Raw genomic sequence first — 72,089 nt, forward strand, 5'->3', positions numbered from 1 at the left:
ATCTCAGTTTTTAAGTGTGGAAAAAATTTGGTGGCCTATCAAAGTTTTCTGGAAAAGAGAAATAGCATTTTAAGTAAATGCTACTTTATAAACATAACCTACCAAGTGGTAAGTGTTGGAGGGGTAGGAACAGAGGGAAAGCACCTGGGGGTTAGAGGAGACCTCCATTAAAACGGAGATTCTCAAACTTTTTGCAAATAATAAATAAAATTACTAATTCATTTAAAAATAGCAGTAATGGTCCATTGTGTCACTCAGTCCTCTCAATAATGACATCTTTTTTTTTTTAAAAGATTTTATTTATTTATTTGACAGAGAGAGATCACAAGTAGACAGAGAAGCAGGCAGAGAGAGAGAGGGAAGCAGGCTCCCTGCTGAGCAGAGAGCCCGATGCAGGACTCGATCCCAGGACCCTGAGATCATGACCTGAGCTGAAGGCAGCGGCTTAACCCACTGAGCCACCCAGGTGCCCTCAATAATGATATCTTAACATAACTGCAAGACATTCTCAAAACCAAGACCTTCATATTGGCATAATACTGCTGACTACAGACATTATTCACTTTTACCAGATCTTGCAGGCACTCACTTCTAAAAAATAATTTTTAGCTGAAAAGACTGTATAACAACATTAAAATTCTTTGAATAAATGATTAGAACTACCCATATCCCTCTAAAAGCAGTCTGATTACCTTATACAGAAATATATGAAATTTTTATTGTAAAATAGTTTAAATATACAGAAAGGTTATATTAAAATATAGCTATGGGCGCCCTGGTGGCTCAATGGGTTAAAGCCTCTGCCTTCAGCGCAGGTCATGATCCCAGGGTCCTGAGATCGAGCCCCACATCAGGCTCCCTGGGAGACTGCTTCCTCCTCTCTCTCTGCCTGCCTCTCTGCCTACTTGTGATCTCTGTCTGTCAAATAAATAAATAAAAATCTTTAAAATAAGTATATATAGCTATGTACCTACATTATCTCCATGTACGTCTTTATAACTTTACTACCTATGTGAATATCCGTGAAAATAAATAGTATTACTTTGCATATCTAAAACCCTTATGTACAAACTGTATCACAAAACACAAAAGAATCTATTTTTTAAAATATAAATGTTCTATCATAGTAACACATACTGTCAAGTGCAAGTTGGGGAAGGAACTTTGTCACTCTCTCTGCCCACCTTTCTCAGGAAGGGATTATAGTGGAGGTCAGAGCTGATGTTCTAGAGAGGCCTTGCCTGGACTGGAATCCAGAATCTTCTATTCACCAACAATATAACACTAGACAAATTATTTAGTCTCTCTGACCCTCAGTTTCCTCATGTGTAAAACAGAGGTAATGACGGTTCCTATTTCATAAAGCGATTTGAGTACAAATTAAGGCTATGCATGGGAAGTGCTTGGATTTGAGTACAAATTAAGGCTATGCACGGGAAGTGCTTGATACAGTGATGCAGAGTACCCAGCCTCGCTCAGTGGGCTGCCGTTGTCATCTCTGTTGTTGCGGATGTGAACTCAGATGTCGATCTAATGCTCTCCCCATTTTTTTTTAAAGATTTTATTTATTTATTTGACAGAGAAAGAGAGATCACAAGTAGGCAGAGAGGCAGGCAGAGGGAGAGGCTTCCCGCTGAGCAGAGAGCCTGATGCGGGGCTCGATGCGGGGCTCGATCCCAGGACCCTGAGTCCATGACCTGAGACCAAGGCAGAGGCTTAACCCACTGAGCCACCCAGGTGCCCCTGCTCTCCCCATTTTATATCCAGAGCCAGCTCAGAGGAAGGGAGTGTTGCATGTTCTCTGGCCATGTTTCCTGCCCTCCCCTGGTGGTGTGCTGATAAATAGTTAACATTCAACTTTGAGCAAAGGTAGGGAGTGGGAGGCCACACTTTGTAGTGTTCACCAATTTCCACCATGTAAATATTCCTGCGAGGACTAATTTCAATCTGAAGTCCGCTAAACGCAGCATTAGAAAGAGATGATCAGAATCTGCTCTCTCAAGCTTATATGAGCCTGCCCCAGCACACCCAAGAGACAATCTCTCTTCTTCTTTGCAGCTCCTTTGTTCATTACTGAAACCCTGCCGTCTCAGGCAGAGGACCTGGCATCTCTCTCTGACATGCTCCTGCAGAGGTAAGAGTCTATTTATGCCTGGAAGATAAAGCCAGTCTTCAGGCCTGACGCCCACAGGGGCACTCAGGGCCAGCAAAAGGCACCTTAATTCTCATGAGTTGGTGTTCCCTGCACGTCTGCTGCCCTTGGGGGATCTCGGCTGTGGGTGTGGCTGTGGCTGTGGCTTGGGTAGGACGTCTTCAGATCACATAATGCTGTCATAATACCTTCTTAAGACCAAAAGCTCCTTACCTATTTTTAACATGTAGCATTCTCTATGGCACTCTTTCTATTTAGGATGTTAAAGTAATCATTCCTGCATCTTTCCACAGTCTTCACGATGATACTTTATTTTTTTAATTTTTTTTAAAGATTTTATTTATTTATTTGACAGACAGAGATCACAAGTAGGCAGAGAGGCAGGCACAGAGAGAGGAAGGAAAGCAGGCTCCCTGCTGAGCAGAGAGCCAGATGGGCCTCGATCCCAGGACCCTGGGATCATGACCTGAGCCGAAGGCAGAGGCTTTAACCCACTGAGCCATCCAGGCGCCCCTATTACTTTTTAATAACTATATAATTTCATCAGTACAACCACATGTAAGGTGTATGCAAAGGAAAAAGAACAAGGACAAACACTGGGAAAAGTGGCATAAATATGAGAAAAGAATAAGAATTTCAAGAACTGAGTATAGTCTTGAATATTGACAAAGAAGTGTACCACTGAATCTTCCAATGAGGTAACTAACAATTTTAGGAGGAGAAAGTTCATCTCTTTATGGGGGGCAGAAGTAGGTAAAGGAAGTGAAGGAATCAAGAGCACATTTTGCTATCTGCCAGGGACGATGTTTCTGGCATGACCTCATCCACAAGTCAGGGTGAGCAAACTGAGACCCAGAGTCATTCATTAACCTGCCCATGGTTGCCCAGATCAGTTAAGAGTCAATAAGAATGAAGGCAGTGAAGACAGAAAGTATGAACAACTCTTTCTGGAATCATGATGGGGAAAGAAGACAAAGAGCGATAGAGAGATAAAGTATAAGGATATGGAATCACTGCTTTTCTAATAAAAATAAAACTCAGTTCCTCCAAGGTTGACACCAAAAAAGAGCCCCCAGGTGACTATAGAGCCAGAAGCAGAGACCACCAAACCCTAAACCCTGTCCCAGGCTTTCATCTTTCTTCTGGGAATCTTGGCCTCATTATCTTTGCTCCAGCAAAGGCTCCTTGGATGCTTTCTTCCTTTCATATGAGACCCGAGCATGAGATAATAAAAGGAATTTTTTTAAAATTGACGTACAGTTGATACAAAGTTACATACAAAAAGCATTTCTTAACATCCCATGGCACAACCAAATCAAAGCTAGAAAGTTTAAACAACTTTTCTCAGGACAAGGGCAATGTCTTCTAACTTTGTGTGGCCAGGATAATAATAATGCTAGCTTATTATTATCTTTAAAATTTTATTTATTTATTTATTTATTTATTTATTTGAGAGAGAGAGAGAGAGAGAGAGAGAGCGCGCACAAGCAGGGGAAGGGGCAGAGGGAGAGGGAGCAGCAGACTCCCCACCAAGCAGGGAGCCTGACATGGGCCTCCACCCCAGGACCCTGGGATCATGACCTGAGCCAAAGGCAGATGCTTAACCAGCTGAGCCACTCAGGTGCCCCCAGGATGCTAGTTTAAACAGACAGAATGTCAAGAGATTTGGATTCAGAGGTCTACAGTGGCAATCTGAAAATAGGTGTTTTAAAGTAATGCCAGTTTATCCTTAAATTCCTGCAAATTTGGGTACCACTGTACTGGCAAATAGCAGAGAAATAAACACAGTAGCATAAATGCATGTGGTCTGACTCCCAAGAAAAGGCATACTTATAACCATGCTGGGGTCTTCACCCTAACCCTATAGGTTTTATGCTCTCTTGGCACATGCCGGCTATTTTAGACTCCAGCCCAATCTGGGCCCAACAGAGGGAAGGCCTCTGCCAAATCATATGATGGCAAGGGAGGGGGAAAAGAGGGCTTCTTCTCTTCTTTTTTTTCTTTTTCTTTCTTTCTTTCTTTCTCTCTCTATCTCTCTTTTTTTTTTTTTTTTTTTTTTTTTTTTACTTTGTTTATTTGACAGAAAGAGAGAGTACAAGCAGAGGAAAGAGTAGGCAGAAGAAGAAGGAGAAACAGGCTCCCATCAGGAAGCCCGATGTGGGGCTGGATCCCAGGACCCTGAGCCGAAGGCAGACACACCAGGCACACTGGCTTCTTCTACTCTTAACATTTTCCAAACACTGGGTCATTGGTTCCTAACTAGCTTACCAATACCGGCAAGGCCCACCTTTCCCCAAGCTCTCCCCCTTTTACTTGTCATCTCTCCAGCAGAAGGGATGATGACAGCCAGCTCTCTCCTACTGGCTCTTGTCTCACCAGGAGTTAAGTCTTTGGGAAGGTGACCACACATCCAGGTTGGGCTGGGGTTAGTCCTAACCTACTCCTGGAAGCCCAGACAGAGTCCACTCTGGTTTGCTGTACTCTTTCATTCTCAAAAGGTCTCGGTTTGGATGACAAATTAGATAGTCACGCCGTCTATGAACAACAGATCTAGAACAAAAACGTGAGTGCACAAAAGCAAGCAGTAGTCTGCCAGCAATTTACATAATAACTTCCATTTATGGAGCAAATAGTCTGCAACAAGATACACACCCTCTCAATTAACCCTCACAGCAACCCAGGAGGGAGTTTTCAGGAGCAAGAAGTTTACAAATGAAGGAAGTAACAGGGTTAAAAACGCCTTGACCAAAGTCACCTGACTATGAGGAGAAGAACAGAATTCAAACACCCATCTGCATGACCCCAACTTCTGCCCTGAAGGGGGCCTGACTTCCTCTTCAAGGCCTGCGGACACCGCACCCCCCCCCAATTCCTGACTGTGAAGAAACGACTTTACTAAGAAAATTGGTCTGTTTCAACACTAAAGGAGTACTCTCAATATTCCCTTTTTCATCATACATTTGAAAGGAGAAATCTGTTTCTGCAGCTGTCTGTGTAATTCAGCTCTTGTTTCTGTAACCTAATTTGAAAGAACACTTCCAAAAGAAGCAACCAAGTCTACAAAAGCACAGTTTGACTCAAGTGGATCCAACCAGTTCGCAAATGGAAAATAACACCCAGGAGTGAGTTTTGCATCACAAGCATCACTGCTCTGAGTCATTCGCAATGACACTTTGAAGATGTCCATCCAGAAAATGGATGGTTTAAAATCTTTGCATGGCTTAATCTTCTAAACCCATTGCTCTCCCAGAAAAGGTGACTTAAGTTTTAGCCTTTCCTCTCATCACCAGATAGTCTGCAGTGTTCTTTTTTCTCCCTTTTTAAAAAAAAATAGGGTATTTTTTTTGCATTTTCATTTTTAATTCCAAAAACACTCCCTTAATACATTCTCTTTCACACACACACACACACACACACACACACACACACACACACAATGCTTAAGTGACCTTTGATCAATACCCCAATCTCAGACCTGTACAATGTTATTGATTTGTTTTGTGTCCTTCTAGAGCGTTTTCTATCCAGGAAATTATTTTTCTTCTTCTACTTTCTGCCTTTTCCAATACCAGTATAACTGTTTTTCCCTTCCTCCCCTCAAACTCCATCATGGGGAAGCAACCAAAATCTCAGAGGTTAAAATCTCCCTTGGAGGTACAGCCGTCTGCCTCTCCCTCTGTCTAGCTCCTCCTTCACCTTCACCTTCAGTCCTATGAGTGCCTAAGAACAAAAGCTCTAGAGTCAGACTTCTGGGTGGGAATCTTGGCTCCATTACTTACTTCTTGAGTGACCTTGAGCCAGTTTATTCATTCACTATTCATTCAGCAAATGTTTATTGAGTACCCATTATTATGTGTTAGAGATAAAATGGTGTGTAAGACAATATTTCTACCCTTATGGAGCTTACATTCTGGTGGGAGACATAGAATATAAATGTATGAATGAATATAGCATAATTCTAGGAAGCAATAAATGTCATGAAGAAAAATGAAACAGAATCAAGGGACAGACTTTTTTCAATCTGGACGATCGAACAAAACCTCCCTGAGGATGTGACATTAGAGCAGAGAGCTGAATAGACTTAGAGAACAAGCCATGAAAAGATGTGAAGAGAATGGCAAGTACAAAGGCCCTGAGGCAGAAATGAGGAACAGCAGTAAGGCAAGTGAGCTGACATGGAGTATAGGAGAAAGAATGGTGGCACATGAAGAATTCCAATTTCCAGCCCCCCATCTTCCTAGCCCTGTAGTCCCCCAACATCAAAATTTAGCTCCATTGGATCCTACAGTAGTCTACTCCTTCCCTACCTTTTTATTGCTCCTCTCCTCCCTTATAGCCTCACTTTCATCCTTAATCAGCTTAGATCCAAAGTCCAGTGTATTAACTACTCCCTTGCATAAACTCAGCTCCCAGCTACATGTCCTCTTTCTTTCCTCCAACCTGTAACACTTCCTCCCCAGTCTTCATCTTCACTGATGGACTTCCTATCTCACTGAGAACAGCAGCAAAGCAATCAAGGACATCCACAAGCTCCCAGCTGCACCTGTACCCCACCCTCACCCTCCATCCTGTGGGTGCCAGGGCTGAAGGCCTTCTGGCAGGTATGCACGCTCCATCCCTCCAGCCTTCTCTAGCAAGTGTCCTTCTTTCTCCTTTGTGATACCACCAGCATAAGGAACTGCAGTACTTTTCCTCCACTGTCACAAATTCATCTCTTGATGACCCACCACCTCAGGCCTCTGACAATCTCTACAGCATGAACACTTTTGCTCACAGTCTTTACCTTCTTCTCCCCGTTCCCTCTGGACCCTCTCCAGCAAGCTGTGGCCACCATCCCACGGAAAGGGCTTCATTTGCTAGATCTCTGCCCTTGGCACATCCAGTGCTTGATCTTCTATCCTCGTTGCCCAGACCCATGGGCAACACTGGATCCCTCTTCCTGCATTGCCTCCCTTCTGACCTTTGCCTCCATTATTGGTCCTGCATCTGATTCTAAGCAAGTCTCTGTGCCTTTCTCCAGGATCACATCACTGCCCTGCTCACATTCCTCCCCAGCAGCTCACCCACTCAAAATCCAGGCCCCAGGAGTAGGGGTGTGGTAGGGACATACAAGTTCCTACATGGCCTGATCTTACCCCAACCCCCACCCAGGACCTCTCTGACCTCTGCTTATTCCCCTACCGTACTGTCTCTGTTTTAGCCACATCCGCCTCTTTGCTGTTCTTCAAACATGCCAAGCACACTCTTCCTAGGGCCTTTGCACTTGCTGTTCCCCCTATCTGGAATGCTCTTCCTCCAGAATCCCCTGGGCTCACTCCTTCCTTACCTTCAGGTTTCTTTCTTTCTTTCTTTCTTTCTTTTTTTTTTTTTAATATTTTATTTATTTATTTGACAGAGAGAGACATCGCAAGTAGGCAGAGAGGCAGGCAGAGAGAGGGGGAAGCAGGCTCCCCACTGAGCAGGGAGCCTGATGTAGGGCTTGATCCCAGGACCCTGAGACCATGACCTGAGCCGAAGGCAGAGGCTTCAACCCACTGAGCCACCCAGGGGCCCCTACCTTCAGGTTTCTGCTGTAGTGTCACTTTCTCAGGAAGACTTTTCTGGCTATCTTCTTGGCCATCCTGGTGGACCCTCACTGCCACTCAGCACTCACTATTCTCCTTTTGTTTCTTTTTTAAGTTAATTATTTTTTTTAGTAATCTCTACATGGTAGAGCTCAAACTCACAACCCCAAAAATCAAAGGTCAGCAAGCTCTATGAGCCACCCAGGCATGCCCCCATCGTCCTTTTCTACTTCATTTTTCTTCGTAGAACTTTTTACCACCTGATAGCCTACATATTTCTTGTGCTATTGTTTCCTCCCACTAGAATGCAAGCTCTATACAGGAATAAGATGCCTGGTATCTAGAATAGTGCCTGGCACATAGTAGGCCCTCCACAAATACTTGTTGACTGAGTGAAGAATCATCATGCAGATTACGTAGGGCCTTGTAAGTCCTGGAAAGGACTGTGAATTTTATTTTAAATGTGAAGGGAAGTCACTGGAGAGTACATGGTGTGACTTACAATTTAAAACAGACCACTCTGGGGAGATGTAGACTTCCAGTTATGGAATGAATTAGTCACAGGGATGAAAGGTAGGGCACAGGGAATAGAGTCAGTGACACTGTAATAGTTCCACATGGGGACAGATAGTAGTTTCGCTTTGGTGAGCACAGCCTAGAGTATAGAGAAGCGGAATCAGCTATGTTATATGCGTAAATCTAATGTAACATTGCGTCCATGACGCTCAAATAAAAACATTTTCAAAGAAATAAAAATAAAAAGACCACTCTGGCTGCTGTGTGTAGAGAAGAGAGTCCTAGGGGATAAGAGTGGCATTGGGGGCTGTTAAAGGCTAATGCAATGTTCAAGCAAGATGGATAAGGAGGGCCTGAGCTAATTTGAAAAAATGTCAGAGTTTTGGATCTATTTCAGAGATTTCATGGACAGACAGAACTTGTTATAAATTGGATGAGGGATCTGAGAGAAAAAGAGGAATTTGGTTTGGGGACTCAGTGACACTGTTTCCCCTAACTGTGAAATGGGGACAAATAGAGCATCTCCCTCATGGGATTGTTGCAGAAAGGGGTAGAGGACATCGAGTCTCACACAGTGTCGGGCACATGGTAAACCTTCTAATAACCGTTGGTGCCTAATACGCCCCCCAAGATGACTGCATTTCCCTGCTTCCTGGGTAAATAGGATTACAGAAATACCCACCCCACAGAGACTGAGGAAACAAAACACTTTATTTGCAGAGCGCACTCTCCCCTCCCAAGGGACAGATTTTGACTTTACTTAACAGAATACTTAACATTAGTGTTGGAGCAGTTTCCTCGCACACAGATACATAAAAGGATTCCTCACATTTCAAAAGAATCCTACGGCCCCTTTAAGTGGTGTTTGTCCATTCAATACTTAGCAGAAGGAGTAACTAAAAGCTAAAATTACAAACCTCTGCTGATTCAAAATCAATCCAAATGTAAGAAAAGTACATCTGAAATAATAATGATTTTTTAAAAACAGGTATTTGCTGCATTTTAATACACCAGAAGCCAAAATACCACACTGTCCGGTTCAATACAGGACACCTGGCAACGCTGTTTTTCTGTGTAACTCAGCTTTCTGCAAAGGCAACACCCAGCCCTTTTTGGCTGCCTTGGCCTGTCCTCATTTCCCCCTGGAAAACTGTTTTAAACTTAGTACAGATAACATTCTGCCGCTATTACAATTAGCAGCTTCTCTCAATGGGTCACCTGGTTTGGCAAGTGCTTCGTGGGGTAACCCAGGATCTTGTTTCAAAACCTCTTAGTGGCAGCCTCCAGGTAGCATGTGAAAAGCTGCCTGTGGGGAATTTGGGGGCTGCTTTGGGACCTTCAGGTGTTAGTATCTTCTGCCTCACCAGATCTTCTGATTACTGATTATCTCCCTTATTATTATTCCCCCACTTATGGGTAGATGGGCCATTCTTCTTCCTAGCCCCCAGGCACCTGGGAGGTTGGTGAGGACACCCTAAATCTGAGACTCCTTTCCCTCCTTGCCCCATAAATGAACTCCTCCTTAAATGCTTTTACTACCTGGGAACCTGCAGACAACCTTGAATTTGAACTGGAGCTGAAAGAATTTGCCTAGTGATTGGGTCTATGCTCCATGCCCCCCAGATTCAAATGGGAGAGACCTTTGCTTCTGAAAGCAGGGTCCTGGGATCAGCAGGCTCACCAGGGAACTTGTTAGAAATGCAGAATCAGAGGCAGTATTCCATACCTCTGAATCAGAATCTGAGTTTTATTTTTTATTTTTTTAAAGATTTTATTTATTTATTTGTCAGAGAGAGAGAGAGAGGGAGAGAGAGCAAGCACAGGCAGACAGAATGGAAGGCAGAGGCAGAGGGAGAAGCAGGCTCCCCGATGAGCAAGGAGCCCGATGTGGGACTCGATCCCAGGACGCCGGGATCATGACCTGAGCCGAAGGCAGCTGCTTAACCAACTGAGCCACCCAGGCGTCCCAGAATCTGAGTTTTAACAAGGTCTCCAGGTGATTCCCATTCATCAACAAGTTTGAGAAGCCAGAGAGGAGCTCAGACCCCTCCCTTCCTGCTGACTAGGGAGAACTTCTTGTACATGGTCTGTTAAGGGGCCTTTAAACCCCAGCCTACTTCATTGTCCACACTTTTCTTTCTTTCTTTCCTTTTTACTTTCCTTCTTCCTTCCTTCCTTCCCTTGATCTCTACACCCAACATGGGGCTTGAATTCACACCCTAAGATCAAGAGTCATATGCTCTACCGACTGAGCCAGCCAGATGGCCCGTCCTCACTTTTCAAAGAATCCTGAGCCCAGGACCTCTGACACCCATTCTGTCCCCTTACAGCCAGCGTCTCTTTTATAGACCCCTTTCCCTTCTACAAGAACCCCAGCTCCACTCCTGGGCTCTGAGGAGGCTCCAGGCTCCCCTCCTGGGACATTTCCTGGAGGGTGGCTTTCCTGCTGGGCCCAAGGATTATGATAGCAACCCAAGTGCTCCCCTTCTGCCCTTTTTAGAGTTGCCTTAACTTGTCCAGTGACAGCCCCTGAGAGCTGGGACAGACTGCCCTCTGCCCAGGTCTTTGGCAGGGATGTGAGCTGTTTGTCCCATGCAGAGCAAGGGATTCCCTTTGCCATGGCTTGCCTTGAAGTTGAGACCTCCCAGACTTCCCTCTTAGCATGAACATACTATCCTGTTTCTTTTTCCTGCCAGGTAACTCCCTACAGCCCCAATAGAAAAGCAGAACACAAGTAAAGGCTGCCTTCAAATGGGGACATCGGGAGAAGGAAGAGGATGAGGACTGACAACCGGCCTCGGAGAAAGAGTCATGGTTCATCAAAAACAAGCCAACAGGAGGGGCAGGTACATTTAAAATGCTCCAAGCACTTGATTCTTGGAAGGTTTGAGGATTTTAGTTTGTGTTTTTGTTTTTTTGTTTTTTTTTTAAGCTTTCCAAAAGGGGAAAAAAAAAAGCTATTAGAAAACTTTTCTGGACCTTGGACACCGGAGTCTCTCCTGAAATTGTAATGTAAGGCCTTTTGGTCAGGCTAATTAACTACACGTTCTTTCTCACACTTTTTTATTTATCACACAATTGATTCCTCCCCCCTGCAAAGATATACTAAAAGCCAACTTCTAAGCTTTTAAAGGAACCTTTGGAATGTTGCCCTTATTTATTTTTTAAATAGTGTCTTTCCAAATTTTTATGTATTTTAGTTAGCAGAAAATTATTACAGTACTTTTTATGTCCCAAGCACTGTCCTAGAAGGTTTATACAAAGATTAACTCATTGAATCCTTAAAGTAATCTAATGAAATATGTACTGTTATTAACTACATTTATAGATGAGGAAATTAAGTCACAAAGAGGTTAAGTAACTTGCTAGGTCACACAGCTAATAAATGACAGAACCAGAATTCAAAGCCAGGCCACAGCCATAAGCTGAATCATTAGGCATCGCTGCCTCTTTATGTGTGTGTGTGTGCGTGTGTGTGTGTTTATATGTACTTAGATTTTAAATTTAATTTCAATGTCATTTATATATAAATATTATATATTTTTACATGTTCTATTTTACATATTTTATATGTACATTATGCCCATATTTTTAAGTATATGAGAAGGTACGAAAGAGAGATAGAAGGATTCTAGATGTAGTTTTTCCAAATGGCCATCTTTCCGCATGGTTTCAAAACACGCCTAAAACCCAATGCTGAAAGAAGGAAAATTTTTCTGTGGATCTCCTCTTCAGGAGTCTAGAGGACAAATTTCATAAACGTCAGCTTCATTGTCGGAGAAATGTGGTAGCCGGATTACAGGAACTAGCTTGTCAAGTGAGTGTAAGCAGCATTCCAACTTTAAAATTATTAAACACTAGGTAATTTTTCTTTAGGTTCGATTCTGCAAGAGATGTCATGGCTTAGTATTCCTTAAGTTAATTCTGGATTGTTCTTGCGCCTTTGCACTGAATGTGACACAGGCATTCATCTGTACAGCTGGTGTGTATGTGTCCTGATGCGTGTGTGCCAGGTTTAAGTTTAAATGCCTGCCGTCTCAGGCCTTCGGTTCACCCAAAAGGTAACGCTCCAGTAAACAAGTTGGGGGGTAAGGAACCGCTGTCTACTGATGCAAGTGCGCCCTCTGCTGGCCCTGTGAAGGTGTTGCGGCCACGTACAGGGACCTCTTCCCCTCAAGGGTAGAGCCCAGCTTTCGCCCTTCCCCGCCCGCTGTAGCATTCTAACCAAGCCACCTTTGTTTAGTACATATCCTGAGCTAGGCACAAATGTGCTTAGGGCTGGGGATCAAAAATAAAGAAAAGTGTCGCAGCCTTAAAAGATCTCACAATCTATTGGGGGCACACCCAAATCAAATCATTATAATGTAACTTGAGAGGTGTGTCCCTGGAACTGTGCCTCCTCTACCATAAGTTTGCAACCACAAGTGGCATGCAAGAGCCCAAATCAAACAGCACGATACAATGTCCTTTTGTTAGGAAAGGAGGACTATGACTCATTCTAGCATTTTCTCCGTGCACAGAAACTGATGGCCTGCCTAAGAGCAATCTGGCTAACTGGTGTTGCCTTGGAGACCCAGACTACCTGGGAGTAATCCTGACAGCCCACATCCAAGGTCGGTGGGGGAGGGGCTACGCGGAAAGGTCAGGACTCCAAGAGAGGGAATGGAGGTTAAGAACAGGGGCTAGGAGGATATGTATGCCTTTTGATATTAAGTAAATAAGTGCATTTAAAATACACAACAAGGATCTCTGACACTTATAGTAACAAGAGCCTGGCTTATCTTCCCCACTCAATTTTGTTGGATTTTATTTTTTATTTTTTTTAATAGAGTTTCTCTGGTGGTATTCTTGAAACTAGTCCAGGAGGCCTCCTCACTTTCTAAAATACAAAAACTACTTCTACTCCTCTTCTCACATCTAAATCAGACTCTGGACATACCCAGCCACTCAGTGTGCCTTTTAGTTAATTTTGTCTCCTCTAGCAATGGTTTCCTTTTGCTTTAAAAGAAAAATCTGCTGTTATCAAATATGCTGTACAAGCCAGGGGGCAAAAGAACTTGGAGGAAGAGGAAGAACATATGTTTTCCTTAATTCCTTCTCAAAATATGTGAGGGGAGAAAATAAGGGAAGTTGAGAAATATGCAGAAGTCACTTTGGACAACTCTCTTGAAACCAAGGCCTAAAGGAACAACCATCACAGTAACAAATAGTGGATGTAATTACAAATGAGGACATTCAGTGAATCTCTAAAACAGATCCTACAGAGGTATAGTCCACCAAAACCCATGCAAAAGAAGAAAGAAAGTAAAGGCAGAGCTGGAACCCCAGGAGAGAGGAGGAAAAGCAAAAGGTGAGAATGGAGAAAGGAGAAGGCTGGGGAAGCAGGAAGGAGTACAAAGTATGAGAAGCCAGGGTGCAGGGCGGCCCATGACGATCCGCTGACGTTCATAATTAAAGTGTAAGAAATACATGTCTTTGAAAAGAGCAGACAAAAGCGAGTAGAACTTAGAGGTTCTCACCAAAAGGCACATGTGGGAGAAATGCCGGCAGCACAGAAGTGCATGGGATGAAAGGTGAGAGCCCCTTCCCCCCACCCCGCCCTCACAAAGGCACACCACGGGACGGCAGTGGGCAGGGTGCAGCAGCGGGGGCAGGCGGGAGGCCCTGAGCACCTAAGGCAAGCGGCCAGGCTCTGACCTGCTGAAGCCCAGCCCGGGATACTTGTGGTTTGACAAACGCTGTCAGCTGACTGTTTAACAGCAAATGCTTCAACAGGCTTCCTGCCCCTGAAAATCCTCACCTAATTCTCAGCAAATGTGAGTCTTATTACCAAACAACAGCAAAAAACCACCACCTCTGGATTTTATTCAATCATCAAAAACATAACCGTTTTTTTTTTTTTTTTAATGTGTGTTGGGAATGTTGAGAATGTATCTGTAGCAATTTTGCACATAGCACATTAAGCTTTGTGGAATAAACTGAATGAAAGTGTGTGAAACATACAAATGCCACTGTAAGGACCAAGGTAGTTGGTATGAGATAGTGAAAGCTCATCAGAAGATTTGCCTGGTTATATCACATTTATACTTCTCTAATCTATCCTAATTCAAGGGAGGTTGAGGGTGGGAGTGATGATGGACCAGGATGGGCAGGTGGGGATGGTGACCAATGTCTTGTGCCTGGTGACAAATTAAAACATGTTGAATTTCCATAGTTATGTTAAAATTTCATACATCTGGTAGAGAGGTTCAGACAGTATCTTCTCATATAGCTTTAACATAAAATAGTTAATCCTGAAGAATGGTTAACATATAGTACTTTACCTATTATATAAATAATAATAAATACTATTTATGTAATGCTTAACGAATAATAAATATTTATGAGTAAATGTAGACTCTCCTTCATATACTTATAAAAAGAGCTCTGATCATTATTTTTTTTCTTTTTTTAAAAGATTTTATTTAGGGACACCTGGGTGGCTCAGTTGGTTAAGCCACTGCCTTTGGCTCAGGTCATGATTCCCCGGTCCTGGGATCGAGTCCCACATCAGGGTCCTTGCTCAGCACAGAGCCTGCTTCTCTCTCTGCCTCTGCCTGCCACTCTGCTGCCTGCTTGTGCTCTCACTCTCTCATCTCTCTGACAAATAAATAAAATCTTTTAAAAATTTTTTGAAAGATTTTATTAGAGAGAGAGAGAGAGAGAGTGAGAAGGAGAAGCAGGCTCCCCATTGAGCAGAGATATAGAGTGGGACTCAATCCCAGGACCCTGGAATCATGACCTGAGCTGAAGGCAGATACATAACTGACTGTGTTATGTGTCTGCCTTCATAACAGACACATTATGTCTGGGTGCCCCTAATCATTATTTTATTAATAATTCTTTTCTTTTTTAAGATTTTATTGTTTGACAGCGAGATCACAAGTAGGCAGAGAGGCACACAAGAGAGAGGGGGAGGCAGGCTCCCTGCTGAGCAGAGAGCCTGATGAGGGGCTCCATCCCAGGACCCTGAGATCATGACCTGAGCCGAAGGCAGAGGCTTTAAACCACTGAGCCACCCAGGCGCCCCTAATAATTCTTTATATCACAATTCTTTATGAAGTATAAAGTATTGGTTTGGCCTTTAATCAGAATATCCCCTAGGTTCTAGTAAGGTTAGGACTAGTATAGTGCTCTTTGCATCTCCCACATTGTATTCTATAGTTTGTTAGTTGGTTGGTTTTTACCCTACTTCGTTCCATAAAAGATTTAAAATGGTTCAGTACCTTTCACATCGAGGTGCTAAATTGTATTGAACCATATGCTATGAGGCTGTGTATATAAGTACATAAAAAAGCAAGTCAATTAAGCAGCCATAATATTAGATGAATATATTTGAATAATACTGAGTACCAAAACTGAGGGTAATTGAAACAAGTTATACACACACACACACACACACACACACACACACAGTGTACTCATTTTCTTCTCTATAACTTTTTTGAACAGTAACAGAAGAAAAATGCAGAAAAGATAATGCCAGGCTAGGGTAGGTCCTATGCAGTGAGTTCTGTGGGGTCCCTATCAGAGAAATGGATTTCCATCTGTTCATAGTTATCCAAGTGAACACAACAGACTAGAGATGTGAAGATGACTCAAGATTCAATCATCTCAACATAGTCTTTGCGAACTGCTGTCATCAGTCTCCTTTTGGTTCCAAAGGGTAGGGGATACAAATCACTGTTCCCTGTAGGGAGCTAATCCTCTGTTAAAATAGTCAAACCACATAGCTCTTTATGTGTATTTACCGTGTTGAATTCTATAACAGGGTAGATAGAGGTGCCCCATGCATTCGACAAATAAAATGCACTTCATTTAAAAGAGAGAAGGATTTCCTGGGGGAAGAATAAAATCAGGAATGTTACAGTAATTTTGTGAATCATGCAGGCGTAATTACCAACCAATAAAAATAAAATATCCACAATGCTCTCAGTCTTCATTAAATACTGGTTTATAAGGCACTATTCTGTTGTTTGCTTTTGTTCAAACAAATGCTTTAAAACTAATATTCTGTATCTGTCAATACGTTCTAGGTGGAAATCTTTATAATTATAGAGTTTTATGTTCAAAAAACTTGTCTAGGTCCCAGCTCTACGTACACGGTGAGCACAAGCCACAGGAGCATCACTGTGGCCCAAGGGCCCTGCGTTGATTGGGTCTTGACCAAGGGATCCTGAAATAACACAGCTAAAAGTGGAGAAACAAAAGCTAAAGTCCCAGTTTGTAAAATGGGCCTTGCGTGAGGTCAGAGGGCAAGTCAACAAGGGGAGAAGAATGGCATTTAAAACCCAGAAGCTGAGAAAAACACTGTAGGACCCATGAGTCAACCAGAACCATTTGAAGCTAGGGCTGTGGCTGATAGAGTGAGCCCAAATATGACTCCGCCCCCTTCCTCAGTCATTATATTACCAACTTAATTTACACTGAGAAATTAATGCCCACAAGAGATGATAATGATGATGGGGTGGGGGGAGGATGTTGGCATGACTGGTGGTTTTTTTCTCCCTGAATTCTAGACATGTGATGTAACAACTCTTAATTTTAAGCTACTTTACCTATTGACTTGAGTCACCACTGGTAAAGGGACGGGAAATATTCAAACACTGCATTCTCTCTGCAGACCTACATGGAAATCAGAAGATGGCCTGGGAAACAAGGAATCAGCCCAAGGGAGGCCAAAGAGCAAAGTCACAGTGGTTAAGGCTATGATATCTCAGGCATCCTTCTGACTATTGGGGTTCCTTACTCCACTACAGCATCCACATTAGGACCAGATTTGCCACTGGGAACAGAAATGCCACTTGGCAGTCCTATGGGATCCAAAGCTGTGAGAAAGGGAGAACTCAAGATGACTGGAAGTTGTTTCTACAGCCTAGAGAATGTAGAGGATTTTGCAGTGTTTTTTGTAAATTGGAAAATTTTTTTTCAAATATAAAACATTTTTCATACACCCCCTCCAAAAAAACCTCCTAGCCCTTTGGGTGGAGCCAACAGTATTCCACGATAAAATGGTCCTGATGGTGTAGCCTGAGCCAGAGATGCAGGAACCAACATTCCTCACAGAATTAAGGGAGTAGAGGTACTGTTTACTGGGAATAAGCCATAGATGGAAACCCCGTGGGGACAGAGGCAATATTCCCCAACACTTACACAGGGCCTTGTTCATAGTAGGCAAAGATAAGTATTTGAAAATGAATGAGCAAATTAACAGGTAAACCAGAAAGTCAAAGTGGAGGGATGATAAGGTAACTAGTTTTAAGTACTAAAAACCACAAGAGATCAGAATCCAGGAAATTAGATTAGGTCTAAAGCACTATATAACACCTGGTAATCAGAATACAGATCTAATCATGGTGGTGGCCTCTTTTGCATTTCCTGCTGAATTAGGGTGGCATTAAGTTTCTTGATAGTTTTTCAAACACTTTATTATGCAAATTTAGAAAACATAGAGCAAAACTGAGAGAATTTTATAGTACATATTATACACTGACCATCTGGATTCTACCATTAACATTTTGCATTTTACTTAGTTTATCATATGTCTATTCATTTCTCTATCCAATCATCTATTCATCTTATTTTTCATGCATTCCCAAGTAAGTTACATACATCATTATATGTCCCCCTAAATAATTCAACATGCATATCATTAATAGAATTAAAGATTTGTTGATGGTTTTTCCAAAATTTTTTAAAAAGATATTTATTTGACAGACAGAGATCACAAGTCGGCAGAGAGGCAGGCAGAGAGAGAGAGGAGGGAGCAGCCTCCCTGCTGAGCAGAGAGCCCCATGTGGGGCTCGATCCCAGGACCCTGGGATCATGACCTGAATGGAAGGCAGAGGCTTCAACCCACTGAGCCACCCAGGAGCCCCTGGTTTTTTCAAATTTTTCAAATTTTGAAGTGCATTTTATATATAATTAAATGTGAAATCTTACATGTAAATCCCCAAATTTTAACAAATGCTTACAACTGTGTATCCCAAATCTCTATCAAGAAAATAGAACGCTATCATTAGCTCAGAAACTACTCAGAATTTTTTAAGAGTGGTGACTTTTTTGGTAGAGTGTGGATAGAAGTGTTGAAACTTCAGCATGGTCTGATTATAGCTTAGAATAGTGGGGGGAAACTTTCCGGTAGTCCTATACTGGGGAGTAAATAGAATTCTATAAGCCTCATCTTCAGAAGTGATCTCAAGAGTTCCGTAGGAATGATTGATTACTGGCTGTTCTTGAACTTCAGTCTCTCTTTTTTTTTTAAGATTTTATTTATTTGACAGAGAGAGAGATCACAAGCAGAGAGAGAGAGATAGAGAGAGGAGGAAGCAGGCTCCCTGCCTAGCAGAGAGCCCGATGCGGGACTCGATCCCAGAACCCTGAGATCAGGACCTGAGCTGAAGGCAGAGGCTTAACCCACTGAGCCACCCAGGCAGCCCCGAACTTCAGCCTCAAGTTAAAGAAAATACTAGTAGAGACAGCTTGTAGCCAACTTCTTTGTTCTGTAACATATGGTACACTGACAGACACACAGAAGGAAAAGTACTCACTTGTAACCCCGAACTCTGTCCTGGAACTCGGTTGGCCTGACTCTCAATGCCAGAGTCCAGACTGTTCTACGTAGCTTTCCGTACTGTTTCTAGTATGCAGGCAAGTTAAATTCTTAAAACCAATGAGCCAGAGTCTTATTTCCTCTCAGAATTGTGTACTGGAAACCATTCAAAAGCTTTCTGATTATGTATCTTAAGATATTAAATGAAATTATATTATCAGATTTGGTCTCCATTTAGCATTTTGCTGTGCAACATTTTAGATGTGGCTTTTGGCATCAGAATATGGAACTTTAATCACGTTCGTGTCATATCTGGACATTGTGATGTCATTAAAATACTCTATCAAAATACCATTTAAAAACTTTTATTATGGAAATTCTCAATTACATACAAAAATAGAAAATACAATAATGGATCTCCGTGGATTTATCAACCAGCCCCAACAATCATGTTCCTCTTCCTAAAATGCATTCAAATTCACCCATATTGTTACATGAAACAATAGTTTGTTCCTTTTTATTACTGAATGATGTTCCATTGTATGGATTATCAGTTTGTTTATTAATTTATACCTTGATTGCTTGTTTGGGGGCAATTACAAACAAATACTCACCTACACATTTTTATGTGAACATAGGTTTTGATCAGATAAATACCTAGGAGTGGGATTGCTGCTGGGTCATGTGATAAATATAAATTTCACTTTATAAGAAATGGCTAAATCTTTTTCTAAATTGACTGTACCATTTTGCTTTTCCAGCAGCAATGAATGAGAGTTCCTGTCGCTGCTCATCATGGCCAACATTTTGTATTCAGCTCTTTATTTTAGCCATTCTAATAGGTGTGTAATAGTGGCCCATTGTGGTTTTCACTTATGTATCCCTAATGACTAAAGATATCAAACAGCTTCCCATGTATTTATTTGCCATCCATATATCTTCTTGGGGAAGTTTCTTTTCAGAAATTTTGCCCATTTTTAAATTGGGTTATTTTGTTTTATTATTGTTGAGGTTTAAGAGTTATTCATTTATTCTAAAGAGAATTACCCTTTGATCCAGTAATTCCACTACTGAGTATCTACCCAAAGAATATAAAAACACTAATTTGAAAAGATACACACAGTCCTATGTTTATTGCAGCATTATTTTACAGTAACCAAAATATGGAAGCAGCCTAAGAGTCCATCGATAGGTGAATGGATAAAGAAGATGTGGTTTATATATACAATGGAATATTATTCAGCCATTAAAAAAGAATGAAATCTTGCCATTTGCAACAACATGGATAGAACTAGAGAGTGTTATGCTAAGTGAAGTAAGACAGAAAAAAACAAATACCATATGATTTTACTCATGTGTGTTATTTAAGAAACAAAACAAATGAAAAGAGACAAATCAAAAAACAGACTCTTAAATATAAAGAATAAACTGATTGCCAGAGGGGAGGTAGGTGGGGCGATGGGTGAAATAGGTGAAGGGGATTAAGAGTACATTTATCGTGATGAGCACTGAGTAATGTAGAGAATTGAGTAATGTAGAGTATTGTAGAGAATTGTAGAGTAATGTAGAGAATTGTTGAATTACTACTTTGTACACCTAAAACAAATATTAGACTACATTAACTATACTGGAATTAAATTTTAAAAAAATTATAGCAGGGGCACTTGGCTGGCTCAGCAGGTAGAGCATACAACTCTTGATCTCAAGGTTGTGAGTTTAAGCCCCACACTGGGCATAGAACCTACTTTAAAAAATTACAGCCAAAAAAAAGTTTTTCATATATTCTTTTTTTTTTTTTTTTAGATTTTATTTATTTGAGAGAGAGAGAGAGATCACAAGTAGGCAGAGAGGCAGGCAGAGAGAGAGGGGAGGAAGCAGGCTCCCTGCGGAGCAGAGAGCCCAACGCGGGGCTCGATCCCAGGACCCCGGGATCATGACCTGAGCCGAAGGCAGAGGCTTTAACCCACTGAGCCACCCAGGCACCCCAGTTTTTCATATATTCTAAATACAAGTTTTATGTGTGTTTGTGTGTGTGTGTGTGTGTTTTAAGATTCATTTTCTTTATTTTAGAGAAAGAGAGAGTGTGTGAGGGGGGTGGAGGAGCAGAGGGAGAGGAAGAGAATCTCAAGCAGGCCTCTGAGTGTGGAGCCCAACCTGGAGCTCAATCTCACCACCCTGAGATCAAGACCCGAGCTGAAACCAAGATTGGATGCTCAACCAACTGAGCCATCCAGGCATTCCTGAATACAAGTTCTTTATTGGGTATGTGATCTGCAAATATTTTGTTCCCATTTACAGCTTGTTATTTAATTCTCCTAACAGATTATTTTGCAGAGCAGAAGTTTTTAATTTTGATAAAATTCAGTTTCTCAATTTTTTGTATTATGGTTGTGCTTTTGGTGGTATATCTAAAAATGGATCACAAAATCCAAGATCACCAATGGATTTTTTTTTTTTCCTAGAAGTCTTACAGTTTAACATTTAGGTCTCTTAATTTTGTATGAAATATGAGTTTTGTACCTAGGTTTCTTTTTTTACACATGGATGAATGATTATTCCAGCACCATTTTTTGACAACACTATCTTTATTGAATTGCCTTTGTAACTATGGCAAAAATAAGTTGACTACATTTTTTTTTTTGAAGATTCTATTTATTTGACAGAGAGTGGGATCACAAGTAGGCAGAGAGGCAGGCAGAGAGAGAGAGAGAGAGAGGAGGAAGCAGACTCCCTGCCAAGCAGAGAGCCCCATGCGGGGCTCCATCCAAGAAACCCGAGATCATGACCTGAGCCGAAGGCAGAGGCTTTAACCCACTGAGCCACCCAGGCGCCCCAGTTGACTACATTTTTGTAGGTCTATTTTTGGCCTCTCTATTCTTATCAATAGATAAATTGATATATACATCTATCCTTTTAACACTACCACAATGTCTTGATTACTATAGCTTTACAATAAGCCTTAAAATTGGGTAGCTTAATTCCTCCAACTTTTTTCATTTTTGTTGTTATTTTTTTTTCTTTTTTAAAGATTTTATTTATTTGACAGAGAGAGATCACAAGTGGGCAGAGAGGCAGGCAGAGAGAGAGAGAGAGAGAGGAGGAAGCAGGCTCCCCGCAGAGCAGAGAGCCCGATGCGGGACTCGATCCCAGGACCCTGAGATCATGACCTGAGCTGAAGGCAGAGGCTTAAGCACTGAGCCACCCAGGTGTCCCCTGTTGTTATTTTTTATAAACTTGGCTCTTCTAGTTTCATAACCTTTTCCATATAAATGTCTAATCCATTTGTCAATATCTAAAATATGTCTGCTGATCACTTCTCGGCCTTTTGGCTAAGATCAAGCATAAAAGATGTCTGCTGAGGTTTTTCTTGGGATTGTGCTCAATGTGTAGATCCAGTTGGGGAGAACTGGCATCTTAACAATATTGAGTGTTCCAATCCAGAAACGTAGCATATCTCTCCATTTATTCAGATCTTCTTTGCTTTATTTTATCAATGTTTTGTAGTTTTCCTCATATAGATCCTACACAGGTATCATAGATTATAGGCTTTTTTTTAATTTTAGGAGGTGCTATTTTAAATATCTTTTAAGTTTCAATGTTCAACAAATAATAAATAAATAAATAAACAAACAAACAAATAAACAGATTTTGAATTTCAGTTTTTCCTAACTGCTATAAACAACATGTGGGCAGTTTTGTTGTGTGGAAATAAGTTTTCAATTCATTTGTGTAAACACCAAGGAGTGGAATTGCTAGATCATATTCTAAGAATATCTTTAGTTTTATAAAAAACTGTCAGACTCTCTTCCAAAGTGACTTTACCATTTGCGTTCCTACCGGCAATTAATGAGAGTTCCTGTTGCTCCACATACTCATTATAATTTGGTGGTGTCTGTTTTAGATTTTTGCCATTCTAATAGGCATGGGGTGGTATCTCATTATTGTTTTAATTTGCATTTCCCTAATGACATACGATGTGAAGCATCTTCCCATATGCTTACTTGCCGTCTATCTTCTTTGGAGAGCAGTCTGTTAAGAAGGTCTTTGGCTCATTTTTAAATCAGGTTGTTTCTTTTCTACTTGTTGAGTTTTAAGAGTTCTCTGTATATTTTAGATAACAGCTCTTTTTTTTAAAGTTTATTTATTTAAGTAATCTCCGTGCCCAATGAGGGGCTCAAACTCACAATCCCAAGATCAAGAATCTCATGCTCTTCTGACTGAGCCAGCCAGGTGCACCTAGGTAATAGTTCTTTATCAGATGTGTCTTTTGCAAATATTTTCTCCCAGTCTGTGGCTTGTTTTCTCATTCTCTTCACATTGACTTTCACGGAGGAGAAGTTTTTTATTTTAATGGAGTCCAGCTCATCAATTCATTCTTTCATGCATTGTAATTTTAGTGTTGGATCTAAAAAGTCATCACCATATTCAAGTTATCTAGGTTTTCTCTTTATGTTATCTTTTTTAAGGAGTTTTATAAATTTGCCTTTTACATTTATGGCTATGATCCAATTTGAGTTTATTGTTGTGATAGGTGTAAGGTCTGTTTCTAGAGATATTATTTTGCATGTGGATATCTAGTAGTTCCAGCATCATTTGTTCAAGATATTTATGTTTGCTCCATTATTTACTTTTACTCCTTTGTCAAATTTCAGTTGACCATATTTATGAGGCTCTATTCTTGGGGTTTTTATTCTGTTCCATTGATCTATTTGTCTATTCTTTCACCAATAAGATACTGTCTTTCTTACTTTGCCATCATAACAAGTTTTGAAGTTGGGTCCTGTCAGTCCTCTGACTTTGTTCTACTTCAGTATTGAGTTGGCTCTTCTAGGTATTTTGCCTCTCCATCAGTTTGTTGTTATCCACAAAATGACTTGTCTGGGATAAGGGAGTTTTTCTTTCTGAATTCCAGAACCACATTAATGAAGCATCAGAAACCGCAGTTCTCATATGCAATTAGAATACATTATTTCCTGCATTAAAACAAAGTGATGAATAAAATGGAGCAAGATGACTCCGCCTTTTTGTTTTTTGGTTTTTTTCTTCAGGGAGTTTCTCCATTTTCTCGTAATAAGGGATCATTAAAATAACCCAAAGACAAGGGGCGCCTCTGTGGCTCAGTGGGTTGAGCCTCTGCCTTCAGCTCAGGTCATGATCTCAGGGTTTGGGATCAAGCCCCATGTTGGGCTCCCTGCTTGTTGGGCTCTCTGCTCGGTGGGGAACCTGCTTCACCCTCTCTCTCTGCCTGCCTCTCTGCCTACTTGTGATCTCTCTCTCTGTCAAATAAATAAATAAAATCTTAAAAAAAATAATCCAAAGACAAATGACACCAAATTAATAAAAAAGTATAGATCAGATGGTCCTCTGTTAACATTTTTATTCAATTGTAGTTACAGAATGTGTTGCTTAAACTGCTAGCTAATGAACAGCAACAAAAAAATTCATGTTTCTCCTGATGCCTAAGTGGCCTGAATTATGCCCTATATGGTGATCTAGACTATAACTACTTGGTGACACTGACTTGTGGGTTAACCAAAGTCATGGTGATCCAAACCAAGTTGAACAACAAATCCCAAAGTGGAGCGACCTGTGCTCTTCAGGTTATATTTTTGTATGTGGGGAAGTGCGGGCTACAGAATAACCCTCTGTTGGAGTTGCTTTTTGGCCCAACTCTTACACTCTGTAATTATTGGCAATGACACAGTAGATCAGCAGGTCAGTTTAAACTCCCTTGTGGGAATCATAATGGATTATAGCTTTGCTTTGGACCTCATCCTGGCTGTCTGAAATAAGACTTACTGATCCCCTTTGGGACTTATTCACAGTTGGCTGAGTCTGCACCCTTGGCAGAGAGGGGTATGATTGAGGTGAAGACTACAAGGTGGCCTCCTCTTGCTGCTTGGAGTCCCGTTGATAGAAGCTTTGATTAAATGCTGAATGAGACAAATTAAATGAATTTGCTCCCAGCCTCTGTGGTCAAATTAATCAGAGTGGCTGATGGAGTGGCACACTCATGTAAAATTTCAAGTTTGGCCAAGAATGTGTTATTGTGGGCTGAGGGGTGGATTGTTGAGAGAGGCAATCTGCCATGGGTCCTGAGTGTCCTTGCATGTTCTTCCTGGGTACACCATGAATGCAAAGCCTTAACCATTCTTTACAGGGTCCATTTCAGCAGGTTGTGTTTATAGCAAGCAACCTTGGGCTGGAGTAATGTCTCCCTCTTTGGAAAAAGAGCAGGCTGGTTTTCCCTTACTATACAAACAATGAATCCCCTAAACCCAGTGTTTTCTCTAATACAACTCACTGTGTGCCCAGGCATCCATCATGGCCCTTTGTGTCAGTTCTGTGGGACTTCGGGGACATGGAAAGCCAACACAAAAGACTGTGAAACTTCAAATATACTAATTTTGCTGTGAGTAGTAAAATCCTTTGTCTCTGACTCAGGAATCTTGTGTCTTCTGACAGCATCCACAAAACAGGAACAGGCTAACTTGTTAGCTTGTAAGCAGGGTAAAATTCCACACCTTGCACAGCTCTTGACAATCCTACATTTCAATTTGGCTGATTGTGTTGCAACAGAGTCATCAAACTTGTTTTCTGTGTCCATACTTCTTATATACAGGAAGCCAAGTCTAGAACTTTCATCAGATTCTGCTTCAACTTTAAAGGCAGATATACTCTGCATCCATGCTATGTTCTCCCTATTGCCCTACATTAGGAGACATAATGTCAGGTTTTCCATTTTTAGTGAAACTAAGCTTGGTCAGTGGATTTAGGTGGTTTCGGTATGACGTTAAATTCCACATCAACATTTCAGCTCATCGTTCGTTGATGATCATTGCTTGGATCCCTTATTGCATTAGTGGATTTTAAAGGGTGACATTTAAATGGTATCATTCTCCCTATATTTATCCATTGTAATTCTTGGGTAAAGGAGAACTTTCTATCATCAACTAATTGGTTGTCCTGAAATCAGTTCAGTCCTTTGACGTAGGCTGAGAGGGCCTCTTCTCTGGGCCCCTTATTTCAGGGGACCTACCTTTTAAGTAACTTCTTCAAACTGAAACCATGGATAAGGGGGGACTGCTTTACCAGGAACAGCTTACCTTTGTGCTCTCACCTTCACAGTAAATATATATATTTGTATATATATAATATATGTAAATACACACACATATATATGTGGTAAATATGTAAATATATGAAGATTTTTCTTTAGCTCTTATTTCAAAATGCCCAACATAAAAATGTGGTAATATTCAAATGTTTTTTGAAGTTGTATTTCATAACTTTGTTCACAAATAAAGTACACATTCTGCCAATTTGCTCTTCTAGTAAAGCAATGAAACCATCAAGTGTACATTTTATAGAGAAATCCGATAAAGTTGGCAAAAAAAATCTTATTTCTGATATTTAAGGGAAATGTCAAAAAATCATCATACTATGATTGGAATGAGTTTTTTTTTTTTAATCTTCTAAAGCATAAAGGTAGGGTTTGCCTACCTTTGAGCTGACTCAGTTGATTGAGCATCGGGCTCTTGATTTTCTCTCAGGCTATGATCTCAGGGATGTGAGATCAAATCCCGCATCAGGCTCCACACTCAGTGCAGAATCTGCTTGTCCCTCTCCCTCCCCTTCTGCCCTCCCTCTGTGTGCTCTTGCTCTTTCTCTCTCTCAAATAAATAAATAAAATATGCTTTTTAAAAAAAGGATTCTAACTGAATTTAAATAGAATATTTTTTGTTTTTTTAAATAGAAATTTTTAAAAATTAAAGGATAAAATTCTATGAGAAATGGATAAATAAACTGAGCTATGTAATACCAAAAAGTACATAACATTTAAAAAAAACCAAATTTCTCATATAGCAATAGTGTGGATAATTCTCACAGACTTAAGTTGAGTAAAAAGTCATACGCAAAAGAATACACAGGGTATGATTCTGTTTATAAAAAGTCCAACAACACGCAATTAATGGTGAAAAGAAGTCAGAATAGTACATATCTTTGATGTGTAGGGTGTTGCCTAGGAAGGGGCAAAGGGAAACAGATGCTGGAAATGTGCTAGATGTTCATGTGAGGGATAGTTGCGTGAGTCTATATGTTTATAAAAACTGGTCAAGCTATACACTTAATATCAGTGCACTTTATTTTACTGCATGTATTAGTTTCCTATTGTTGCTATATAAGTAACCACACATTTCGTTGTTGAAAACAACACAAATTTATTATGGTACAATTCTAGAGATTAATCTAAAATGGATCTGCAGGGCTGCATTCCTTCAGGATGTTCTAGGGAGAATCCATTCCAAGGCTTTTCCAGCTTCTAGAGGACACTTGCTTTCTGTGGCACACATCACTCCAAGCTCTGCTTCCATCTCCTTCCCTGTCAGACCCTCCTGCTTCCCTCTTACAAGAAGCCTTGTGACTAGTTGGCCTACCTGGATAATCCAAGATAATCTTCCCATCTCAATATCCTTAAATTAATCACATTTGCAAAGTCCCTTTTGACATGTAAAATAACATATTCTCTGGTTCTGGGGATTTAGGACATGAATATCATTGAGGGGGAGCCCAGTATTCTGCCTAACAGGTATGAATAATGGTATTTTTTTTTTACCTCAATTAAAGAAAACACACAAAAATTAAGTTGATGAATGATATATGATAGTTTTACAAATTACAGTAATAATGAAAAAGAATTTGAAATGTGAATGTCTTTTCTAAGCACAGAAATAAGAAGTTTTGCCATAGGAAATTATTTTAAAAGACTTTGTTCACTATTTGATACAACTGTAGAATTTTTTGATTTAATGAAAAATTAAACATTAAATTTAAAATATTTCAAAATCAAATCACATATCTTTTCAATATATTTGAAAAGTTAAAAGAGCTCTTTTTTAAGCAGAAAGAAAATGAGAACAATTTCATTAGCATGAAGGATTTCTTATTTTATTAGCATGAAGGATAATTTATTATTATCATGGAATTTATTAGCAAACTTGAACCATTTACAAATAACCCTTTGTTCAAGATTTTTAAATTTTCATCCTTGCAATTAATAGATAGAAATATGCTTAATGATACTGATTTGGAAATATATTGCTCTCACTTGGCTATCATTTTAAAAGATGATTTTTTTCTAATTTGAAGCACTGAATTGGATTATTTGTACATTTGAAATGAATGTGGACCTTGTTAGCCCACTTAACAGAAATTAATAAAACATAATAAAAAACTAACAAAAGAAAACATAAAGATTTTGAGGCCAAAGAGCAATCTAATCAGTTTAACTACACAGGCTTCTAGATCTAACTAAAATGCTCATACCTACTTTCTTGGAAAGTACTACTAACCATATAGCTAGTTGAAAAGGGACCCAGTGCACTAGCACAATTACTGCAAAACCAAGAAAACCAACTGCAAACACATAACAGAAGAGGTTACAGTATCATATTATTAGGCTCAAAACGAATATTACACAATTAGTTGAGATACTGTGCAAGGATTTTATTGAATTTCATCTTATACTACCATCATTACATATATAATATATATTTAATTTAATATATATTTAATTTTTAGTGTCATGATAAGAACATTTTCATTGAAATTATTTATTTATTTGGAGGTTCTTATTGGACTTGTTTTTCACTCTTAATCTAAGACTTTCCTGAGAAGAGTACCATACAACTTCTTTGTAGGCTTTTGTACTAATTTTTGTTCTCAGTCCAGGCACTATTCTCTGATTGTATCAAAGCATATGATCTCCAAGATATTGTTAAGCACAAACAAGTGAATGCATGCCCCTTCAATTAATTAATCATCAGGGCATTATACTGATTTTCTGAAATTATCTCTGTAGATACATTGTAATATCTATGAGTTACATTTCAGGAGAGTAAAGTGGACAAAGTATTAGTCATGTAAGAAGGAAGCATAAGGTCTGATGAGGATGAGGACCAATGATGAAAGGAAGAGTTCCTAGTACAGACCCAAACCAGGATGTTGCACCCAGAGAACTGATGAGGAGAGATGGGGTGGGAAAGATAAAGACTGACACACTGAAGGTCTGCCTAAAGCATCCATGAGGGAATGTGGTTTTGCTACTCACTTTTATAGAAGTAACTATAAAATGAACAGTTGATACAAAAACTCCTGGTAATCTTTACGAGTATGTTTGAAACGTGTACACAGGTATTTAAAAGATCTTGGTACCTGCTTTCTGACTACCCGTATCAATTAAGATTAAGCCAACATGACTATTCTTTGTAGTCAGATAAAATCTTTGTTATCTGAGTTATAAAAAGTCCTATGTAATTTTCAATGAGGATGCCAAGACAGCTCCATGGGGAAAGAATGACCCTCTTCATGCTTGTGGAGGACATCTGGATGTCTGTACTAAAAAATGAGTTAAACACCTACTTCACATCATGCAGAAAAATTAACTTAGAATGTATCGAACACCTAAATGTAGGAGCTGAAAGTATACAACTATAGAAAAAATACAGGAGTAAATGTCTCTGACCTTGCATTAGACAGTGGTTTCTTAGATATAACACCAAAAGCACAGTGACAAAAGAAAAAAATAAATAAAATGGGGTTTGTCAAAATTAATTATTGTGCTTCAAAGGACACCATCAAAAATGTGAAAAGAGGGACGCCTGGGTGGCTCAGTTGGTTGGACGACTGCCTTCGGCTCAGGTTGTGATCCCAGAGTCCCGGGGTCGAGTCCCACATCGGGCTCCCAGCTCCATGGGGAGTCTGCTTCTCCCTCTGACCTTCTCGCTCATGCTCTCTCTCACTGTCTCTCTCTCAAATAAATAAATAAAATCTTTAAAAAAAAATGTGAAAAGACTGGTTAGCTCAGTCTGTGAAGTGTGTAACTCTTGATGTCTGGGTTGTGGGTTCGAACCCCATATTGGGTGTAGAGATTACTTAAAAAAATAAAATCTTAAAACAAAAAATTGTGTGAAAAGACAACGTATGGAATGGGAGAAATTATTTGCAAATTATATAATCTGGCAAAGGACTTATACCCAGAATATATAAGAACTTTTATAACTCCAGAACAAAAAAGATCAGTAACCCAATTTAAAAATGGGTAAAGGAGGGACGCCTGGGTGGCTCAGTTGGTTGAGCAGCTGCCTTCGGCTCAGGTCATGATCCCAGCATCCTGGGTTCGAGTCCCGCATCGGGATCCTTGCTCGGTGGGGAGCCTGCTTCTCCCTCTGCCTCTGCCTGCCGTTCTGTCTGCCTGCGCTCGCTCTCTTTCCCTCTCTCTCTGACAAATAAATAAAATCTTTAAAAAAAAAATGGGCATAGGATTTGAATAGGATTAGTCCAAAGAAGATACACAAATTGCAAAAAAATCACAGGAAAAGAAGCTCAGCATCACAGATCATTAAGGAAATGCAGATCAAAACTATATTTAGATCCGATTTCATACCTCACAGGATAGCTAAATTAAAAAGGACAGATGATAACAAGTATTGGTGAGGACATGGAGAACTTGTACATTGCTGGGGTTGTAAATTGATGCAGGCACTTTGCAAAACAGTTTGGCAGTTATTCAAACCTTTAAACAAAGAGTTACGAGGTAACCCAGTAATTCCATTCCTAGGTATATAACCAAAGGGATTTAAACACATGTTCACTAAAAAAAAAACCTGTACACAAATGTTCATAGCAATATTATCCATAATAGTCAAAAAATGGAAAAAAAAACAAATGTCCATTGACTGATGCATGGATAAACAAAATACAGTATAGGTATTGCAGCAGAATATTATTTGACCGCAAAACAGAATGAAGTACTAATACGTGCTACAACATGGATGAACTTGGAACACATCATGCTAAGTGAAAGAAGCCAGATAAAAAGACCATATATTGCATAATTCCATTTATATGAAATGTCCAGAATAGGCAAACTCCTAGATTCAGAAAGTAGATTAGTGATTGCCAGGGGCTGGGGGGGGGCAGCAGAATGAGGAGTGATTGCTAAGGGGTTTCTTTTCTTTTTTTTTTTTTTAAGATTTTATTTATTTGACAGAGAGAGAGAGAGAGAGAGAGATCACAAGTAGGCAGAGAGGCAGGCAGAGAGAGAAGAGGGGAGGAAGCAGGCTCCCTGCGGACCCTGGGATCATGACCCGAGCTGAAGGCAGAGGCTTTAACCCACTGAGCCACCCAGGCGCCCCAACTAAGGGGTTTCTTTTTGAGGTGATGATAATGGTTGCACAACTCAATGAATATACTAAAAATCATTGAATTATATACTTTAAAAGGTTGGCATTGTCATAATTCACATAAGAATATATGTATTACAAATATAAATATTTATAACAGCTCAATAGAGCTGTTACTTTCTTTTAAAGATTTTATTTATTTATTTGACAGAGAGAGATCACAAGTAGGCAGAGAGGCAGGCAGAGAGAGAGAGGAGGAAGCAGGCTCCCCCCTGAGCGGAGAGCCCGATGCGGGCTCCATCCCAGGACACTGGAACCATGACCTGAGCTGAAGGCAGAGGTTTTAACCCACTGAGCCACCCAGGCACCCCAAGCTGTTATTATTTTTAAAATTCTGTATATAGATTTTCTTTATACAACAACCTGCTTTAGTGCAGTTAATGTAGATATCTGCTTCTAAGAACTCAGTTTACATACACTACTTTCTGGTTTTTAGATGAAGTGTAATTATATTAAATGTATTTATTTTAAGGGCTTTTATTCGTTTGCTGTTCTTTCAAACATTTATAGAATGCTGATGAATTAAGAACACATAAAGTGGGATTTTACTATTTTTTTCTGGTATTTTGGGAAAATTTGAGTCTCTTCCTAACTTTTTAAATTTCCTTCCTTTCCAAAGCTTTATATCTCTTTTTATAGAATATTTTAAGTGTTTGGCATGAACTGAGATCTGAGTTAGATATTAGACATGATACATACAAACAGGAAGTTTAAAAGAAAAGATATAGAATCATTTTTAAAGGTTTGGTTAAAGGTTTGGAATAGCGAAGCACGTGGATGGCTCAGTTGGTTGAGTATCCAACTCATGATCTCTGCTTAGGTCTTGCTCTTGGGGCGTGAGTTCAGGCCCTGTGTTGGGCTCTGCACTGTGGTGCCTACTTAAAAAAAATAAAATAAAAGTTTGGAACAGCCAAAATAAGAGGGGAAAATGGTATTTTTATATGCTTAATTCTTAGCAGTTCCATTTTCCTATACTGAAGTTCTCTTGGCCATAACATAACCTTGGAGCTAACTCTCACGGTTGGTATTTCAAAAATCATTTATTTCACAGTGAGTTTTTTTTTAAAGCAGTTTTCAAATATTCCAGAGTTTTACCAGCAACTTTTACCAGCAATTTTAAATAGTCTCACATTCCCTGTAAGTCAGTTTCCAGGATCTGCAAAGTTTATGGCCTAGCAGTTATGGCCCAAACTGAAATTAGGCCTACCCAGAACCACATCTACATTCACAGACACTCATGTTTAAATGGAAGGAAAGATAACAGTTCCTTCTCAACACAAAAATCAAGGTTCTGAGAATGCCTGCATTTGGACCATTAATGTGCAGAACCACTACTGAGGAAATAGGTTTAGAGGGATTGTAACTGTAGGTAAAACCTTATGAAAAACTTTATAAATATTTCTACACTTGCAAAAATAAAGCCATAGACACTATGTGAAGTTATATATATCTTAAATTAGTAATGTTAGCTAAATCTTAACTAATAATTATTTTCCCTTCCTTGTTCCTAGAATATTTTCAGATCTTTCTCAAAATTTCAGTGAGATAATTTTGGTTTTTTTACAGCTATTACATATAACTAGAAGTAATTTTTTTCTCTGTCTGATCCTCCTGCAAATGTCCAGTGCCTTTTGGTTTCATAATTTGGAGATGGTGACTTCTTGTTCCCAAGCCTTACTGCAGTCCCAAGACAGAATCATTTGAATGTTTGAAATGCTTTGAGAAACATTTACTGAAGTATTTGACCCAGCCAACTAAGTGTTTTTGCAACCTCCTTTCCATAACATCAGATTCTGTATGTAGCCTGATCTTTGGCCATAGAAACTTTGCACAAAACACTTATCATCATCTCCTTGGAGACAAGTGGCTGGTTTAAGTACCCTCTGTACTACTAGACAAGGAATGTAGATCCCAGGACTAACTACTTATTCTCATTTTCCTTAACTTCTGGGAAGGCAAAACCTACCTCAATAGTGCCCTTTGCCTTCCTTCCTTCTTCTTTTTTAATCTTCAATATATCTTTCTTCTAATTATTGCAGCCGTTGTACCTAGGATCTAAAGTGATAAGGAAAGGTATGTATGGTATGTATAAGTACATTAGGATACCCGCACTTTGAATAAGAGACGCTGAGGTTGGGGAGAAATCACAGAATTCCCCTCAGTTTATAACAGTCTGCTTTACCTTCTCCAGAAGGGAAGCAGATGAAGGCACCCTCCTTCCAGGTTGAAAGTTCTTGGCAAATTACATTTTTTATTCCCTAAGTTCTCATTTATAGAGCACTTGCTATTGGCTTCTTTTTCTTCCTCTTCAATACTAAAATTATTCTGCTTTATCCTCTATTATTCTTATTTTTCTGTATCTTTATCAAATTCCTTTACTTTACCCCATCTTCTCTTTCCTTCTACTACAGATCTCTATCTTTTCCCAGTCTCCAGCTTGGTTTACCTGATTTAGCAATTGTAAGTACTAACTATGCTTTTCTTTGGATCATTTAGAGACACCCTATCTATGAAGGACACCCTTACAAAACACTGGAATGTGTTGCTAACAAAGGGAAGCTGTTCCAGAAGAAGGTTCTCAATGTTATCTTTTGTTGTTGAATATAGGTAAGTTACTTTAGAATTCAGTAAATCCGGATTAAAAGAGTGCAATTAATGCCAGCTGAATTTAAATGTCAGCTTCTGAGATAAGGGAAGAGATTGTAAATAAAAACTAGGAATCTATTCTTAAATGTAGTACTCTAGGGAGGCAGTTTACATAGGGGTTAAGAACAAAGACCCTGGAGGGGCACCTGGGTGGTAGAGTGGGTTAAGCTTCCACCTCTTCCTTTCCGCTCAGGTAGTGATTTCAGGGTCCTGGGATCAAGCCCCGCCTTTGGCTCCACACTCAGTGTGGAATCTGCTTGGGATTCTCTCCCCTCTCCCTCTACCCCTCCCCACCCCGAGTGTGTTCTCTCTCTCTCTCTCTCTCTCTCTCTCTCTCTCTCTCTCCTTTAAATAAATAAATAAATCTTAAGAAACAAACAAACACCCTAGAACCTGGGTTTGAATGCAGCTTCATCACTTGATTGTGTGACTTTGGGCACCTTCTTTCCTTCCTTCCTTCTTTTCTCTTTGTTTTATTTTGCTTTTTTTTAATTAAAAAAGAGAACATGCGTTCAAGACGGCAGGAGCAGAGATAGAAGCAGGGGGAGGGAGAGTGAGAGATTCTCAAGCAGACTCTGCACTGAGCATGGAACCCAATGCCGGACTTGATCCCAAGACCCTAAGATCACGACCTGAGCAGAAATCAAGAGTTGGCTGCTTAACCAACTGAGCCACCAAGGCACCCCTTGGGCACCTTTCTTACCTTTTCTTTGCCTCAGCTTCCTCCAGTGGACAGCAGAGGATACTTTTACCTCATGGGGTTGATACAGGGATTAAAATAGTTTATAAAAAGCACTTATTTTTGCCTGGCAATGGTAAGCAGCACATAAATGTCAGTTACTATAACTCAAAATCATAATAATGAATAGATCAAGGCCGCAGGAATATTTTTAGTTTTTTAGAAGTATAAGGTTTTTTTAAAGTTTCTGATTTTTTGAAAGATCACAAATGTGGTCTGGATTACCCCAAGAAAAAAGTTTGGCTTAATAACTGATTAATGAATTTTTAAAAAAGAAACCATTTCGTGTGACCCAGTACAGAGTGTAAAGTTCACTAACAGGAGATGTCTGGTTGGCATAAAAACCATTAAAGAAAATCTTGAGCATGATGTTAAACTCAACTCGGAAACACATGCTTTACATTATTGTACTATCAGTTCTCAAGTTCCTGGCATGTTGCTGAAGCCAACTTTTTTTTTTTTTTCCAAGTAGTCATTCTCTCTTATTGCTTTTGACTTAGATAAACGACCTTCTAACTAACTATTGGGAAACTTTTTGTAGGCTTTATTTGTGATTGTTATTTAAAGTGATAGCTGTGAAAGACTGTCAAAATATCTTTAACATTGTGCTTTTCAAAAAGAAAGGATAATTCCTTTGGAAATAATAATGAAAGGTTAATAGAATCCCAGATATAAGAAGGATAAGGTCTGTGAGCTCATGGATGGCATTCACATGCCAAGACAGGGAAGTCTGTTTTAGGAGCTAACTGGTTTTGCTTGCTTGATACTGCTGAGTGCACTGGAGTTGCTACACTGGGGGCAAAGTGCACTGGGCTGTAGCCCAACAGATTACTCTTCTAGCCAGGAAAGACTGTGGCAGTTCTGCTTCTACAGTAATGGCGAAGGCACGCCATCTCATAGTCCAGCTTTTCACTGAAGATGTGAGTGACTTGAATGGCCTAATTATTTATTATATATTAAATACAGGTACTGCTTTTGATAATATTTCTGAATAAATATTTTACCTTTTAACAACTGCTATTTTATGTTATTGTCTGTACATGAGTTATGGCAGCTGATAGCCAATATGGAGATTAATGAAACATACAAAAATAAAGTGCAAATCTGCATTTTGAATTGAAAGCACTTTTAAAAGAATCTCAGCATTTATCACAAGAGTTAAATCTCTGGAATTTGAGAGGCAGCATGATCTGGTGGAGCAAATACAGGCTTAGGCATCCTACCTTGTTTATTTCCTAGTCATCTGAGGCTACATCAGTTATATAATCCCTCTACCTCTATTTCTTCATCTATAAAATGAGGACAATATCCACCCTAAAACTTTGAAGAATTTGATTAGATACATACGTCAAAGAGTGCCCACTTCATGGAACGACAGGAAATTTTGTCTCTCCACCTTCTATTCAATTTCCCCTTCCCTCCCAGTGGAAAGAGAACCGAACACTAACTGAACTCTTAGAATAAAGGTCGAGGTTTTCAGTAAAAGAAAAATGTTTGGGACGCCTGGGTGGCTCAGTTGGTTAAGCAGCTGCCTTCGGCTCAGGTCATGATCCCAGCGTCCTGGGATCGAGTCCCGCATCGGGCTCCTTGCTCATCAGGGAGCCTGCTTCTCCCTCTGCCTCTGCCTCTCCCTCTGCCTCTGCCTGCCATTCTGTCTGCCTGCCATTCTGTCTGTCTGTCTGCTTGCTCTCTCTCCCTCTCTCTCTCTGACAAATAAATAAATAAAATCTTTAAAAAAAAAAAAAAAGAAAAATGTCATGTGTAAAATGATCACCAAGAAAGTACTTTATAGGCAGCGAGAGAGTCTACCCTCAGTCACTTCAAAAATCACCTTAGTTATTAATTCTCTGGTAACTAAATAAATAAAGTACAGAACTTGGAGGTTTTCCCTATTGTAATGAAAACACCATTTGTATAGACAGCAAAGATCCAGGACCCTGAAAAAATTCTCTTATTCTGTCGGGGGGGAAAATCCTCCATTAAGGAGATTTACACTGAGGTCACCAGAATGTTATGTGTAGAAAACCCATTACACATTAAGTGGGTGTCTTGCGTCGGTTTCCCAGGACCTGAACCCGGGCGAAGCCTTATTTGGGAATAAAGGTTTGAGCCAGCCTAATTCTAGAGGTCACCGAAGACCATCTCCGGGCCCCAAGGTGTATTAAATAAAATCGACCAGGGACAGATGATCTAAGTAGGGGAGGAGATGACAGGTGACCACACTGTGGGCCTCCTACTTGGAAGCAAAGAGGAGCAGGCGGTAGGAAATGAGGGCTTCCCTCGGGAGGCCGGACGACCTCCTCGTTGCCTCCGGAGTTCCCTCCACACTCCTCGAAACCCCCAGTCCACCGGGACGGTTAGCTTGGCAGAGGCGGGTCGAGCATCGCCCTCCCGCCCCGCCACACTAGTATCCCCCCCTCCTGGGCTTCCTCAACTGCGCGGCTCCGAGGGCCACGGAACGCGCATCCGTGCACCTAAGATGTACCAGGGCCGACTTAGAACCTCAGGTGCGCATTCACGGTGAAATCACTAACAGCCATTGCTCTCGGGGCCTGTGCGTCTATTTAGAATTTGAGGAAATTCTTCAGAAACCAGCCACGGTGGCGGACAGAGGCTTTTGGTGGAGGCAAAGTTCTCTCAGCCTTGGGCGCACGGTGGTGGGCGTTGTGGAAAACCTCAGGGTCCTTTACCAGCTCTCACTCCCCCAGCATGACTTGCTTCTGTCAATTCATCCCTAAAGGTAATGTCAAGGTTGGGGGGAACAGTTTTTCAAACTCAGCATTCTACGACTACTCAGTGTCCGAAGAGTGCCGACTCCCTACGAACTGCTCAACGTGAGAACTCGGTCGTGAACACTCGCCGAGAGAAAAAGGACCCGCGCACCAGAGAACGAGGTCCTCGACCCGCCCGCACGTCACGCCCTCCTCCCCGCTCCGCCTCTAGCCCCGCCCTCCTGGGCCCCGCCCCTCCCCGCCTCAGCCTCTACATCTTCCATCCGGGGTCGGATACGCCTCTGCCTGCATTGCGCCCTCCCGGCGTGGGGCGTCGCTGTATCGGTCTGCGCGCTCCACACAGATTCTGGCGCTCGGGCGGGGGCGGGAGGCAGAGCGGAGGCGTGGGGACGGAGTCGCCGCGGTCTAGAGGCGGCGGGTTGCGAGCGGCGGCGGAGTCGGGGGTCTTGGCGCCATGGCGGCGTCGGTATTCTGCTGCCTGCGGTGCTGCAGGGACGGCGGGACGGGACACATCCCTCTGAAGGAGATGCCGGCGGTGCAGCTGGACACGCAGCACATGGGTAAGCGCCCTCCCTTCCCCAGACCCAACGGCCCCCGCCGGGTGTGGCGCGGCGGGTCGCGGGCAGTGCGAGGTCGGAGGAACCACGCGCGGCCCTGCCCCTCCGGGCGCCGCCCCCCGCTCCTCGCTCTGAGGTGCTGCCCTCGACCCCGTTTTGTCTCGCGGATCTCTCTCAGACGCCGGCCGGGTGCACCTCGGCCCTGTTCTGTGTTCAAGGCTACGCAGCCCTGTCCGCTCCTGTCATCGGGAGCTGGTTGTGTGCACCTACCCACCCATTTTCACCGGAATCTCGGAGCAGCCGCCTCCCGAGACTCGTCAGCTGTCCCCAGGCGAGGGGAGCGCCTGTGGTGCTCCTCCTACAGAATTACTACTAAATTGCGTTTCTAAACAAGATTTCTAGCCACAAATGAATATCAAATATAAACATTCTCAGGGGAAAAAATAGTGAACTAAAAATTGTTTTTATCAGCATTTCTGTATTTCAAAGTAAATACAGCATCGCTATTTTTTGACTAAGTGAAACAAATTGACCTTGATTGTTGGATAAGAAAATAAAAAACTTTACACGGTCTCTGCATTTTTTGTTTAGGAACAGATGTTGTCATTGTAAAAAATGGAAGAAGAATATGTGGAACGGGAGGCTGTTTAGCCAGTGCCCCTTTACATCAAAACAAAAGCTACTTTGAATTCAAAATCCAGTCCACAGGTTGGTATAATGGTCCTTTACTATTAAAAGTACTAATTAAATATTAAGAGCAATTTTTCGTGTGTGAAAAAGATTAACGAGGCAATAGAAAAGCACCAAACTTATTTGGAAGAACTTTTTTCCCCATGTGTGATCCTGGCTAAAGTAGTTAATTTAGTTATTGAGTTATTTTAGGTTCAATTTTGCTATCTATAAAATGGGGTTGCAAGAACTGCCTTTCCTCCTTCACATTGGTTATACTTATGAGTGCGTTTAACACGATCAGTGTAAGACACTAGCGTTATGAAGGGCTGTTAGATGCTCCATTTCATTTGGCCAAGCATTAAAGGTGTAGATTCTTGCTATTTTATCTTGGGATAAAACCAGTCTTATTCTGGATGTTTTCTCATAACTCTTGTTAAAATACCCAAATTCGTTGTCTTCTGAAGCAGTTAGCACATTTAGAATTCTGATGTCTGTATTTCTCGTTAAAAAATTTACAGAGTTTTTTTGAATCCTACAACAGTTCTGCTTGAGTGTTAGAATAGCAATTAGTTAACTTGTAGCTGGATTGAATGTGGGGAAATGTATTTTTAAAGCTTTGTTATAAAAAAAATTTCTAGTGAAATAGAGCATGAATAATTTAAGTATAGGTGTAGAATAGGAAAACTAAAGGGAAGTAAATCATACTCTTAGTCAACAAGCTTGATTGATATAAAACATCCTTCTGGGGCTTGTTTTCTAAATTAATTTAAAATACTGATTTTCTTAAGTATATGGAATAGATATGAAACTGTCTTCCATTTCATTCTTTTATAAGTTAGCTGCAAAATGTCTCTGGTAGCTAAAATCTTCTCAAGTACAGCCTACCTTTTCTCAAGAGAAGCAAATACTTTCTTGATCCTTAAATCCAGGACAAATTTTTATGTGGATTTTCTGTAAAGGATGGCATTCTCGGTGACGTCTCTCAAATAAATATATTGTTGGAATTTGTAAGTTGATCTCTCAGTGAAAGCTTGAGGCAGTTATGCCAAAGTGTATCACAGCATGCACAGTTCTTTAGGAGTAAGGAGACTCTGTAACCCTGTCTAGAACTGTTGTTTCATGAAATTAGTACTATCCCCTTCTGTCACTCTTAAAATTGTCCCACTCTGGAGGATAAATTATGTTGTAAGATTATTTAGGAAGCCCAGACAGTGATATCCAGAATGCAACTTTCTGATAGTTTTGCCTAATTCAGAAAAATTGATTGGCAACATGATCTCCAAACCTTCCATTTATAGATTTTCTCCTTACTGATTTTGATAAAAACTGAGAAGGAAACAGTTTGAAACAAAATCCAGAGCTCTAGGTATTCTGTTTGGCAGGTTAAGAGGAGAGCTGTCTGCTTAAAATCAGCTTAGACCAAAAGGTTTTAAAAACTCACTGATTGGGGGGTCCTGAGTGGCTCAGCTGTTAAAAACTCACTGATTTAAGGCATGGGTAAGAAAATTTTTTTTTTTTTTAATTTAATTTTATTTTTTCAGTGTTCCAAGATTCATTGTTTATGCACCACACTCAGTGCTCCATGCAATACGTGCCTTCCTTAGTACCCACCACCAAGCTCACCTAATCCCTCCCCTGCCTCCCCTTCAAAACCCTCAGTTTGTTTCTCAGAGTCCACAGTCTCTCGTGGTTTGTGTCCCCCTCTGATTTCCCCCAATTCACTTTTCCTTAAGAAAATAATTTTATACGTCATCATTAATTTTCTCCTCTTTGTGGTATTGACCAGATCTATGTTATTTGTCACACATTATAGATGCAAAAACTAAAGACTAATTTCCCACTTCTCTGAGGTAGTGCTTGACTAGAACCATAGGCCATTTAATTATGTGCTTTTTCAAAATGTCTTTTAGAGAATAGTAACGATAATCGCTAACATCTTTTTTAAAAATGCTCTGCTTAACCAATTTTGGGGGGAATACTTACGCTTTTCCAAGTATTAGTGACCTTACTATGTCTTTTAATAACCCTTTGAAGTAAGTACTGTTAGAACCTCACGTTCACAGGTGAGGAAACAGAGACAGGTTAAATACCTTGCCCCAGATCACCTAGTTAAGCCAGAGTTTAACCTAGGCTATGCAGCTTCAGAACCCACTCTTATCTCATTGTACTGCATCTGTAGAGAACATAGGGTAGTTCGCAAACTACTTTTAAAAGATTTGTTTTTAAAAAAATTAATAAAAAATAGTTTAGTGATTAAGTACACGATTTCTTTTAAAAACAACTTACACTCTTAAAAACAATCCCTTCTTTCATATTTGTATTCTTCAGATTTTGGGGGCATTTAAACTATTATTTTTTTAGGAATATGGGGTATTGGCGTTGCAACCCAGAAAGTTAACTTGAATCAGATTCCTCTTGGCCGAGATGTGCATAGTCTGGTGATGAGGAATGATGGAGCCTTATACCACAACAACGAGGAGAAAAATAGGCTGCCAGCAAACAGTCTTCCACAGGAGGGAGATGTGGTGGTAAGTTTACTGTGGAGTTGTTTTCCACTGTAAATTATTAAAGTTAAACTGCTTTTAGTGTATATAGTTTTGCCTGGGAGTTTGTGGTTTGAATTCTAAGGCACTGGGATTGGATCTAATGAGGTGGTACATATTCCAAAGAGAGCACTTGGTGTAGATTCTGCTACCTTACCTAACTACTCTCCTTTCTAGAGCTGTTGCTGGCCAGGAAAATCGGTATAAGCCCTTATTTCCATTCAGGAGAATTTTGGCAGTTTGGCTGCTTATCAGCATTTCTTGCTTCTCTCACATCAGAGAAATCTTGGCCCATAATTTTGAAACTTTGCTGACATTCATATTAGAAACTATTAGGTATTTTTGCAGCTAAATATCTCTTAGAGAAAATTTTGACATTTATTGCAGGTATACTTCGGACATACTGTTGTTTGTTTCTAGACCACTGCAATAAAGCAGATATTGCAGTAAAGCAAGTCAAATGAGGTTTTTGGTTTCCCAGTGAGTGTATATGTTTACACTGCATTGTAGTCTTTCAAGTGTACATAGCATTATGTTTAAAAAAATGGATGTACCTTAATTTTAAAATATTCTATTGCTAAAAAATGCTGACCATCATCTGAACTTTTAGTGCGTCATAATCTTGTTGATGGAGGGTCTTGCCTGAATGTTGATGTCTCCTGACTGAGCAGGATGGTGGTTGCTGAAGGTTAAGGTGGCCCTCACAATTTCTTAAAAGAAGACAACAGTGCATTTTGCTGCAAAGATTGACCCTTCTTTTCATTAATAATTTCTCTATGGCATATGATGCTCTTTGATAGCATTTTGCCCGAAGTAGAACTTCTTTCAAAATTAGAGTCAGTTCTGTCAAACCCTGCTGCTCCCTCATCAACTAAGTTTATATAATATTTTAAATCCTTTGCTGTCATTTCAACAGTCTTCACAGCATCTTCACCAGGAGTAGATTCCATCCCAAGAAACCACTTTCTTTGCTCATTCACAAGAAGCACCTCTTCATCCACTAAAGTTTTCTCATGAGATTGCAGCAATTCAGTCACATCTTCAGGCTCCATTTCTAATTCTAGTTCTCTTGCTGTTTCCACCACCTCTGCAGTTCATGCCTCTACTGAGGTCTTGAAACCCTCAAAGTCATTCATGAGGATTGAATCAACTTTTTTGAGACTCCTGTTAATGTTGAAATCTTGACTTCTTCCCATGAATCATAAATATTCCTTTTTTTTCTTAAGTAGGGTCCATGCCCAGCATGGAACCCAACACGGGTCTTGAACTCATAACCCCGCAAATCAAGACTTGAGCTGAGACCAAGAGTTGGATGTTTAACTGACTTGAGCCACTCAGGTGCCCTGAATCATGAATGTTCTTAAGGGCATCTAGATGGTGAATCCTTTTCAGAAGATTTTCAGTTTACTTTGCTGAGATCCTTCAGAAGAAGCACTGTGTATGGCAGCTAGAGCCTTATGAAACTTAAGTAATTAAGTAATTAAGACTTGAAAGTTGAAATTACTCCTGATCCCTGGGCTACAGAATGGATGCTGTGTTAGCAGGCATGAAAACAGCATTAATCTCGTATATCTCTATCAGAGCTTTTGGGTGAACAGTTAGATGCATTGTCAGTGAACAGTCATATTTTGAAAAAAGTCCTTTTTCTGGAGCAGTAGGTCTCAACTGTGGGCTTAAAATACTCAGTAAACCATGTTGTAAACAGATGTGCTGTTGTCCAGGTTTTATTGTTCCATTTATAGAGCTCACAAAGTAGATTTAACATCATTCTTAAGGGCCCTAGGATTTTTGGAATGGTCAATGAGCATTGGCTTCAACTTAAAAGTCACCAGCTACATATCCCCTAATGAGAGTCAGCCTGTCCTTTGAAGCTTTGAAGCCAGGCATTGACTTCTAGAATCTAGCTCTGAAAATCCTAGATGGCATCTTTTTCCAGGATAGGGCTATTTTTGTCCACACTGAACATCTGTTTTTCAGCATAGCCACCTTCACTTGATTAGATCTGGATAACTTGCTGCTTCACCTTGTGGCTTTTGTGTTACGGGAATGGCCTCTTTCCTTAAACCTCGTGAACCAGCTTCTGCTAGCTTCCAGTTTTGTTTTGTTTTGTTTTGTTTTTTTTCTGCAGCTTCCTCACCTCTCTTAGCCTTCATAGAAATTGAAGAGAGTTAGGGCCTTGTTCTGGATTAGGCTTTGGGTTAAGGGAATATTATGGCTGATTTGATCTTTTAAGCAGACCATCAAAATTTCTCTGTATCAACAGTAAGTCTGTTTTGCTTTCTTATTTGTGTATTCACTGGAGTAACACTTTAATTTTCTCCAAGAAGTTTTCCTTTGTATTCACAACTCAGTTAATTGTCTGGTGCAAGAGGCCTAGCTTTTGGCCTGTCTTGGCTTTCTACATGCTTTCCTCACTGAGCTTAATCATTTTGGACTTTTGTTTTAAAGGGAGAGACATGTGATTTCCTTTCCCTTGAACACTTAGAGGCCGTTGTAGGGTTATTAATTGGCCCAATTTCAATATTGTGTCTAAGGGAATAAAAAGGCCAGAGGAGCCAGGGAGAGATGGGAACACCTAGTCAGTGGATCAGTTAAAACCCACACATTTATTGAATGATCTTATATGGGCATGGTTTGTGGCACACCAAAGTAGTTGCACTAGTAACATGAAAGATCACTGAACACAGGTCATCTTAACAAAATAATGAAGAACTTTGAAGTATTGCAAGAACTACCAAAATGTGACCCAGAGACTTGATGTGAGCAAACACTGTTGGAAAAATGGCACCAATAGACTTGTTCAACACATGGTTGCCACAGACCTTCAAATTTTTTTTTTTTTTTTTTTTTTGTGGGACCAAGTGAGGTCATTCTTTTTTTTTTTTTTTTTTTAAGATTTTATTTATTTACTTGACAGACAGAGATCACAAGTAGGGAGAGCAGCAGGCAGAGAGAGAGGAGGAAGCAGGCTCCCCGTGGAGCAGAGAGCCCGATGTGGGGCCCGATCCCAGGACCCTGGGATCATGACCCAAGCCGAAGACAGAGGCTTAACCCACTGAGCCACCCAGGCACCCCAAGATTTTTGATTTTTCTTAAAGATTTATTTATTTTAGGAAGAGAGTGGTGGTTTATTTATCTATTTAGAGGGAGGGTGAGAGAGAGAGAGAGACCCTCAAGCAGACTCCCTGCTGAGCACAGTGTCAGATGGGTGGTTCAGTCCATGACCCTGAGATCATAACCTGAGCAAAAAAATCAAGTCAGATGCTTAACCAGCCAAGGCACCCAGATGCCCGTGATCTTTCTTTTCTTTTCTGCAAATTAAAAACTATGAAGAACATTTAGTTTAGTTTTGTTTTGTTTTGTTTAGAGACGGGGAGAGAGAGAATCTTAAGCAGGCTCCACACCCAGCATGGAGTCCGATGTGGGGCTTGATGTCACGACACTGAGATCATGACCTGAGCCAAAACCAAGAGTCAGACACTTAACCAACTAAGCCATCCATGCTCCCCTAGTTTTTAAATAGGTAAATTGTTGAGTTTTAGGGGAAAAGAAAAAAAAGTTGTTTTAGGAGACAAATGGTATAAACCATTTTTAAAATCTGCTTTTCCCTGTTCTTTTTGAATAGTTGGCTTTGTATTTGTAGATCATTGCCAGATGTCCATAATATGGAACACCTTTATTCAAATGGATATTTCTTTTTTTTTTTTTTTTTTAAAGATTTTATTTGTTTATTTGACAGAGAGAGATCACAAGTAGACAGAGAGGCAGGCAGAGAGAGAGAGAGAGAGAGGGAAGCAGGCCGAGAGCCCGATGCGGGACTCGATCCCAGGACCCTGAGATCATGACCTGAGCTGAAGGCAGCGGCTTAACCCACTGAGCCACCCAGGCGCCCTCAAATGGATATTTCTTGAAGGAGAGTCTTGAAGTCAAGTCGATGCTCTCAGCCTGTTTACATGAAGATAAAATTCAGACATAAGGATAATCAGTAACAAATGTTTTTCTTTGTTGTTGAACTTCTAATGTGTGTTATTCTTGTCTTCCTATCTCATTTATTGAGATAACTGATACCACAAATTGAGAGATTTAAGAATGATCAGTTTTATTAAATTAAACTTGGGTTTTCATATCCATTCTGATAAAAGGAGGACTTTTAAAAGGATGAAATATATCCAGAGTCAAGAAAAATAAAAGATTACCCTACCTTATTACCTTTATATTCCTAGTTCAAACACTTGAGAACAAATTTCACCAAATTGCTGACAGTGGCATAGGAAAAGTAGAATGGATTTAAGACAGGAAAAACATTCTCATATGTGCAGAATTTCAGTCATACACCGTTCCCTGAGGAGAAATCAAGAAAAATAAGCTTTCAACATCTGACCAAATTATTATATTCATGCAGTAATCCTATAGTACCCACAGGGCCTACTGTAGCACTAGGAAGGCATACCTGGGTTATGCTTATTTTTTCCTTTTATACATAGTCTTGAGAAGTGGAAATTATAGTCTAAAATTGCATTTTTCAGTTTAATTTCAGAGAAGTTTTATTAACATTCTACACCATCATCATCATCATCGTCGTCATCATCGTCATCATCATAGCAAACACTTCTCTCACATTTATTATGGGCCAGGCACTGTTTTAAATGCCTGGCAGGGATTAGTTGGTTTAATCCCTATAATGACCCTATAAAATAGATAGTATTATTATTACCATTTCATAGATTAGGAGAAGTTAAGTAACTTCTTTTATGGAGGGATCCTGGAGTATAATACAGGCAGCTTAATTACAGATTCTCTTCACTGAACATGCAAGCAATTATTGATAAATGCCTTGAACGTGTCAGATATTTTGGTATCATTGTGGCAGAATGAAACCGTTTCTGGATCATATAAAAGGACAGATTATGTTAGAAATACTTGAACTAAACTTTGCTAGTAGGAATTGGGGGTTCTTACATCCTTTCTCACTTCTTTCTTTAGTGCTGTGATTTTGCCGTGGTGCTGCAAATTGGGCTTTTAATACCTGCTTGCTTGCAGTAGGTTATGCTGCCACTAGGTGGTGAAGGGTGACCAGATAACAAACCTCGGCTCTGTGCTAGACACCCCGTAAGGTGGTTCCTATAGAGAGAGGACACATGGTTTTTGTGTGATTTTGTTTTTGTTTTTTTAAATGAAAAAAAGCCTCTTCATTACAAAAACTAATTCCAGCCATCAGTTAGTTTTATTATATTTAAATACATAAACTGAAATGAAACAATGTCTCTCTCAATATTTCTTAACTATTAAAAAATTATTCTTTAGGGACGCCTGGGTGGCTCAGTTGGTTAAGCGACTGCCTTCGGCTCAGGTCATGATCTCAGCGTCCTGGGATTGAGTCCCACATCGGGCTCCTTGCTCAGCAGGGAGCCTGCTTCTCCCTCTGCCTCTGCCTGCCACTCTGTCTGCCTGTGCTCACTCTCTCTGACAAATAAATAAAAATCTTAAAAAAAAAAAAAACTTAAAAAAAATTTATTCTTTAACGCTGGCTTTACTGAGATTTGAGGAGAGTTTTTAAAAAGATTTATTTATTTGTTTTAGAGAGAGAGCCAGACTCCCTGCCAGAGTGCAGAGCTTGATCCTAGGACCCATGAGATCATGACCTGAGCTGAAAGCAAGAGACTTAACCACCTGAGCCACCCAGGAGCCCCAGGAGAATCTTTTATAGCACTTAACACACTGACTCTTCTGGGCCTGGGTGCCTTTGTTGTTTTAAGGAGAAAGTGAAGGAGTTAAGACTAGATCATCTGTAAGATCTTTTTCTACCTCTAAAATTTTCTTTTTCTTTTTTTTCAGAGATTTTATTTATTTACCAGAGAGGGAGAAAGCACCGGAGTACAAGTACAAGCAGTACAGGCAGGCAGAGAGAGAAGCAGGCTCCTTGCTGAGCAGGGAACCGGATGCAGGACTCAATCCCAGGACCCTGGGATCATGACCTGAGCCAAAGGCAGATGTTTAACCAACTGAGCTACCCAGATGTCCTAATCTACCTCTAAAAAGTTTTTAAAGTTGATACAATATATCCACAGTCAGAAATCCTTGGAGTGGTGTTCTTGGTTTGTGATGATTTCGCTATTGAAAGATCTCTGCTGTCTATTCTTAATTCTTCAAATTAAGACTTTCTGCCAGTAGTTAGTAACTATTATATAAAGTTTTAAAGAGAGGTAGTATGGCATGGCAAATAGAGTAGTATTCTGAAGCCGTACTGCATGGGTTTAAATCCCAGCTCTGCTGCTTCCTAGTTCTGTAACCTTACATAAATTATTTTAATCTTTTTGTGCTTTAGCTACCTCATCTGTAAAATGGAGATAATAGTAATAATAATAATACCCATCTTGTTGTGAGGACTAAATATGAAGTACTTAGAATAGTGCTTGGTACATAATATAGGCTTTCAAAGTATTTTCCAGCATTTTAATAATAATAACTTTATTATTAGTTTTGACTTTTGCACCTTTAATAACTTTCAGATATACAGACTTATCTATTTTTTTTTTTAAAGATTTTATTTATTTATTTGTCAGAGAGAGAGAGGGAGAGAGAGCAAGCACAGGCAGACAGAGTGGCAGGCAGAGGCAGAGGGAGAAGCAGGCTCCCTGCAGAGCAAGAGCCCGATGTGGGACTCGATCCCAGGACGCTGGGATCATGACCTGAGCCGAAGGCAGCTGCTCAACCAACTGAGCCACCCAGGCGTCCCCAGACTTATCTATTTTTATTCTTTTTTTTTTTTTTTTACTCTTTTGAGCTATTTTCTGTTGTTCAACTTGATACTAGCTAACAATTATATTCTATTGTAAACACTAGCTTTACCTTGGTGTAATACATTTGATGAATTTGAAAGCAAGGTAAAGAGATGGAAATGTATTTCTTTTCAGAAATAAGTTCTATGAAGACACTTCTTCACAACTTGATAACAGTGACAGGTATTAAGCTCCAATGCTGAAAACCTCATTGTTTTTCCCCTTAAGATCAAATTCTGTAGAGAGCAGTGATTTCTGTATGATTTTCAGAGGTCTCTCTGGGGATGCCCAGGTGGTTCAGTCGGTTAAGCTAAGCGTCTGACTCTTGGTTTCGGCTCAGGTCATGATCTCAGGGTTGTGAGATCGAGCCACGCCTCAAGCCCTGCACCGGGCTCTGCGTTCAGTGGGGAGTCTGCTTCTCTCTCTCCCTCTCCTCCTCCCTCCAGTGCACTTGCTCTCTCTCTCTCTCTCAAATAAGTTTAAAAAAAAAAAAAAAAGGTCTCTCTGTACATGACAGGCAGTACTTATATTATCTTAATGTTCACAAAATAAAATTCATATTATCTGAATATAATGCTAGGCATCAGACTGTTCTCATTTGTTTTACTCTGATGTGAACTCTTGGAACTTTACCTGACTTTCCCCCACATAATCACCAGTAATTTTTTTTTTTTTAATCTCAGTTCAAGCAGAACTCCATCAAATTGTAAACCCTTAATGAAAGCTGTTGTGACACAATTATAATTATGAAGTTTTTTCCATGCTTTTCAGTGGGTGCTTTCTATTTAAGATTTTTATGGAACATTTATAATTTTATTTTTTAATATTTTCTTTCCTTCCTAGGGTATTACGTATGACCATGTAGAATTAAATGTATATTTGAATGGAAAAAATATGCATTGTCCAGCATCAGGTATACGAGGGACAGTGTATCCAGTTGTTTATGGTAAGCTAAAATATTTCTAAATATTATTATTATTGGATTGTTAACTTTTTTCTTGACATTTTCATTAACTTTCTATCATTCAAAAATCTGGACAAGTTAATAAGGACCTCTTTTATATGAAATGTACTCAGTAGGATATTAGAATCCCACTTTACAGGAATAAGTTTTTTATTCCCCATGTATTAAACATTTTTTTCCAAATACAGTGATTATACTTAAATATGCAATAACCATACTCCCTTTTCTAATCATGTAGTCTTATATTCTAGAAAGTTCCAAAGAGCTTCACTGAGTTTACAGAGCTCTTTCTTCCAGTTATTAGGGAGATTTAGGTGACCAGGAAAAGTAATTGTAAAGAATATTTTGGAGCCAGGGATGGGAATTTTATATAGACTGATCATTAGTTATCTCTATAAAGTTACCTAAGTTTTAAAACTCTTCTGAGAGAAATTGTAATTAGAACAGTTTCGTATTGATAGTTTTACTTCTGGTGGTTATGTATATGTATGTACTATAATTTCTGTACAAGTGCGTCCTCCCAAGAATTGGGTTACTTAAGAGATGACTCTATACCATTTAATTATGGTAATTTTTATTATAGAAAAATTCAGACATGTATAGAAGTAAAGAGAATGGTATAATGAACCCTCATGTACCCATCACCAAGCTTCAAACAGGTATCAGCTTGGAGCCTGTCAGGTCTCATCTATCCCCTAATGCTACTACTCCTCTGTTTTTCACCTTTCCTTCTGGGATTGTTTTGAAGCAAATGGCAGATGTTATATCATTTTATTCATAAGTATTTTATATGTATCTCTAAAAAATAAGGTGTCTCTTTATTAAAAAAAAAATAAGTGCAGTGTCTTTATCGCTCTATTCTGCTTTATTTTTTATGTTACCAAGTTTAAATCAACAGCCGTGTTTTTCTGCCTATGGTTTTAGTAATTTAAAAATATTTTCTCATTTAATTACTTTAAGTTCTTAGATTTAAGCCATTATAAGAACTAATGATTAATTTTTATAGTAATTTACTAGAAAGGTAGCAGTGTTAGTGCGATAGGCTACGATGTCAGAAAACTATACACATAATAAATAAAAATAATAATATGATAATAACTAAAGCTTATGCTTTACTTTTTAGTTGTTTTCATTAGTCTTTTCTCCCAAAAATTATTTTTCAGTGGTTTTCCACTATCTTTGCATATAAAAGTGCATTTTTAAGTTTGATTTTGGTTAGTTTCTTTGCCATATTGGGTAAAATAATTTCTTTATCTACTTAAATGGAAATTAGCTTAATATTCTAAATAATTTAGTCTGAGAAATGAGATAAATATCAAATTATACAAATGAGTATAGGAAATACAATTTTATTCCAGATTGTTTCTTTGATTTAGCATAATTTTTAATGTAGTAAAGTTATAGACAGTAAATTATACAAAGTATATTTCATAAATTGACATTGATAAATCAGTTAAATTAAGCCAAGTATTTTAATGGTCTAATAATATCAGAGATAAAAATTAAAGTTAAGGGATGCCTGGCTGGCTTCGTCAATAGGACATCCAAGTCTTTACTTAGGGGTAGTGAGTTCAAGCCCCGTGTTGGGTATAGAGATTATTAATAAATAAATACATACATATATACATACATACATAAAAATAAACTTTAATTCCTTTACCTTTTATCTTCCATCCCATCCCTAATCCTAGATCCATCCAGTTATTCATTTTGTCAGTTCTTAGACTCATACTATGGAGAGAAAAAGCCATATCACACTGAAGAAAAGTGTCATCACAAAGTTAGGCCTTATTACAACCTAAGCTCTCAACATTTGTGGCAATTCTTTTACATTTCTGCACATTCCAGACCTTCACCATACTTCTTGAATTCTCTCCTCATCCTCCACAGATGACCTTACCTTCTACTCTATAAAGAAACAGGCTGTTAATAGTGAACTCCATCTTCTCACCCCAGCCCTCCTGAAGTTTTTCGCAATCAAATCCAATCCTGCCTTCTTTCTGTCCCGTCTTAGACGAAGTGGTATCCTTCATGTTAAAAAAAAAAAACACTACAGTCTAGATTTCAAATTCCCGAACTCTGGGACTTCACTTTGCCACTTATTTCACTTATATGTCACATAAGGAACATCTCTCTTCAATGCCTATAAATGTTCTGAATCATCCTTATCCCAACTAAACTCCTAGCCTCAGTAGCCCTATGTTTGCCCTTCTTTATCCAGCTGCAGTACTAATAGTACCACTTACTGTATCGTTCAGTTTTTCTTCAGCCGCGTCTCACTGCATTTACCACCACTTCACTGAAACCACCCTTGTTAAAATCTCTACTGCTTTCATAAATGTCAAATCCAGTACTTAACTTTTTTCTGCATTTATTATGAAATATAAAATATTTGGTGATGTGCATTTAATATATGTGTGCAGTTTAACAAGTAGCTATGAATACTCATGTCATTACCAGAGTCAACATAATGGATATATTCATTACCCCTAAAATTTCCTCCTGTTCCCTTATAATCCTTCCTACTCACTTTCTCCGCCCCAGCCCCAACCAACCACTGATCTGCTTTCTGTCACTACAGATACTCTGAATCATAAAATTTGAATTCTTTTTCTGTGTGGCATGTCTCAGCATAATTATTTTAAGGTTGATCATGTTGTAGAATGTGTCAATAATTCATTCATTTTTATTGCCAAGTCGTATGTGTGGTTTATTGTCTGCTTTTATCATAATATGTTTTTCCTTTTGCCTGTTAATGGATGTTTAAGTTGTTTCCAATTTGGGGCCATTACAAATAAAGCTGCTGTGAACATTATGTACAGGTCTTTGGTTATATGCATTTATTTCTCTTTGATAAATGCTGGTAAAAAGATGTAGAAGCTAAATAAGGCCTACAGTCTCATTAAACTGTACTTTATCATTGTCAGTTTTCCAGTTTTGATATAGTGCTATGGTTAATGTAAGATGTTACCACTAGGGGAAGGTGCATGAAGAGTACAGAGAATGCTGTTATTTTTGCAACCTTATCTGAATCTGTAATTTTTCAAAACAATTTTTAAAAAGTAACACATCTTAATATGTAAAATTGAGAAAAGAGAGGTAGGCAAATAAGGAAAAAATTAAAAGTACTCACATTTACACTATCTATTAGTAATATTTTGATGTATATCCTTTCAGTGTTTTTAATTTAATTTTTTATTGTGTATCTTTTTACCCAATAAGATGATGTTTTATAACCTGGGCAGCAGGTGTATTTATTCTTTTTGCCTGTTAATATTATGGAATTATGATAACAGTCTTTTATAATTATGTATTCTTGTGAATTAAGGTGTTAGCTTCTAATTTCTTTCTTTCTTTTTCTGTCTTTAGTTGATGACAGTGCAATTTTGGATTGCCAGTTCAGTGAATTTTATCATACTCCTCCACCTGGTTTTGAAAAAATATTATTTGAACAGCAGATCTTCTGAATGTATTTGTTTTTGAAACTTGTGTTTCTGCACTTTTAGGAGTGTTTACCATTTAATAAAGCTTTACCTGACCTGTAGATGAAAATATATTCTTAAAAATATGCTTGTTAATGTTGTTCAAGGAACCAGTGTATTCAAGATACCATCTGGAAGTTGTGATTTGAAATACTTCTGTTTTGTGAGATGAAATCAGCATTTGGGGCAGTTTATTTAATTCTTATTTAAATAAATATAACTATGGGTTTGATTAACAGTATTAAGTGGAAATATGTATATAGATATTTAAAAGGGAATCTTTCTTACATAAAATATTTGTTTTTATAATAGAGATGTAGAGTTGCGTGGGTTTTTCTCATTCTGAAATTTAGACCTCATTAACTATTTTAAGTCTGCAGTCTAATTTGTGTCTGAGTGTTCTTTTTTATATAGAGTATAACAAAGAGATAGAAAATATTGGCAACTTTTTTGGTGATTTATTTACAGTAAAGTGTACCACTTTTCATAAACTTTAAATTGCTTACTTTGTATGTAATTGCTTTTAATTTGCTTTGTGAAAGGAGGTGAATGTTTTGGTAACTGTCAGAGCGTTTTGTTGAAGACCGTCATGCTGTGTTAGTTCAATACCAGAGTAAGTAGTGGTTGATTGGCAATGTAGTATACACTGGCAGACATTTAGAATAGTATGATGCTTTAAACGTAATTGTAAATGAGATTATTCTTTTAAGAACTTTTATTTAAATGTATGTTTTTCTGTAAGGAATAATAAAATAGTAACTAATTAGTACTATATTAAATACATATTCTTCCTGTTTTGTTAATTATACATTAAATTCACTTCATCCTTGATTATTTCAGAAGTTCAGAGAAAGTGCGTCCTCTCCATGACCCTGAGCCTCTGCCAAGTCTTCAGTAAAGATTTCTTCTATACCCTACTGACCTGAACTAATCACTGTACACACTCTGGTAGAGTCTCCTTTGCTAGTGAGCCAAGGACATGTATGTTTCACTCCTTTGTCAACAAGGAGAAGTATGTTGTACTAGAAAACCATGGGCATTAGAATCAGAAATCTGAATTGTGATTTTGCCCTCTAATCCCATTACCTCCTCAGCTGAGTTCTTTAGCATCCCTGAGTTCAAGTTCACCATTTATAAAAGGGATACTCATACTTGCTTGGTAAGATTCTGTAACTAGTTAAATAAGATAATATATGTAAAATACCTGAATCACCATGGGCACTTAAAAATGTAGTTTCCTTGTTGACTCTTAAGCAGTAGTTTTCATAGGGTCCTCAGACCAGCCGCCTCAAAAACTTGTTAGAAATGCATATTCTTAGGCCCGCCCCAGACCCACTGAATCAGAAACCGCTGGGGATAGCACCCAGGAAGCTGTGAACAAGACTTTCAGGTGTTGTAATACATGCTAAAGTTTGAGAACCACTGCTCAGGAGAGAATGATTGCCTACTATTAATTTTCTAAGGATTTAAGACTATTTTTGACCCATAGGCAAGAGAATCCTGCAGTGTTTATTGTTTGTTTGGTAGGTGAAAATGTGACAATATGCTTTGAAAACATAAATATACTTGAGTAAATTTATTTACGTAAAACCCATATTTACCTCTGAAGATACAGAATTGAATGATATTATTTATGCATTTTTGTCTGACTTTCTGAATCTTAATTCGTAAAGAACATGCTTACTTTGGAAAGCGAATTGAAATGACTACTGTTTGCTCTCTTTATAATGTTATCTACCTCTTAGTTATTTTTTTTTAAGCCACATTTTTTAAAATTATCCTGTTCTTTACTCAAGACTATCTTTTCTGCCTCTAGTCTTATGGAATAGGCACAGTACTAAAATGATACATGGGTTGTGCCATGTCCGTGACAACAGTTTGATGAAGTATAGATGTGTCTTTAATCCGAAGTTATCTAATCCTCTTGGGAAAATTACCTTCCTAAACCTATAACCTCAGTCTAATCTTAAGGAAGACAGACAAATTCCAGTAGAGGGGCATCCTACAACATACTTGAATAGTATTCCTCCAGACTGTCAAGGTCATCAAAAAAAGAGAACGTCAGAGAAACTATCATACCCAAGAGGAACTGAGTCCAAGGGGACATAACAAGTAAATGTAATATGGCATCCAGGAAGAGAGAAAAGGTATTAGGTAAAAACTAAGGACGTATGAATAGACTGTGGATTTTAATAATAAAGTATCAATATTCATTTATTGTAACAAATGTATCCTACTCTTAAGATGTTAATAATGGGAGAAACTGGGAGAGAGAATATGTGGAAATTCTGTACTACTCAATTCTTCTGTAAATCTAAACTATTCAAAAAAATAAAGTCTTAAAAAATTTCATTGATGGGGTGCCTGGCTGTCTCAGTCAGAAGAATATGCAACTCTTGATCTCGCAATTGTGAATTCGAGCCCCACATTGGGTGTAGAGATTAAATACATAAAAAAAAATTACATTGAGCTAGGAGAAATTTAAAAATGAAATCATGAAGTCATCATGAAGTTGTCATGAAGAATATTAGTATGGTATAAACCCATACCTTAAATAGTTCATGGTAGGGAAATACCTAGATAGGGCATAAAACACACAAAGACCTACATTTGTTCCTGGCGGAAGAGACAGATGTCTTGATTCTGTATATTGCAAAAATCCATATTTTCATACTAGTGCAATTTTCCTTAGACTGAAAATTACTCATTATCCATGTTATTTCAATGATATAAATATTGCAAAGGATTTGTAATGTTAGATATGTGAAACCAATGAAAATCTTTTGATCAGTTTACATATTAAAAGCCAGAAAAAAGGGATGCCTGGGTAGCTCAATCGGTTAAGCGTCTGCCTTTGGCTCTGGTCATGATCTCAAGGTCCTGGGATTGAGCCCTGCATTGAGCTTCCTTTTCAGCGGGAGGTCTCCTTGTCCCTCTCCTCCCTGCTCATGCTCTCTCTCTGTCTCTTTCTCAAGTAAATAAAATCTTAAAAGCCAGAAAAAGCAAATTTGGCTTTTAATTGCCTTTGGCTCATTCATTAAGATAATATGAACATATTTTAAACTTGGATTACAGACTACTACACATTAACTTCAGAATGGTATAAAATAATTTGAATTAGGGCTTTTCTAAATCATTAACAGACATGTATGATTTGTTGGTATATGTTTATTTTCTAATATAAGTAGTTAGGGACAGCAAAAATATAGCTGGAAATGCAAGTGAGATCTTGGACAAGTTTTGATAAAATACATTAAATCAACTTCTTTTAGATAATGCAAAAACACTAGATATGATTGTGAGAAGAAATCTCTCATCAAAACTAGAATTTCCCTGTACACAGATATAACCAAACATAGTATTCATACATGGAATATAATCAACCACCACTTTAATTTGCATTAATTATGCAACCTGGCGGAGGAAATACTGTTGGGAGCTAATTGGTCTGTTCACGTCAATGAGTGGAAACGTAATAGTAGAATCAATTAACTGTCGTTCTTCCACGTGCTGAATAAGATACACGATTCCACTTCAGCTTGCTCTTTTAAAATAACTGGGACAAAATTATTGAAGTAGGTATAACACAGAATAGTGATAAATATAATTAATAATATAAATGAAATCACACACCATCCAAGAATTCTATAGAAATTTAAAGGAAAAATTGTCTCAGTATTGGCTGAAATGTGTAATCTGTATTTACATAGGAATCATTACCATGTAGTCATTCAGTAATTGTATCATCTGTGTATTGTGTTTCATAAATACTTAAATAAGATAGTCCCTGCTCTCAAGGAGCTCGCTAATTACAATTCATAAGTATGGCTCTAGAATACCCAAGATACATTGATAAATGGAAAAAAAATTGTTAATCATTTCAGTGTTTAAACCATTAAAAAAAATTGTATAATAAATATTATATCTTAGAAATAAGATTACAGGGAATTATCTCTTATTGATAAATTTATCTGGTAAGTTATTAGTTGATGCCCTGACAGGCACTAGTATAAACCTGATCCCTAGACCCAGGAAAGTACTAGTGCTGGTGAAGCCACATATGGAGTAGACCGGTTCTAGTAAACACTACATTGTTTAAAAGGATGGTGATAAAATAGTGAAGGCTATCAGGCTGCTGAATGAATGAATGATTATGAGACTGTTAGGAGAAAGTACTCATTTCACTGGGCTATTGAAGCCACAGTGATTTGTGAAATGCTGATCATTATAAAGAGGAGACTAGAGGGGCACCTGGGTGGCTCAGTCGGTTAAGCGTCTGCCTTTGCTCAGGTCATGATCCTGTCATCCTTGGGATTGAGCCCTGTGGCTGGACTCAGGGGAGCGTCTGCTTCTCCCTCTCCCTCTGCCCTTCTGCTCATGTGCTCTCTTTCTCTCTCAAATGAATGGATAAAATCTCTTAAAAAAAAAGGAAAAGAGACTAGAAATAAAGCCAAAAAATTCTGTAGGTTCATGTGTGTGATTCTCACAAATGTATTTCAGGAAAGGCAATCATGGTCTCCTACATATTATTTAAGCTCAGAAAGATTTCTATAGCTACCAGTCCAGGGTATGGTCATAATCAAAAGTGTCTATAAAATGCTACTATTAGGAAGGGTTTTGAAAATTAAGCAGAGCATCTTACCATTATAAGAAACAAAACAAAATTTGTCTCTCTTTATGTATGATTTACGTACTGCATTGCAGATGAACGGGTAAGTTGAAGAAAGCCCAAGGAAGAATGTCACAAGTGACCAAGAGAAGGCCAGCCACTAGACAAGTAGGCCCGTCAGTCTGGAAGTCAAGACTGAGAATGAATATTACCCAAATCTATAAAATCAGGGTGAGTATGGATGGGTAGGTTAAACTTGGATTTACTGACCAGATTCCTAAGTGCTAATAAATAAAGTAGCAACCCTTGAAAGTTAAAAAAGAAATACTCAGAGGCAGAAAAACTTTATGCTATGTAAGAAATGGATCATTCCACGCAGAGGTGGTATAGGAAGACATAGTTTTGAAACCGAGTTGTTAAGCAACAGACAGACTGGAGGCCATTTGTGCAAATTCTTACTTCCACATGGGCAAAGTGACCCAAGACAAATTAGGTGTCCTGGAGGGTGACATAGTTAGCAAAATCCAGGTAATGCAACATTCATTAAGTAAACGTAAACACTCAGGCACTGTACAAAGTTCATTCTACCCTGGCATGCGATTAGATTAATCCATTAACAATTTCTAGAGGTTTCTAAAGGGTTTTTGATGGAAGCTAGAAATTTAGGAATATATCATTTTTTAACATTGACAGCATGAAAGACAGTTTAGCAATCCTACAAAACATACCCTGATACAACTGTCTGAGACAAAGACCAGGCTAGACCATTAGGTAGATTGACATTTGATTACCCTTATTTAATGGTTGTGAGAAATGATGAAATAAATATCTACCTTTTTGTATTGTCTTTGTGACACATTTCCATTAGCACAAATAAACAGCAGTTAATGATTTACTCACTTTCATCCCTGGGTCCTGTGCAGACATGGAGGTGTGGCCTCAAAGACAGATAACAAGGAAACGTTTGACTCTTCTCCTTGTGTTATATATTTTTTTTAAGATTTTATTTATTTATTTGACAGACAAAGATCACAAGTAGGCAGAGAGGCAGGCAGAGAGAGAGAGAGAGGAAGGGAAGCAGGCTCCCTGCTGAGCAGAGAGCCCGACTTAGGGCTCAATCTGAGACCATGACCATGACCTGAGCAGAAGGCAGAGGCTTAACCACTGAGCCACCCCGGTGCCCCTTGTGTTATATTCTTGTAATTAGACTGGAATATGTCCATGGAAGCTTGGAAAATCCACAATGCTTTAATGAAGTAAGCTATGATATATCTTCTGTATTTGTCATTTCTGAATTTTTTCCTAGACCCTGTTCCTCCTATTAAAATTATCTTTAGGGGGCGCCTGGGTGGCTCAGTGGGTTAAAGCCTCTGCCTTCGGCTCAGGTCATGATTCCAGGGTCCTGGGATCCAGCCCTGCATCAGGTTCTCTGCTCAGCAGGGGAGATTGCTTCCTCCTCTCTCTTCTGCCTGCTTCTCTACATACTTGTGATCTCTGTCAAATAAATAAATAAAATCTTAAAAAAAAATAAAAATAAAAATAAAATTAGCTAGATTTTATAGATTCAGATTTTATGAAGATTCAGACTCTGAAGCTCCTTTTTATTTTTACTTTTGAAGAACACTTTAAAGCAAATATAATAATATAAATTATAAGGAAAAGGTTTAAGCTCATCACAAAAAAAATTTTCCAACATTTTAGAAGTATATTATCTTCCTTTAAGCAGTTGTCACACTAATAAAACTGTTCCTACCTATTGGATAGGAATCTTGAAAAACAAGACAGTATAACTTAAGTAATCCATAGCTCTTTTCAGAAATGATGGTGGAGACTGAGTAAGCTCTTGAAATCTCATGATACAGTAAATTTGATTGTTTTTATAGGACTGAGCTTATTTGTTCAATAACCATGTTTCAGCATCTATAATGTGGCAAGCGCAAGGCTGGGCTGGTGATGCAAAGATGAGTAAAACAGTCTTCACTTTCAAGGAAGTGCTCGACTGTGCTCATGGTGCTGCTGCAGTTTTATTCTAGCAGCAGTAACAGAAGGAAACTTACATAGACTTGTCTTTACCAGCATCACGGTGAAAATGTTTCATGGTAACAGTGGACTAGAATCCTTAGGATTTATTTTATACATCTTTTTTTTTTAAGATTTTATTTATTTATTTGACAGAAATCACAAGTAGGCAGAGAGGCAGGCAGAGAGAGGGGGGAAAGCAGGTTCCCTGCTGAGCAGAGAGCCCGATGCGGGACTCGATCCCAGGACCCCTGAGATCATGACCTGAGCCGAAGGCAGGGGCCCAACCCACTGAGCCACCCAGGTGCCCTATTTTATACATCTTTATTTGATAAATTTGGGTTTTTAACCAACATCTATATATAAATATATATATACATTTACTCATTATTTTAATTCTAGTGTAGTTAACATACAGTGTTATATTAGTTTCAGGTGTACAATATAGTGATTCAATAGTTCCATATATTACTCAGTGATCATCAAGATTAAGTGTACTTTTAATTCCCTTCACCTACTTCACCCATCTCCCCACCTACCTCCCCTCTGGTAACCCTCTGTTTGTTCTCTATAATTAAAAGTCTATTTTTTAGGTTGTCTTCTTTTTTTCTCTTTGGTCATATGTTTTGTTTCTTAAATTGTACATATGAGTGACATTCCATGATATTTGTCTTTGACTGGCTTATTAGCATTCTACTCTCTAGATTCATCCATGTTGTTGCAAATGGCAAGATTTTGTTCTGTTTTATGGCTGAATAATATTCCATTGCGTGTGTGTGTTTGTATACATACACACACACACATACATATACATATATATACATACATTGTGTGTGTATATATATTCACATATATATGTGTGCATGTATATATATGTGTGTATATATATATATATCACCTTTACCCATTCATCTATTGATGGACACTTAGGCTGCTTCCATAATTTAACTATTGTAAATAATGCTGCAATAAACACAGGGATGGATATACTCCTTTGAATTTGTGTTTTCATATTCTTTGGGTAAATACCCATAGTATGATTACTGGATCATAGAGTAGTTCTATTTTTAATTTTTTGAGGAAACTCCGCATTGTCTTCTGCAGTGGCTACATCAGTTTGCATTCCTGCAGCAGAGCACAAGGGTTCCTTTTTTCCCATATCCTCGCCAGCACTTGTTTCTTGAGTTTTTTATTTTAGCCATTCCGACAGGTGTGAGACGATATCTCAGTATGGTTTTGATTTGCATTCCCCTGTTGATGAGTGACATTGAACACGCTTTCATATATCTATTTTCTTGGGAGAGACGTCTCTTCATGTCTCCTGCTCATTTTTAAATTGGATTATTTGGTCTTGGGGTGTTGAGTTGTATAAATTCTTTTTTTTTTCTTCTGATATGTTATTTACTTTTTTATTTTTTGATAAACATATAATGTATTATTAGCCCCAGGGGTACAGGTCTGTGAATCACCAGGTTTTCACACCTCACAGCACTCACCATAGCACGTACCCTCCCCAATGTCCATAACCCCACCACCCTCTCCCTACCCCCCTCCCCCTGGCAACCTTCAGTTGAGTTGTATAAATTCTTTATAGATTTTGAATACTAATCCTTTATTAGATAGGTTATTTACAAATATCTTCTCCCAATCGGTAGTTTATTTTTTAGTTTTGTTGGTTGTTTCCTTCGCTGTACAGAAGCTTTTTATTTTGATGCAGTTCCAATAGTTTATTTTTGCTTTTGTTTTCCTTGCCTCAGGAGAGATATCTAGAAAGGTATTGTTATGGCCAGTGTGAGAAAAATTACTGCCTGTGCTCTCTTCTAATTCATTTTGAGTTTATTTTTGTGTGTGGTATAAGAAAGTGAGAGTTTTACTTCTTCCTTACCAATTTGTATGCCTTTTATTTCTTTTTGTTATTGATTGCTATTTTTATTGATTGTTATTGATTGCTGGACTTCTAGTACTATGTCGAATATAAGTGGTGAGAGTGGACATCCTTGTCTTATCCCTGACCTTAGGCAAAAAGCTCTCAGTTTTCCACCATTGAGTATGATGTTAACTGTGGGTTTTTCATATAAGGCCTTTATTATGTTGGGGTATGTTCTCTCTAAATCCACTTTGTTGAGGGTTTTTATCATGAATGGATGTTGTACTTTCTTAAATGCTTTTTCTGTGTCTATGAGAGGATCATATGTTTTTTATCCTTACTCTCATTGATGTGATATATTTGCATGTATTGAACCATCCTTGCATCCCAGGAATAAATCCCACTTAATTGTGGTGAATGATTTTTTTTTTTTTTTTAGTATATTGTTGGATTCAGTTTGCTAATATTTTATTGAGGATTTTTGCATCTATGTTCATCAGGGATATTGGTCTATAGTTCTCTTTTTTTGTGATGTCTTTATCTCATTTTGGAGTCAAGGTAATGCTGGTCTCATGAAATGAATTTGGAAACTTTCTTTCCTCTTCTATTTTTTGGAAAAGTTTGAGAAGAATAGTCATTAACTCCTCTTTAAACATTTGGTAGACTTCACCTGTGAAGCCATCTGGTCCTAGACTTTTATTTGTTGGGAAATTTTTTTGTTTTGTTTTATTACTGATTCAGTTTCATTGTAGGTAATTGGTCTGTTCAAATTTTCTATTTCTTCCTGCTTCAGTTTTGGTAGGTTATGTTTCTAGGAACTTATCCATTTCTTCTAGGTTGTTCAATTTGTTGGCACATAATTCTTCATAATATTCTCTTACAATCCTTTGTATTTCTGTGGTGTCATTAACCCACATATTTACTTTGAAGAACTTTTTTGTTCCTTCTGCAGATAAATTTTTCAGAAGCAGTTCTTTTTAAGTGTTTTTGCCATTAAAAAAGTGGATAAAATAAAGATTTAAAGCCCACAAAAGGCAGCTCTATACAAGCACAATTTCTTTCTCTACCTTTGCTTTAATTATCTGAGTAACCGCTTCAATCTTCATTACATATTGATTATTTAAAAATGACTACTGATTCAGGCCTGGTAGATATGCCTTGGAATAAAATATGGATTCAATATATTAATACAAATGTATTTTGATCAGTTTTATTGGCCATTAAAATTGGCCATTTGTTATTTTGAGATAATGTGTAGTTAAGCTTTTCTACTAGTCTATATCTAGTCAACATAGAGTTTTCCAAAGTGTGTTTCAGAGAATACCTGTTCTCAAGGGTGTTATTGGATATTGTGCAAAAATGATTCAAGGGCCAAACTGCTTTAGGAAACATGTCTATTTACTACGTACTTTAGAGAACTAGCTTGTGACCAAGAGAGTGAGATAGAATGTATAACATTACCTAAACATTTAATCAAAGAACTCCTTTTCTTAGTAACAGAGTGTTGCATAATACTTTGGCCAGTACTCATCTGGTAAATTTGGGTTATTTAGGAAGATAATTAAAAGTTGATTGTAGGTAGAAATATTATAACTTCCTTCAGCATTTCCAAGGGACCACAAAAGAAGATAAAATGGATTGAGCATTATGTGTGAGCCACTGTTCTAAGAACCTGACGTGCATTCTCTTGTTTAACATTCAGAAAGACCTTATGAACAAGTTATAATCATCCTCATTTTACAGATGCAAAAACTGTCCAAGTTCATGTGGCCAAGAAGTGGCTGGAGAATTCAAGCCCACTCTTATTTTTCTTTTTTAATTAAAAATTTTTTAAAGATTTTATTTACTTAAGGGCACCTGGGTGGCTCAGTGGGTTAAAGCCTCCGCCTTCAGTTCAGGTCATGATCCCAGGGTCCTAGAATCGAGCCCCGCATTGGGCTCTCTGCTCAGCAGGGAACCTGCTTCCCTTCCTCTCTCTCTGTCTGCCTCTCTGCCTACTTGTGATCCCTGTCAAATAAATAAATAAAATCTTTTTTAAAAAAAGATTTTATTTATTTATTTGTTTGGTTGTTTGTTTCACAGAGAAAAAGCACAAGCAAGGGGAGCAGCAGACAGAGGGATAGGGAAAAGCAGACTCCCTGCCAAGCAAGGAGCCCGACTCGGGGGCATAATCCCAGGACCCTGGGATCATAACCCCAGCTGAAGGCAGATGCTTAATGGACTGAGCCACCCAGGCGCCCCTCAAACCCACTCTTCTTAACTAATCAGTTATAGGTCTGATCTTCCCAAAGCTATCTAATGTTGCACCAGTGTTAACAGGATTAATTATTGTTGCTTTTTAGAATGTTCTTTTGTCCTTGCAGGGCTTGTACCCACTTTACTCTTCTTTTCCTAGATTCTCACAGCTATTATCACTTTTTTATTTTTCTAGATAACCTGCAGAATAATTTGTCATGTTCCAAAAATAAAACAAAAATTTTGTTAGGGCTTTGATTGTGTTAAAACTCTAAATTAATATAAGAATTGACATTTTATGATATTTGGTCTTTTCACTCATTTACATAATTTCCTTTCAGTCTTCTTTCAGTCTTGGGTCTTCTCAGGCAGTGATTCTCTTCAAGTGCATTTTAAGTAACTCAGACTTTCTTCAAGATGAACATTTGAGCTAGGGATCTCTCTTTCAAAACCATCTCAGTCCTATAATGCTGCCCCCTCACCTTCGGTCCCTCTCTTTATCCCATGCATTAGCTCCTAACTGTACTTTCCCTTCTTTACTCCTTGACAGATTTTTGAAGCCTTATTCTGCTATTTGATGCTGCTATCTTATTTATGCTTATTTATTTATCCCCACAAATCCTCCAGTAAGCCCTCAGCACCTTCCTTTTACCTCTACCAGTCATCTAGAGCAGATCCCATCTCCCCTTTGCCCCTTCCCTGTTCCACCCCCATTTCACATTATTAACCACCCCCTACCTGCAGGCTCTTCTATTTTTGGAATGCTGCCCCCACTCACATCCTGGCCCTGTGCATCCCCTTTGAGGTTTCCTCTCCCCTTCCCTCACCAAACCAGACAAGAGCTGTGACCTAAATAACTCTGCCTCCCCATCTTCTACCTGGCCACATGGTAGAATCTCAACAGATGTTTCATCTCTTCCCCTGAAGTCCCATTGACAGAGATGGTGCAGTTGGCTTTACAAAATAAAATAATACTTTGTGCTCCTCTTTCTCTTACCTTCCAAAAAGATCATGACTATCACCTAATTTTCATCTCAACATGCAAAAAGTACAAGGGATACTTCCAGGAAGGCAGGAAGGAAAGTGGTGGTGGCAAAGCAGCAGAAACAAGACAGCAGTTCATTGTACGGATATTGGAAGTTGATTGTTCCTAATTCAGGAAGTGCTACATCACTAAGGCGTTATCAGAACATTATCAGTTTACTTAAATACGTAAGCTTTTAAGCTTTGTATACTCCTAAGTATGGTTTTATATTGTCTCGGGATGATTCTAGAGATTTCTGTTAACTCATATCAGATAGAATTTCTTCTGTTTTTCTCCAATAGAATACTTTTCTCATCTGACAATTAAATCCAATGAATTAAACAAAGGATTTCTGGCTTCTTCCATATCCATCTATCTGTAAGAATGTGATCATTTGTTGACATTTATTGAGTGGGCTAAGCATTGCAAGGAGATATAAAAAGAGACACATGGTTCTTGTCCTTTAAAAGCTGACATTTGTGGTGTGGAGGGTTGGGGAGGACTCCAACAGAGAGCTCCTAAATAATTTTTTTCAGCCTCTGCTTAAAGACTCGGCTCCAGAGAGTGCATGAAAGGGAAGTTTTTTAACGAGCTTTTCATAAAGAAACAGAAAAATCCCAAGAAAAATTTCCCTCAGTTAATATAATTGTCCATTTTCCTCACTGAGTCATAGGCTTAATGGATGGAAACCAAATAATCATTTTATCATCAGTGTAGAGAGCATAGGAACTTAGTATGGAAATGATGGGGTGAGTTCTTTACTTTGTCTCATATACAAGGAAGAGATATGGATGCTTCAGCATCTTTATCCACCTGCTATTTCAAGGTTCCTAAAATAAATCACCATTGTCTCTCTTCCCAGATCACTGCAGTTGCCTCCTGACTGCATGTCATACCCATACCTGCCCAGTGCACAAACAAATGAATATCTGATGTCTTTTAAGGTTTCAATTCAATCTATTGACTATAATATATATTTGGCTCAATCGATTAAGAAAAGTGAACATGATTCTGGCTATTATCAGAAAGAAACATTTCCATGAATTTGTTTCAGCTGGTCTGACCATAAGCTTTTGCTGAGTCTCAACCATGGAAGTGTGAGACACTGGGCTGGTCCTGGATATATAAGTAGCTTGATAAGAAGTAATGTTCTCTGCCTCAGAGTTACTTACAGAGTCACTAGGACTAGAGACTTGAGAAAGAGATCATTATGGTGTGAAGGTAAAAGAAAAGTGTAATGGGGATACAGCGAAGAGCAGTTACTTTTTTCTTTCTTGGGGTGGGAAGAGGAAGAAAATTGGGTTTTGAGAGAGAAACATTCCAAGTGGAGGAACCAATGGACACAGGCACCAGGTCTGGTCAGGGAACAGCAAGCAGCACCAGGGGAATGCCAAAGGGCAGCTGAATCCAGTAGCTGAATCCAGTCTTACATTCCAGCTAAGGTAATTATCCTTAAGAACAGTTTTACACAAGGATAGTTAAATAATTCCAGCAGCCATGTGGATGGTGGTTTGGTGTAGGGTAAGAGTAGAGGCAGGGAGACCAATGGAAGGCTATGGCCAAGGTCCTGGAGATGTTAATAGTCTAAGTCAGTGCCTTAATTCCTGGAAAGTGAGAGAACAGTAACAGGGCCTGCAACCTGCTTTATTAAAAAAATTCACTAAAAGAAAGATTTATTATCCGTAACTTCTAAGAACACTCACAATTAATATAATCAGCCATCAGAGAAATGCGAATCAAAACAACGAGACCCTACTTCACACCCACAGGATGGCGATAATCAAAAAGACAGATAATAGGGGCACCTGGATGGTTCAGTGGTTGGGCGTCTGCTTTTGGCTCTGGTCATGATCCCAATGACCAATGATCAAGCCCTGCATTGGGCTCCCTGTTCAACAGGAGGCCTCCTTCTCCCTTTCCCACTCCCCCTGCTTGTGTTCCCTCTCTCGCTGTGTCTCTTTCTGTCAAATAAATAAAATCTTAAAAAAAAAAAAAGACAGATGGTAACAAGTGTTGGCAAAGGTATGGAGAAAGTGGAACTCTCAAACACTGCTTTGGATATTAAAAGGTGCTCTGCTTTGAAAAAGTTTCCTCAAAAGGTTAACATAGAACTAACATATGACCTAGCAAATCCACCCACCCCAAGAGGAATTGAAAACATGTGCACACAAAAACCTGTACATGACTGTCCATAGACACATTTTCATAATAGTCAAAAAAATGGAACAACCCAAAGGTCCATGTCTGGTTTGGGCTGCTATAACAAATTACCAAAGACTGAGTGTTTTACACAACAGACATTTATTTCTCAGAGTTCTGGAGGTTTGGAAGTCCAAAATCATGGTTGGATTCTGATGAGAATCCTCTACTTGGTTTGCGGATGGTCATCTTCTCATTCTATCCTTCCAGGGTGTTGAGAGAGGAAGGAAGTTCTTGTATGTCTCTTTTTATAAGGCCACTAATCCTATCAAGAGGAATCCACCCTCATGACCTAATTACCTCCCAAAGACCCCACCTCCAAATACCACCACACATTGGAGATTAGTCTTCCACCTATGAATTTGAGGGGAACACAACAGTCAGTCCATAGCAATCCATAAGTTGATGAATGAATAAATAAATGTGGCATATCCTTACAGTGGAATATTATTTGGCAACATACTACAGGAGACATGAACCTTAAAAACATTAAACTAAGGGAAAGAAGCCTGTCAGACATCAAAGACTACACATTGTATGATTTCACATGCATATGAAATGTCCAGAGAAAGCAAACCTACAGAGACAGATAGATTAGCGGTTGCCTGGTGCTAGGGAGGAAATGAATGGCATTTCTTTCTGGTGGGGAAACATTTCTTTCTGGTGGGTTGCAAATATTCTCAAATGGATTGTACTGATGGTTACACAACTCTGTAAATTTTTTTTAAAGATTTTATTTATTTATTTGACAGACAGAGATCACAAGTAGGCAGAGAGGCAGGCAGAGAGAGAGAGGAAGAAGCAGGCTCCCTGCTGAGCATAGAGCTCGATGCAGGGCTCTATCCCAGGACCCTGGGATCATGACCTGAGCCGAAAGCAGAGGCTTTAACCCACTGAGCCACCCAGGCGCCCCAACTCTGTAAATTTAAAACCATTGAATTGTACACTTTAAATGAGTAAGAGATATAGTATATGAATTAAATTTCAATAAAGTTGTTACCAATAAAATGGCAAAAATGTTCATACTAATTATGGAAAGAGAGAAAAATATAAATAAAACTAATATAACCTTCTTCACCAATCTGTAGTATTAAACAATCTATCTCTTCTTTCTCCAGATGATCACTCCATCCCCTTTGAGACCATGCTTCCCAGGCTGATAGATGTAGAGGGCAGTCTTTCCCAGTGCCAAGAGATAGTATGGTGTGGGCAGGGGGGTGGGGGAGGGGTGTGCCTGGGTGGCTCAGTGGGTTAAAGCCTCTGCCTTCAGCTCAGGTCATGATCTCAGGGTCCTGGGATCAAGCCCCGCATCGGCCTCTCTGCTCAGCAAGGAGCCTGCTTCCTCCTCTCTCTCTGCCTGCTTCTCTGCCTACTTGTGATCTCTGTCTGTAAAATGAATGAATAAAATCTTTAAAAAAAAAAAAGAGAGATAGCATGGGGGAGGACCCAAGTCACCACTCCTCCATGCTTCTGCTCCTGCTCCTGAAGTTGGACCCATGGAGTTATGGGTCCTGGGAAGTAAGACCACAGAGGTAAAGTGCCATTTTCATCACATCATGTCAAGGTTACATACTATTAGCATTACTTGTTGCTGTTGATCTTGATCTTGGTCACCTAGCTGCAGTAGTGTTTGTCAGGTTTCTCCATTATAACATTACTCTTTCCACCACCCCTCACCTTCCATACTGTACTCTTTGGAAGGAATTCGCCATGCATAGCCCACACTTAGGAGTGGGGAGTTATGTTCTACCTCCTTGTCAGCAGAATAGATTTGGAATTCTGCATGGGAGATATGTTCATTCTCTCTGCATTAGTTAGGATTCTTCAGAGAAACAGATCCAATAGTCAATAAGTAGGCAGGTATAATATGATATAAAGAAATACATACAGAGAGAGAGGAAGAGATTATAAGGAATTGGAAATTATGGAAGTTGGCAAGTCCCAAGCTCTGCAAAGTGAGATGGCCAACTGGAGACCCAGGAGACCTGATGGTATAGTTCTAGTCTGAGTCTGAAGGTGTGAGAAGGAAGATCCACTATTTCAGTCTGAGTCTGAAAGCAAGAAAAAGCCTATATCCCAGTTCAAAGGCTGTCAGATATGAAGAATTCTCTCTTACTTGGAGGAATGTCAACCTTCAACTGGTTGGTTGAATCCCTCCTACCTTAGGGAGTACAGTCTGCTTTACTCAGACTACCAATTTAAATGTTAACTTCACCCATACGCACCTTCATAGAAACATCCAGAATAAATTTTTACCAAGTATCTAGGAACCCTATGGCCCAGCAAGTTGAAACATAATTAACCATCACAAGTCCATATCTTATAAATGTGGCATCCATATGCACCTCCTTAAACCATACTTAATCTCCAAATAAAGACAGTGGAAAAATCATAATTCCACCTAATATGATACAACTAGCTTTCATACAGCAGACAACACACTAACTCTTTACCCAGAAGAGGACATAAAGTCCTTGAGTAATGTTTACTCTTCTCCTTGATATGCTGTAACTTTAAAACTTTAAAACTCATAAAACTTGTTTCTCTAACTGGTCACATGGTGGTAGCTGGTATTTATAAATATCTTCTTCCACTGCCTGTTCTGTATTCCCTTTACCCTCAACAAGTACCTCAGCTGGTCATGGTTCTCTACCTGATGGAGTGACCCAAACCTTCATTCTTGAAGGATCTGGGCCATAAATAGTCCAGCCTGGATTGGGTTGTAGATTTCCATTTACCTTAATCATAGGACATGGTAATACTGAGAGACACCCTAAGCGATCTCCTATATTCAAGACATAATCCTCCTTACATTCACTATGGAGTAGCAGTCCAATTTCTCTTTGGTAGGCAAGATCAGTCACCCCAGGCAACATAATAGCTCCCTTCTTTGCTTGTTGGTTCAGAAGCATGAGGAGCTCAAAGTGGCTGGGCAGCAGTCTTAACTTCCAGTTCAGTAAAAACAAAACACTGCTCCTTCCATGAGGGAACCAGTCCAACGTAATCAGCCTGCCACCAGGTAGCTGGCTGATCACCCTGGGAAATAATGCCATACTGGGGGCTCAGTGTTGTTCTCTGCTGCCGGCAGATGGGGTACAAAGTGGTGACCATAGCCAGGTCAGCCTTGGTAAGTGGAAGTCCATGTTGCTGAGCCTATGCATAACCTCCATCCCTACCACCAGAGCCACTCATTTGTGAGCCCTCTGGGTGATGACAGAGCCTCTCCCTGGGGAAAGCCGAACGAGTCATCCTATCCACTTGATAATCAAAATCCTCCTCTGCTAAGCTCACCTTTTGGTTAATATTCATATGGAACACAAGTATAGTCATGTTTTCCCCCTTCACAGATGTCTTTTTACATACACGTCCCCAAGTTAGCTTGTCACAGAGTTTCCAATCAGTTTCTTCCCTGACCTTCTAACCAAACCATTGACCACGGTCCAGGAAGCAATCTATAATCACACATCTGACCATTTCTTCTTCCAAACAAAGTGAATGAGCAGCTGCACCATCTGAGGTTCTGTCACCGTGGGGGGTTTCCCTTCACTACTGCTTTCAGGGATATCCCAGGAAGGGGCTATCGTTCTGCAGCTGTCCACTGGCAGGTGGTGCCTTCACAGTGTGCAGAACCGTTTGGAAACCAGGCCCAAGTCTTCTCCTTCTCGCTCAACTGATTGTCGGCAACTCCTCATAAGTCTATAAATGCAGGCTGGGGAGAGAAGACAGTGTACCAGGAGTGAGACCAAGTGCATTTGGTCCTGTTTTTTATGTAACTTTCTTGTGCATACTTACATATATACCACTTCCATTTGATGATGGAGCACTGCTGTGCATGGCTTGAGGGGGTCATATAACACCCAGTTCACAATGGGAAGCTCAGGTCTCATGTTAACTTGGTGGCCCATAGTTAAGCATTAAGTCTCTGCTAAGGCCCAGTCGCAAGCTGAGAGCTGTTTCCCATAAGGAGCACAGTTATTTCTAGAGGATGGCAGAGCTTTGGTCCAAAATCCTAAGGGCATGTGCTGCTGTTCATCTATAAGGACCTGCCAGAGGCTTCTAGAGCATCCTTATCTGTCACTGACATTTCAAACCCCATCGGATCTGGGGTTTGAAATCATATGGCTTGAGCAGTAGGACAGCTTGTAGATCAGTCTAGACTTGTTGCAGAGCCTTCTGTTGTACTGGGCCCCACTCAAAACTAGCAGCTTTTTAGGTCACTTGGTGAATGGGCTGGAATAACACACTCAAGTGAAAAATATGTTGCTTCCAAAATCCAAAGAGGCCCCCAAGCTTTATGCCTCCTTTTTGGTTGTAGGAGGGAACAGATGCAGTTTACCTCCTGGAGATACGACTCCTGGAGGACAGACTATCTATATAATTTATTTAGAATTCTTCTGCATGGAAGATTTGCCTATATTCCCTGTCTTTTTATTCAGGCATTTATATATGTCAGTATGGACCCATGAATATTTTCTTCTATTTTAGGTTATAATCCAATACTACTTAATTTTGTTGCTCAAATTGTCCCAGCTTTGGCCATTGGAATCAAGACTTCATAAATTTTCCATAGGTGATTCACAGACCTGTACCCCTGAAACAAATAATACATTATATGTTACTTAAAAAAAAAGTTCCATAGGTGATTCCAATGTGCAGCCAAGCCTGAGAACCACAGCTCTAGGTAGAACACTGTTTAGGATTTTACCACTGTGAAAGCAATGATTTCCCTCAAAATAGGATAGATCCAAACTGCAAGTAAAAGAGAACCATAGTTGGAGACATATGCACTCCAAATACTAACATACTTTCAAAGGGCAGCCGATTAGGGATTTCTCCTTCTCTGCTCCTTTTTTATTATAGACTATGGGAATACATAAAAAACTGCTTGTTTCTTGATTAGCAAAAATTTAAATAAAAGGAGACTGTAGAATTCAGTTCTTGAATCAACAAGGTAACAGCTGCCTCGTGGCCCAGAAAAAGAGAAGATAAGTGACACTTTGATAACCCCAGTGATTAGAACTCCGGATGTTTCTGCAGAGATAAGTGACTATGTTGGGCAAGCCACCATTTCCAGTAAGTGGTCTTAGTGACAGCAGCCTCAGTAGCTTCACCTTCAGGGAAAGATTCAAAGTTGACTTCAGCTAGGTTGAGACTTAAAAGGGCTTCTCTAAGGATCCCTGGCATGCCGAAGTAACAACTCAGAAAGTTACTGGTTCATTATCCTGAAGTAAGATTCCTTTCCCCAAGCGTGGGCCCAGCCAAAGGGATAGCTCATTTCTAGCCCCAACAGTTAAAATCTGGGATTGTGATCACAACAGCCAGTCATTTTAGCCGTCCTCCCATAACATTTAATAGCAATGGCTATCGTATGAAATTTCTTAGAACAACCCTGGCATAATTTTCATACAAGAGTATTTATTAAGGTGTGTCCTAAACCAGCAGCATCAGCACCCTCTAAGGACTTGTTGGAAATTCAAAGGTCTCACACCAAACCTACTGAATTAGAAACTCAAAGATGGGTCCCAGCAACCTGTCCTAACAGGCCCTCCAGGTAATTCTGATGCACAACTCAAGTTTGAGAACCACTGTGCTAGAATAAACCCAAGCAATCCTACCAGTTTGGTTTTCCTCTTTTCCTGGTGGTTTCTGTGATGAATAATAATGACCCAACTAGTCTCAGTGTTCTAGGAGCTCCCCCATCAGTCCTTGGGAAGAGCAGGAACCAACTTTGTATCCCCACAGCCTATGCCTGGCACATGATGGTTGCTCAGTGAATGCATACGAGATCAAGGGATGAATGAAGACATAATAGAAGGGGAAGAATACCTGGAGGAGATTCATGAATGATATTAGTCAGTGTAGTCCTGGAGTGGGGGCTGGGAGACTTCACAAAGCTACTGCCTAGTCTTTTTGGGTAATCATCAGAAACTGACTCAGAATCCCTAATTGGTGGG

The 72,089-nt window shown here is 39.3% G+C and overlaps 1 protein-coding gene across 3 annotated transcripts; it reads left to right on the forward strand.

The window, feature by feature from the left end:
- Window positions 1–37,573: 37,573 nt before the first annotated feature.
- On the forward strand, window positions 37,574–54,529 carry LOC111147001 (SPRY domain containing 7). 3 transcript variants are annotated; one of them, XR_002640579.1, is made up of 6 exons: window positions 37,574–37,745; window positions 38,334–38,450; window positions 40,776–40,942; window positions 48,580–48,682; window positions 52,070–52,795; window positions 53,023–54,502. XR_002640579.1 is itself a non-coding variant. In XM_022502833.1 (5 exons), exons 1-5 carry the CDS (start codon window positions 37,640–37,642, stop codon window positions 52,165–52,167), a joined length of 591 nt encoding a protein of 196 aa, XP_022358541.1. In that variant the 5' UTR covers window positions 37,574–37,639; the 3' UTR covers window positions 52,168–54,529. The 3 variants fall into 3 exon arrangements, 2 of the variants coding, with proteins under 2 accessions (XP_022358541.1, XP_022358542.1); XM_022502833.1 differs by having other exon boundaries at window positions 52,070–54,529; XM_022502834.1 differs by lacking the exon at window positions 38,334–38,450 and having other exon boundaries at window positions 52,070–54,502.
- Window positions 54,530–72,089: the final 17,560 nt, after the last annotated feature.

Source organism: Enhydra lutris, unplaced genomic scaffold (genome assembly GCF_002288905.1).
Source record: "Enhydra lutris kenyoni isolate GAN:26980312 unplaced genomic scaffold, ASM228890v2 scaffoldscaffold15, whole genome shotgun sequence".
Lineage (NCBI taxonomy): Eukaryota > Metazoa > Chordata > Mammalia > Carnivora > Mustelidae > Enhydra > Enhydra lutris.

Excerpts from the sequence above, each read along its gene's own strand:
- LOC111147001 (XM_022502833.1), top strand. The coding sequence starts at position 37,640 with ATGGCGGCGTCGGTATTCTGCTGCCTGCGGTGCTGCAGGGACGGCGGG. Across the intron at positions 38,451-40,775 it reads ATTCAAAATCCAGTCCACAG|GAATATGGGGTATTGGCGTT; the intron begins GTTGGTATAATG and ends TTATTTTTTTAG. Across the intron at positions 40,943-48,579 it reads CACAGGAGGGAGATGTGGTG|GGTATTACGTATGACCATGT; the intron begins GTAAGTTTACTG and ends TTTCCTTCCTAG.